Below are 72,089 nucleotides of genomic sequence, written 5' to 3'. Positions count from 1 at the left end.
GCTTCCTGACTCCTATCCCTAACCTACGGAGTGCACCGAGGCTGACAGGCTTAGAAAATTCATTTTTATTGGTATGATCATGACGGGCCGCACAAACATGCGGAAAGGGCCTGCGGGCCGCGTGTTGAGTAGCGCGGGTATAGAGGGTATCCCACCCCCCCTCAAGGAGCACATGGTGGTCCCCAGAACACTGGTTGAGTGTCTGTGTCTTGCTCTCTCTCTCTGACTCCATGCAGCTCCTCTGTCCATGCTTCTAAGCAACCGCTTTGGCTTCCGTCCGGTGGTGATGACGGGGGGCTTCCTGATCAGCCTGGGCACCGTGGCCTCCGCCTTCGTCAGCTCCATCGACCAGATGTACATCACCCTCGGCCTCGTCTCAGGTGCCCCATCTCTCTGTCTCTCTCAAACCGTGGAAAGCATATCTGTGTCGTTTTACATTTGTAATGTGTAACATTTGTAGCTAGCCAATTTCGGGCTTTGGATCCGGTCGGGAGCGGATGGCGTCCTACGACGTTTTGTAGTCAAAACGGACTACACTTTGGCCGGAAATACAAAACCGGTTTATCAGTTCTAACCCAAAACAATTCCCCGCGCTTATGTGACATTATTTTAGTACCTACACAATAAAACCCTCGATGCGGCGTAGTTTTGCTTACTTTTTGAAAAGTTCGTTTGGTATATCCATCTTTTAGTCCAACTTGCAGCGACTGGCAAGACGACACTCCTCTAACATTTAAATAGAGATTGGGGAAACAGACGGGGAACGAAAACAAAGCAAACATCCGGTCTAGGATGCCATCCGGTCTAGACCGGATCAAACAACCTTTCCCCTGAGAAAGCCTGGTGATGCGAGGTTAAAAAATAGCATATAGTACAAGGCTTGTGCATTTGCAATTTTTGAACATTTGAAAAAAGAAATCTTGTAAAAGTACTGATTCAGAAGGCTTTTTGTAGAATCAGCCTCTCTGGTCTTAATGGGTTCATTTATCGCTCTATTCAACTACAAGAACAAACTGAAACGGTTGTTTCCATTGCACCACGGCTGGGTTTCTCAGAACCTAATCTGGGCCTTGCTCAGGATGTGCTACTAACCCTGAGTTCTGGGAGAACTCTTGAGTCAGAACGTATTCTTTCTAAATCGGTCAAAAAAGTGTTGTAGATCGACTATTTTCTTAAAACTTTAGGACGTAACGTCCCTTCAGCGTTGGTTCTCGTTAGAATGGAAACGCTTTTTTAGCGTGAATAATTTGCCCAAAATTGAATGTTTTGCACACGTTCACTGTGTCAGGTTCTGTGCCACACAAAAGATGAATCCTATGCGGCGATCCAATGCAGCGATTTTCCAAGGATAAAAGACAGCGATCTGTTTGAAAGGGATTTTTTGGATTGTTTATTCATAGCACACACACTCAATGCTGTGTATCATTCGTCATCAGCTGTTAAGTTTATCTTTCTTTCAAGGACGAGATGTCCTAATAAAGATATTGTCTCGATTATTGGATTCCTCCCACATCCTCTCCTATTTTAAGATTCAAGAGTTGTATTCAAAAGCTAGAACAATTGTTTGTTTGTTTTTCCCGGCCCCTCGACATTTGAACAACTCTAACTCAGTCTACTCAGTAAAATCCTCAGTTAAGTTATCTATTAGTTAAATGACTACTGAGGCATGGCATTTCTGAAATACACAGTGCACCATCAGGCAGGATAATCATTTTTTCAAATCCTTCCCTGCTGAAAAGGCTATAATTGGTAATGAGTTGAGTCAAGGCTGTTAAGTGGAACAAGTGCATCTCCTACTGGACAGTCAAAGTATTGCACAGCAGCATGGCGCTTCATGCTTCTGAGGTTCTGACATTGACCTGACAACGAAAGACAGATCCCTATACGGTAGGGCATTCACGAATAGTGATTTTTAGTATTCAAATTATTCGACCTCAAAGTATTCGAATAGTCGAATATTCGACAGGACTGGCCAAACTGTCAAATATTAAGTAAGCAAGAGGCGAACATTGTGAAAATAGCAGATCTGTATGCTCACAACGCCTCGCAGCTATTTTCACAATATTTATCTGCGGAACCGAGTTTAAATACCTACAATTCCAAGTGCTTGTCAGGGTGGGGGTCTACAGTTCAAATATGTTTATTTTGGGGGTCACAGCCTAAAAATGTTTGAGAACCCCTGGTATAAAGCATTAACAAATTCATCAACCAGGGGCATTGACAACTCATTCTTATGACTTCCTATCTAGCCAAGCATTATAAACTATATAGATTTTTTAAAGAGAAAACAATACAAAAAAAATAAAATAAGCGAATATTCAACTTCGGTGAACAACGTCGAATTGTGACTTTGATATTCGAATATTCGAATATTTAGAATATACTATTATGCAGTATATCATTCTCTGCTGTCGGGCCAAAACCTCCTAACTCTTAAATGTAAATGTTCGGGAAAATGAGCTCAAGTGGAGTTATAGGAGGTTTTGACCGAAGGGCTTTTTACTAGTTTTCATTGGTTCAATATTATTTTAACCAACACACAGACGTAACGCGTGTTCAATAGCACATACCTGTATTTATGAAAAAAAATAGAGTGGGCCAATCGGGTGAAGTTTACTGGTTTGGCAGAAAGTGTGGAGTTAGGAGGTTTTGCAAGCACTTTATACTAGTTTCCATTGGTTCAATATTATTTTAACCAACACTCAGATGTAAAGGGTGTTCAATAGCCCTGATTTATGCCAAAAAAAATCAAAAACCTCAAAAATTGAGTTAAGAGGTTTTGACCAGACAGTATATATAGGCCTATACTGTACACTTAAAATATTCATGCTTGTGTAACAATATAAATGAGGCTTTCACGCAACCCCTAAAAATCGTAAGTTTGGGAAACAGTGGTCTAAAAAGGTGATAGAATGAAAACGGGTGAAGTGGGATCGTTTTTGTTTTTGTTTTTTTGGAACACAACGCACACACAGTCAAATCCTGAGTGTCAGTGTTTAAATATATTGTTTTAACTCTGAGAGTCAAATTAACACAGCAGTTTTTTTTTCTTTTTTCACTGTACGTTCTCTCTTTCAGCGCTCACCATAGCGGCCCCTGTCGCGCGCGCCGACTGGCCCCGCCCCCTTTGAGCGAGCTGACATCTTGACACCGCTGTCAACATGTGAGGTTCAGACAGGGAGGGGCCGGGGGGTTGGTCGGTGGCTGTCATGTCCCCTCCCTCCTCCCCCTTTTTATTTTTGTCCCCAGGACTGGGATACTGCCTGGCCTTCCTGCCCACGGTCACCATCCTGGCTCAGTACTTCCACCGCCGCCGGGCCACCGTCACCTCGGTGGCGTCCTCGGGAGAGTCCTTCGCCATGTGCGCCTTCGGTCCAGGTGAGAGAGTAACTATAAGTACTAGGGCATTAACGAAGGTCAACACGTCGACTCAGTCGACTCCCACCAGAGAAAGTCGAAAGTCGAAGTAAAAAAATTAATAAAATAAAAATAAAATAATGTTCTAATAATGTTCAGATCTACATGCTCTTGTGAGCATGTAGATTGGCTATTTTCACCATTTCTGCCTCTATATATTTGACAATTTGGACAATGTTTGATTTGTCATTTTAGATGTATTAAAAAGTCCTTAAATTGGCACTTTAGAAATGTGCAGATGCCCTCTATGCACTTAAACTTTATGTTGGTTTGTTTACAGTTGAGTGAGAAAACAATGTTTCACATTAAGTTAATCATCTGGGGACCCCCCAAAATAATTGGGGGGGTCTTGTGTGATGTGATGATGTCATCAAACGATAACGTCGACTTCAACTCAACTTTTTACTGAGTCGAGTCGACTTGCAAAAATCACAAGTCGTTAATGCCCTAATAAGTACATTTACTCAAGTACTCTGCCCTTCAAAGCCAAAGTGCAGTAACTACGTTTTTGGACACGCCGACTTATTTGTGTATCCCAAAGGTCAAATTAGCATTCATGATATTGGGGGATAAACAATGACCTCAAGAACAGACATACAATCAGTGTAATATCACTTTTATGCCCATATCTCATTTGGCTCACCAGCTGGAACACTTTTAAACCCATTTATCAGTATTTTTGAGCGGTGCTAACCGCTCCTATAGACCGCTTTTTTACCAAAACTATGATGTCACAAATGATGATGACATGAGTTCGCTAGACCAATGAAACACTTCGATTCTGTTGATCTGTCCATGATGTCATAGTCACAGAGGCACCCGATTGGTTCACCCTGATTTAGAACGCGTTTAGGCAGCGTAAAATACGTCATAAAAAAGTATTGAGCGGTGCTAACCTTGAATTTCAAAATTGTATTAGATGAATATCACTTATAAGCGATAAAATAACCACACTTTTAGACAGACTGTGGAAAATCTTACAGGTTATAAATGATAGGCAGCTAATACAAGTTTAAAATACAAATGAACAGACTTTGAAAAACTAAAATATTCATCTTCTGGCCTCTTCTCGTCTCTCTGGAGGCCTCTCTGGAGGTAAAAAATCACACCCGTGTGAACTGAGCGGTGGTTCCCCCCCTTCCCCCCTGTGTGTGTGTGTGTGTGTGTGTGTGTGTGCGTGTGTGTGTGTGTGTGTGCCTGGTCTGGCCTGGCCTGAACAACAGCGCCCCTCCCTTAACATGTGTGGTCAGAAAAGGTTACTGCAGGCTACAGACAGACAGACAGACAGACACGCCGACAGACAGACCCACACACACGGCCACGTATAGGAGCGTTGTGACCACCGCTCAATAAGGTCACTTATCATTACACTATGACACTCTTACAAGTTACAATCTGTAGCTTGGTCAACTAACTGATGAGAAATGACGATAAAGACTTATATAGTCTGAGCAGACCTCTAGACCGACATCATACACAACAAAAAGAATATTGCCATGCATGCCTATCAACACTGATTCGCGCAGGAATTAGTTTGCACCGCTCACTTCGCACGGGTGCGATTTTTTCTGTTAGTAGTTACTGCATTCTGCCTTTACTTCCAGTACCATTTTGATTTTGAGCAGTGCAAACCGCTCCTATACGTGGCTGTGCGTGTGTCTGTAGCCTTTTTCCTCAGCGTTTTGCCATAGTAAAATGTTTGTACATACGTATGTTTGTACTGTACATCCTAGACTTAAATCCTAGTCTGAAGATGTTATGCAAGCATGACCACCGCTCACTTCTGATTTTTTTTTTTTTACTTTACTGGTGTGTTTTCCAATTATCAGTACTTTTATCCCCGCCCCTCTTCTTCCTATCCTGCCCGCCACACATAGACATCAAAGGGGGCTTGAGCCCCTGCCCTTTTATCCCTCTGTAAAAAGTGTCCTCTCCAGACCATGCAGTTTTTACTATGCTGAAAGAAATGCCCTCTTTCCATGCCATACCTGAAGGCAGAGCATTCAAGACAATTGCCTTGTCCAAACTCTCCTGAACTTGAATGCAGCATCTTATGTTGAAAGAATTGCCCTCTCTGTGTAGAAATCCATGCCGTACTCCAGTATTCACTTGATTATGCTTAGTTTAATGTATCAAGTACCGAAAATAGCCGACCTCCAAGCTCGGAGGTCTGCTATTTTCTGTATTTTCATCAGGGTGAAATTTTAGAAATTTCAGCCCCTGCCCCTCTAACATTCTCTGCACGTCCCTGCTGCCCACAGCCTTAACCGCCCTGAAGGCACAGATTGGCTGGCGCTACTGTCTGGTGCTCATCGGCCTCCTCCAAGCGTCCGTGATTGGCTGTGGCGCCCTCCTCCGTCCAATCATCATCGAGCCGGAGTGTGACGAACCGCCCTGCGTCCCCGAGACGCAGACGCCACCGCAGCAGCCGCCCCCGTCGTTCAAACAGCTGCAGACCGCGTACGACCTGGACAACGAGCAGACCCGAACCTCCATCAGCTCCGGGGGCTCCCGGCGGTCGGAGGATTCGGGCGTCACCTCGCTGACGGCGTCCAGCACGGACGAGCGGGCGGCGCCCGCGGAGACCAAGGCCCTGATGGAGTGGGAGGAGCAGGGGTCCGCTTCCCCACCCGCCACCCCACTGAAGAGGCTGGACGGAGGGGTGGAGGTATGGATTCATCCCAAACACTGGGTGTATTTTGCTTTTAATTGTTATATATTGTTATTATTTCAAATTTCAAATTATTCTGGCCAACGTCAAATTTTTATTTTGGGCCTTGAACTAAAAAGTTTGGGAACCACTGTTTTGGAACATGGATTGTTGTGGCCCAAAATAATTGTGATAATTATCACGATTATCAAAATATGCTTGAAAATTGCACTTTTGTTAACCGATTAAAGGGTCAAAAAAGATAAAGATAAAAAATATCTTTCTCAATTGAAGTGGATGGTCGCGTCCAGTGTGGACACTACCATCCACTTCAATTGAGTCTTTATCTTGCCCGGTGGGAATGGCCCTTTAGACCTGTGGCCGATGTGAAAAACACTTTCTAAATCCTAACCGAAGTTTTCAAAAAATACGCAATATACATTATTTATTATTATTATTATTTTTTTCGCTAAACGATAACAACAATTATCGTCTCCCCCCCCCCCCTCCCTACAGGTGGCGCTAGAGGACCCGCGGCCCCCATGCAGGGCCAATAAGCTGCTGGACTTCTCGGTGCTGGAGGACCCCGCCTTCATCTGCTACTCTCTGTTCGGGCTGTTCGCCACGCTGGGCTTCTTCGCGCCGCCGCTCTACGTGGTGGAGCTGAGCAAGCGGCGCGGCGTGGAGGAGGGCATGGCGGCCTACATGCTGTCCGTCATGGCGGTGGCGGACGTGTGCGGGCGCCTGTCCATCGGGACGGCCATGAACAGGCTGCCCTGCAGGAAGACCCTGGTGATGCTGGGGTGAGTAGGGCCAGGGACCTGCTGGGCTTGCCTGGCTCCAGCCAATAGACCCGCCCACTCTCTGAGTGGACTGCTTCTCTTGGTCTGGAATTGGCATATGACGCGCGTCTTTCTGTCGGTGTCTTGGCGCACCGACCAATAAAATCAATGCAAGACGGAGGAGGGGGTGGGTCTAACTTTTGAAAATCAACAGAAACAGTGGAGGGAGGGGTGGCTCACCAGAGTTCTTAATTGCCTCCTTTGAACTTCAAAAGAGCTACAACTACGTTAGTGATTCTCTCTAATCAATGAAACATCAAAGACAATGACCTGTTTGGTGCCTGTCATAGAGGGGAGGGGGAGGGGGGAATGTTTTGTGTACACAAGTCAAACACAACCCCTCCCACCAGATCTCTTGTGATTGGGAATTTCACATTTTAAATCCCCTCCCCTTTGAAATCTCTTGTCAATGGGACAATGTCAGACTCAAGCTCCAGCGCAGAGTCTGAAATCAGACTAATGCTGGGCCCCTGATTCAGCCCGGGAAAAAAGAGTTGGAGAGGCCCTCGCTCATTGCGCGCTGCTGCTACTCAAAGATTTGTGACAAAGTGACAAGCCAGTGGGCCAATTACATGAGTTATATTTCGTCGTTGTCGGGTGGAAACCTTGTCTGTCCAAAACCGTTTGTTTTGTATTTATCATTTTAAAAATTGTTTAAACTAGTGAAAACTGCCGATCTACAAGCACACAACGCCTCGCACCGCAAGGCGTTGTGTGCTTGCTTTCACTACTTTTGTGCGACGGCCTAGTATGATGAAGCTGGGCTTTGCTTTGCGAAAAAAATTCCCAAAAAATGCCCAGCCCCCAAAATGGAACAAAGGCCGACATTTTCCTAATGGCCGGCCTGGACCGGCCGGGAATGAACCGGCCATTCGGGAGTTGTCCCGCTTTTCCCAATGGCCAGCACGTCCCTGAGGGCAGTGGGAATACAGGTCTGTTCGCTCTCCCGGCCATTCGTAGAAATTCATGCCTGTTGCTAAGGAATGGCGACATGACTGGTGTCTTCGCGCGCGTGCAACACACCAGTCATGTTGCCATACCTTAGCCTTTGCTGAACTGACACCACTGCCGGTAACAAGTCCGTCCCCCCCCCCCCCCCCCCCCCCCCCCCCGGCCGTTCGTTAAAAAGAGTCAGGAGAGCCAGCCACTGCAGAATAGGACATAAACTTGAAATAAAATTGTTAATATGACATGACGAGTGGTGTAAAGTAACTAAGTACCGGTAGGTTACATTTACTCAAGTACTATACTGTTAAGAAGTACATTTTATTTTTCTCCCCTGTAGCCAAGGTATGGCAGCTGTCATACCTTGCCGTACCCAATTGACACCTCTGTGAGTGGGTTAGACAGTTATGACATTTTACTTGACGATTAATTGTCGCTCAGATAATAATACATTTAAATGTTTTTTTTTTTTTGTCATGACAATTACATTTATGTTGGGCTTGAAGTTGCACATGGCAGATATTACACATAACCTAAATATACAAAGAAATGACAGACATATTTGACAGCTTTATACTTTATACAAAGAACATTGATATTATTACTATTTTTGAAAGTGGTTGAAATATATGAACGAATGTTCATATTCGTTCATATTTCTTTTTACACAAAATGATTATGGCAAAATAATTATGATTTTGTCAATTAATTGCGATTAGACAATTCTGTAATAATTGTGACAGGCCTATATGTGTGAAAATAGCTACAAGCTTGTGACTTGTGAGCTTGTAAGTGCGGCACTCTGTGTACTCTGTATGATGAAGTTAGCAATTCAACCCATTCAGGCCGGGAACCCATTTTAGTGTAAGTACATGTACAGTATGTAGCAACATATTTGTTTTTGTAGGCTAATCTTTGAATCATATTGTTTTTCAGAAAACTGGGTTAAAAACAATAAACAAGCTCCTTCAAAGTAGTTGGAAGTTGATTTAAACGTGTTTCGGACTAAGAGATACATGTTGAATGAGACATTAGATCTTACTTAGCTTTTCACCTCCCCCTGACCTTTCTATTGTAAATACCATTTATTTTGCATTGTGTCTTCAATCAATGAATCAATGAATCAATGAATGAATTAATCAATCAATCAATCAATCAATCAATCAATCATGGTGAAAGCCAAACTAAGGGGCGAAACAGTTGCCAAAGAATAGCAGATCTACAAGCTATATCAATTACGTTATTTCCAGGTCCAATTTACCCATTATAGAGCCTTTAAGTGGTACCAGATATAAGGCATCGCAACGGAAGTGGTTTACTGGTCCCACTAAAAAAATATCCTGTTCATTTCCTCATAGACTTTCACGAAAATATTTATAACAATTATGTTAAGCCTAGAACCAAGCCATCCAGGATGGCAGTGAATCATCAACCTTTGTTTCTATGAAAAGAACATTTTGAAAATCGCTAAACAAAGGGTAGTTATTAAATGTAATATATCAAATAATTTAATATTAAAATATGTTTTCACATAGGATCAAAGGTTTTATGGTCATGATTCACTGCAATCCTGGATGGCCTGGTTCTAGGCTTAACATAATTGTTATAAATATTTTTGTAAAAGTCTATGGGGAAAATGAATGGGAGATTTTTATGTGGGACCAGTAAACCACTTCCATATAGCCCGGCAAATAAAAGGTGAATTGATCCCCGTGCATGACGGAGGATAATTTCACGATACATTGATTTACGTCTCCACGATACAATTATTGTGAGTGTTTTTTATCACGATAAACGATAATTGTGGGCTCGCCTGAAAGGCGAGAACACTATGTTATCCTCATTATTTATATATAATATATTTCCGCCGCATATTTGTGCCGCAGACAGTACAAAGGCAGGGCCCTTAGCCAATGAGGCGCAATTGGTGGAAAAAAACCTGGGAGTGGTGTTAGCTGGAGTATTGGTTGAGCTTCACATGACAGTTAGCACGCTGCAGAATATAGTCATGTTGGCAAACATAAGAAATGAAGAACAATTTATTTGATTAAGAGTTTTTATTTTAGTTATTGTTGTGGGCTCGCCTGAAAGGCGAGAACACTATGTTATCCTCATTATTGCCAGACCCATGAAATGGGTAGGCCTACATAAGCAAATGTCGGTCTGTCCGTTTTTTCTCCATAGATGGTCATGATGATGACATGATGATGACATGAGGGAGGGATAGACCGACAGACAAAGCCTTCATGTCATCACAATGACATGAGGGAGGGACAGACCGACAGACAAAGCAAAAGGCTTTGTCTGTCGGTCTGTCCCTCCCTCTTTTCTCCATATTTGGTCACAATGATGTCACAAATGATGATGACATGAGGGAGGGACAGACAGCCTATAAAGGGACAGACAGCCTATAAATGTACCATTAAATTTATAGGCCCAGAGGGTTGGCAGAACCGGGGTCTGGCACAACCAGGTTGACCTGGTCTAGTTTACATATAGTGAGTTCCGTCGCAGACAGTACAAAGGCAGTTATTTATATAATGAGTTCCGTCGCAGTACAAAGGCAGTTATTTATATAATGAGTTCCGTCGCAGTACAAAGGCAGGGCCCTTAGCCAATGAGGTGCAATTGAGGTGTGAGTGGTGTTAGCTGGAGTATGGGAGTGGTGTTAGCTGGAGTATGGGAGTGGTGTTAGCTGGAGTATGGGAGTGGTGTTAGCTGGAGTATGGGAGTGGTGTTAGCTGGAGTATGGGAGTGGTGTTAGCTGGAGTATGGGAGTGGTGTTAGCTGGAGTATGGGAGTGGTGTTAGCTGGAGTATGGGAGTGGTGTTAGCTGGAGTATGGGAGTGGTGTTAGCTGGAGTATTGGTTGAGCTTCACATGACAGTTAGCACGCTGCAGAATATAGTCACAAGCGAGCCCACACTGTTTGGTAGGAACAGTATTTATATATTATAGTTATAATTATGGTCCCCTCCCCGTTAGGTGTGTGGTTGTGCTGGGCCTGGTGCTGCTGGCCTTCACGGTGGTGTGGGAGTTCTGGGGCCTGGCGGTGTGCTCGGCGCTCTACGGCTTCTTCATGGGCACGGTGGGCTCCACACACATCCCCCTGCTGGCAGAGGAGGACGTGGTGGGCCTGCAGAGGATGGCCTCCTCCGTCGGGGTCTACGTGTGCATCCAGAGCTTCGCCGGACTGGCGGGACCCCCACTGGGAGGTATAGAATATCATTCCTATTCTCTGAGACTTACATACAGGCAGCCATGTTTGATGTAAACAACACAGCGTTCACCAATGGATTGCATTACGCATTAGGGTAAGTGATTTCACTTAAGTTTCAGTTTTCATGTAGGTGCCTTGCTCCAATCATGATCAAGTGGGGGGCCTCGGTGCGCGTAAGGCGCGCCCCCATTCGACCATGATTGGAGGAAGGCCCCGCTCTATCCTGATTGAAGGATAACTTGGCACCCAACAGTTTTTAAACTGCTTTTTTTGTCCTCATAGGAGATAAGGCTAAAGGCATATTGACCAAACAATCTATATTAACTAGTTGCGACCATCAGGTCGCAGTTACTATCAAAACCTCCGCCGGCTGTCCCTCCGTCAGTCCCTCCATCTGTCCGTCACATCACGTCACACTTTTGCAAAACACATTTTTGGACACTGCTCCTACAGATTGTGCCCTAAAATCACGCAAAGCGGTACAGTCATGTCATCAACATGGATCTGTCCCATTTCCCATATTCCCTCCTGATTGGCTATGATTGCCTTCTAAAGTTTGTGTATGCAACATGACGGTCGTTACTGGTACTATTATTTGAATTAAATGAAATCACTTACTTACTCAAACAGAACTTACCTTTTGAACGCGATCAAGTGTGCAGACTCTATTTCTCTTGGACATTCACATCATAATTAGTTACAGTAGCCTTACAATGATCATTCTTGGCATGTATGCCGACGGCTCTTAACAACACCCGCTTCTCATTTGTAACCCTCAGGCGTGCTAATCGACGCCACAGAGAACTACGGCTCGGCCTTCTACTCGTGCGCCGTGGGCATGGGGCTGGGCGCCGCCTGCCTGGCGCTGGTGGCGCCCGCCCGGGCCGCCACCCGCAGGAGGGCCGCGGGGAGGCAGGAGGGCCCCTCCTGCTCCCCGGACGGGACCTCTTCTTCTTCTCAGGACAACGAGCAGCCAGACTTCCTGGAGGTGGACCTGGAGGTGGCGCCAGAGAGCTGCAGTCCCGCCAAGCAGCCCGCTGACTGTTAGGACACAGCTGGGGCCTTGGGAGTGCCCACGTTTTAAAGCATAAAATAATGGGCAAAGGACCACTACATATAAATGGTAACTGGTGCATTTAGCGCTATTCCATGATATGGTGCATTACATTCACCCATTCACAGTCACACACGCACGCATTCATACACCGGTGGCGGAGGAAACCAATGCGAGTCACCAACCTGCACATCGGGGGCAATTAGAGATTCATTGTCTTGCTCAAGGACACTTCGACTTCGAATGGAGCTGGGAACCATCTGGTTCCGCAATTCGGACGCTCTACCTTCTATGAGCCACACAATTTTTGCCTATTCACTCCGTGTCTCAGAGGAGGGCTGTGGACAGTTCAGAAAGCCTGCGGTTTCTATTAGCTTCAATTCCCCATTCGTGGCGTCAGTGGTACGCGGGTTTCGGAACTGTCCACAGCTCTCCTCTGAGACACAGACCGAGTAGAAAGAAAAATGTGTTCTATATTATTTAGAGCAATAGTGAGGACCAGCTATAGGTTGAAAATGGGTGAAGTTGTCCTTTAACTCTGCAAGTGTCTGTCGTGGGTGTGTGTGTCCCTTTACCAAAGCACCTCTCAGAAGGCTGGAGCTACTGTATACCTCACCAGCAAGTGACTGACTGGCAGCCCACACTGGACTACAGAGAGAGAGAGACACATACTCTGATTATTTGACTGTTCTGTGCAGTTCAACACAGTAGAAGTGCTGTTGGTGGTGAAGACGGATCCCAATAGACAATCACAAAGTACAAACACAGACACACTCCACAAACCAGTGACAACGGTCAACTCTCAACTTCAGTATAATGCTCACAAGTCACTTAATAGTATAGTGAATGCCTCTCCACTACTTCACTGCATTTACAGAATATAACGCCTTTATCCATGGTGCTTTACAGAGATTGTGCGTTACATTCACCCACTCACACACACATTCATACACCGATGGCGGAGGAAACCATGCAAGGCCGGGAGCAACTAGGGGGTTCAGAGTCTTGCTCAAGGACTCTTCGACACTAATGGGGAGCACATACTGGATGCGGCGCGGTGCCAGACAGCACATCCATCCTCCGGTGGGGAGAACCATGGGAGAACATGTTCACCGCGCGGCAACGCTGGAAAAATAGAACAGCAGCGTATCGGTGCGGCAGACCCGCTGCTGCGTGCGTCTGACGCCGCCGGTGTGGGTTAGTTCTTTGAAAATAATGGGGCTGTATGTTTTGACGCGCCGCCTCCGCGTCTTGTGTGTGTTCCCCTTAACTCTGGGGGAGCCCGGGATCGAACTGGGACCTCCCCTCGGGTTCTAAAGACGGCAACTCTACCCCTGAGCCACTGCCGCCCCCTGGGTATGAAAGAGTGGGTGACATTATTTACTCCAAGCTTCCCACGAAATGCAGTAACATTTTAACCGATTCCAAAAATGCCTTCTAAATCATTTGTCCTTTTGTAATTCAACATTATTTAAGATTTTTCCAACACTTTCATGATTGTTTTTTAATGTTCAAAAATAACAGATGTAAAAAGCTCGCACTGAGCTTGTAGATCTGCTATTTTTGGCTACACTAAAATGAAACGTGTCTAAAATGACACCGACGCTTTCCTGGTCTCAATATAAGAGTACAAATAACAAATATACTATATCGTGTGTTCCTCAGTCTCTTGTGCAAATACAATACATATCAAATAGCAGCAATGAGCATAATATGCATAAAACCTAAGCAAAAGGGAATGTATCTACAGTATGCATGCACAGGCAGGCACACATGTGCGCACACATGTGTCTACATGCAAACGCACGCACGCACACAAACACGCACAACGCACGCCCACTCTGTGATGCTTGAAGTGCAAGTCCCTCCCACACAGTGAAGTGTCATTTCAGTGCTGTGAGACCAAAGACCCTGAGCAGCTGTGGTGATACACTTATAGTACTGTAGGTTGTCCTGTAACATGATCCAAGACACATTAAAGGAGAGTTCCACTCATTTTCAACTTTAAACTATGTCATTAATATACCTTAGATTGTGGGGTCATTTGATCAGTTACATTATGAAGATGCAGAGTCGGTTTTTGGCACAAGCAATGTAAGCAGTCGCTTAGGGCCACAACCAATAAGGGGGCCACATTACAGGAAGAAGATTTTTTTAAAACATATTGTTACTTTGGGTGTGTTCGGAAATCCAGTGCGCGGCGCACCGGTGTGCTGAGTGCACGCTCTCACCAACCCTACTCAGAAGATGGGGTTTGAAGGTGTGGTGCGTCAGTGCGGTGTTTTGATTGGTTGGTTTTCATAGCCATGTCTCGAGCGCTTCTCAGCTGTTTACAATGGAGGAATTGACCGCAAAATGCAGCATTTGCAGCTTAATTGGTCGTTTGGGCTTGATAGTTTCATACGCATCAACGTGTAAACTAACAGCGGGTATGCCAATGTTATGAATTACATCTCCTTTCAATATCAGTGTTACATTTGCAACTGCTGCTTTTCAGAAAGTTTACCTTCAGAGTGAAAAAGCACACTGCTGCCTCTTAACTGGTAGTTCGTAAATAAGCCACACTGAACGCACTCTACAACGTCACGCCCACTGCACTCACTACACCGAGCACACACCCTATCCAAAAACTAGCGTTATTATTTTAATATGCCCTCCCCCTTCCTCCTTCCCTATAATCCCCAACTTCACTCTAAGCCTGCATGGCTTCCTGTACTTGATTCATGAGCAAGTCAATATGCCTCCAAAACGATTTTTTTGATCTGGTGCTCCAGATTATTTTAAGCGCACATCCGTCAGTGGTGGGGGGCCACCTAAAATAATCTTGCATAGGGCCACATGAGTCCTAGAACCGGCACTGTGAAGATGTACTCTGGAAGCCAAAGAGTACACACATGATGACCCCACAATCTATCCTCCAGTTCTAGGCAACACAGAAGGCCATTTTCTTATTTCCACACAACAACTCTGAGGTATGACATAGTTGAATGTTGAAAATGAGTGCTATTCCCCTTAAAGGGATGTTTTTGCCTCGTTCACCCGTTTAGCCGATGCCAAAATTATTTATTTCTCTTCGCTTTTATTTCTTTATTTATTATATATTTGTGTTTGTTTAGTCTCTCAAGACAGACCTGTTGGCTCACCCAGTGTTCAAATGCATCACAACGCATTGTGAGCTTGCAGATCGGCTATTTTCAAATTCCCGAAATGTTTTCAAATAATTGCATTGGAGTAAAAGTACAATATTTAGATCTGAGATGTAGTGGAGTAGAAGTAAAAGTATTGGAAATTGGAAATACTCAAGTAGAGTGCAAATACCTAAAATTTTTACTTACTGTAAGTACAGTACAAAAGAAAAAAAAAACACACACACACACTCTTAGTCTTAACCACTTTCACATAAACACATCATTGTGTTGTGAGCTTGTAGAGCGGCACTGTAGTATGACGAAACAGGGTATTGAATTATTAGACTTTATGTAGCATTCGAAGACTGTGGAAGAGTTTGGATGTCTGACTTGAGAGACTGGTTCAGTTAGATGAAAGGGTTTGTTTTGTTACGAAGGTGTTACTTGGTAAAAAAAGAACAGATCTACAAGCCAACAACACATCGCTGGGCGACAGGTTGTTAGCTTGTAGATCGATTACTTTTGTCATGTGACATCTTCGTGTGACGCCATATAAACTACGCTGTTCTCAGATACTGTCTTGAATGTAGTTTCCGTTCTGTCAGTGGTAAAATACCTCCATCGTACTACTGGCCCTCAGCCTTGGATAATGTTGTGACAGACAAACACAACACTGGATGAACTTGAAGCTCTGCCTGCAATATGCATCACCTCAAAGCAGACGCCATGCTAGCATGATAGGTTCTATACTTATATATCGCTGATGTCAGGTAGAAACCTTGGATGTCCAAAATGGACACTTTAAAAAGTAAAACCCATTGAAAACAACCTATTATGTTCCAATGTAGTTATCATAGTCACAATGTAGTTATCATAGTCACTGTTTGTGTGCGTGCACGCACGCACACAAACAGTACAGCTGTAATGGCTGCTAGCGTATGGTACAGTATGCGCTGTAACTGTTCTAGTACCACACAAAAAGCTTTGTTTTCATAGCCTTGTCTTAGTGCCCGTTCACTCAGAGCACTGTAATTATAACCACAACAACATAGTTTTAATAATCATTCAAAGTCGCTTTATGCTGCAGGCCAGTAGTGGTCCTCAAAGTGGATTTCCTGGGACTCTCATAGGTTCCTTTAGGGGGGTCTAAATTGACCATTTCAAGTCTGTAACTCTGACAGTGTACAGATGGCACCAAATGGACCGTTCCATCTGGACCGTAACGGGTCCATTTGGTTCCTTTTGTACACTGTCAGAGTTAAGGGAAGTTGAAATGTAAATGTTTGAACTACTGCTGTATGAGAACCACTGCTGTAGGCTACTTGTTCTTGTAATTACACCTGAATGATACCATTGGCTCAATATAATATCCCAGCAGTGTTATTCACTGGTAGAATGACCATAGAATGACCACTGGAGACTTGGTCACTGTGCTTTGAACACAACTGTTCCACGTTGTGAGTTTTGGCTGTCGCATGAGACTCATCAACAACAATAATAACTCAAATAGACAATGCAAGCCTCTGGAACAGTCTGTCTACGGAAACGAGAAGTAATACATGTGTGTTCTCTTTTAAATCCATGATATGTGTTTAGTTTTTCAATTTAAAGTGTGTTTTTGTAATTTTATTATGATTTTCTATGGATTTACCCTCTCCCAGTGGTGTTATGTTTTTGCTGTTATTCTCTTTTAAATGATCTTGTTTTAATGTCATTGAAATGTACAAATAAAGTTATTCATATTACTACAACACACCTTGGTGGTACATATTTACTTTTTACATATAAAGCCCAGGGTTGAGTAGGCTATATGGTACAAAGCTGACATATGTCTTTATTTTTATTGAATAAATAATTAAAACTAGAAAAGTGTCCTCCTCGGAGCATGGGTCTCCGCCAGGCCAGGTTGCCAACCCAGGGCCTGATGTTTCATTGTAATGATGAATTGTTTGAACTTTTGACCAAATAAATATTATAGCTCAGTGACTTGTTGAAACATTTCTTTTATGATTGGACTTTAGATGCTGCTGCTGTCTGAGATAGGTGTAATATATATTATCTACTGTACCTGTAATGTAATAAAATAACTTTGACAGTTCGGGTAAATGCCCCAATACCTCACAAAATTATCTGGTCATATTTCAGAACATAGATCTGCTATTTTCTACAATGATATTCAGTGTAGAAGGAAAGCAGCAGGGGCCTAGTATAGGGCCATGGGGAACTCCTGTAAACTGCTCAAGTAAAGTACAAATACCTCTAAATTGTAGTTTACTTAAGTAAATGTACTTACTTTACACCACTGGTGGACGCTACAGAACTCATATTACTAAGTAAATTGACCAGATCCTTATACCCTGCATCCTGGTGTTGATCCTGTTAATGCAGTACAATTATGATTGATGCATTTCTAGATTTTAATTGATTTCCAATAAAAGATGAACATACTTTAGCAAAAAGCTAGCATATTTTTCCACTCCCATGTTAATAGGGGTGTACAAGACTTTAAAAAAATACAGGATAGGAGTTTCAAATATCAACTCCAGTCTATTGAGGATTACATGTGCACTTAGACTACTGTGTGAGAGAAGAGGTGATGAGACTGAGTGTTGTGTGTATTTAACGGACCCTAGGGTCCCTTCACTTTTCGGGGTTTGATCCGATCGGGATGTTGTAGTCCTAGACGGACTACACCTTGGTCAGAACAATCAAACCGGATTCAGTTTTAACTCAAAATATTCCCCTGCACTCAAGGACATACTTTTAGGGCCTACCTAATAAACCCCTTGATGAGGCGTAATTTTGCTTTAGGAAAATTCGTTTGGTATATGTATCTTTTAGTCCAACTCGTAGCCACTGGCAAGCAAGACTACACTAGGCTACTCGAACATTTTAATATGGATTGGGGAAACAAACAGGGGGAGACAAAACAAAGCGACGCCGCTTATTCTGCTTGTGGTTTCCGCCTAGAGCGGATCAACGGCCCATTGTAAAGGAACACCAGGCTTTCCCCCAGGAAGCCTGGTGAGGCGAGGTTAGACGCAGACGGACCCTGAATCAAAGAGAAATGGGGAGGGGGTGGGCGGCATTCCAAGTTAGGACAGTCTGAGAGCAGCTGCGAGCAGGCAGAGAGCATCAACCTCTATCAGTTCATCACATGCCAATGAATGCACAGATAGTTCATGTGCTGCCATGGCACCAGTTGGAATCGTTTCTCCTCCTTCTCTACCTGACTTGCATTGTGACTAGCACAGTCATAGCTACTCCCAACTTAGTCCAATTAGAATTCATACTTTTATGATTTTCTTTTTGTGACTGAAACTGAAACTCATCCAGTTGTGTTCAATGCTGTCACACATAAAGTCAAGTCACATACCGGTATGCACCCGTACAATAAACTGCTTAAACCTTATATACTTCCGGGTTTTGGGGGGTTTGAGTCCCACATTTTCCAGCTGCTTCTGCAGAAATGGCAGATCTCCGGGTTAGTTAGTTTGAGCTTGTAGCAAGATGTGAGCTTGCTGCAAAATTGCTGCTATCTTCAGCAAATGCTCTTGTTCTTGGGTTACAAGTTACGACAGGCTGAGAGCAGCTGCGATGTTGGAGTTAGTTGAATCGACTCATACTGTATGCGCACAAGAATACATACAGAACACGTTATTTACCGGTATACAAAAGGTGCACTGATAGTTTCTGTTCTGCCATGGTACCAGTTGCATTGCCTCTCCTCCTTCTCTATTTGACTTGCAATGTGACTGCCAGAAAATAAAATTATACTCCTAACCCTATATGTAGTCCAATCAGAGTTAAAGTGAGACCCTTAGGATTTTACAGTAGTTATTAGCACAAGTGACAGTAATTCTGGCAGTTGTGTTCACTGCTAACAAATACCAGTCAGATGGCCACAAACATTTCAAGGATTTTAACCCGCAATTTCAGCCATCTCCAACGTTAAAGACAAGTGAAATGATAAATGAGTTTTTTTTCCACATTTTTAGAGCATATCTGTAGTCATCATGGGTATATTTAACACTTAAGGCGTTATCATACGTGAAGGGTGATCACCTCAACTTTTAGGTGATAAGTTATCACCTAAAAATGAGATAACAAGTGTACTAATGTTGTAGTTTTCTGACTTTTAAAGACTACACCGCGGCGATGGCTTATCCGACTGTACTGTGATAGGGCCATTAGATGCCAATAAATGTGGAAAAAAAGTCTGGTGTTTGTGCATTTTAATATCAAAAAGTACAGGCATAATTGCTCCTATCAAACAAAAACATAATGTGTGATGACATACGTCAACTCTACTTAATAATACATGAGAACAGAATGATTGACAGGTGCCTGTGTCAACTACTTCAACTTCAACAACTCCCAGCGAACCACTGTTCACTGCACTGGTTCCCCCCTTTCCCCGCCTCCCCGTTCGTCCTCTCCGCACAGCGGAGCGCTGGCCTCAGCCAATCACAAGCCATGGCTGACGTCTCGTCTCGTCCTATGAACTAAAATTGTTTCCATAGCGGCTGCCTTGTTACAGTCTATGGGAGCGCTGCTATGGAAAAGCTGTGACACTCAGCGCCGCCCATCTTTACATATTAATGCCTACTTTTTAATTTTGACCATCAAATCACATTCCCCCCAGCGCTAAGTCCTGCCTCAGTAGAACTGACCTTTGCACTTGGTTGTCACAGGGATTCTGTGACAGCAGCAGACTGGCAGGCTTGGTGTCAGGGTGGCTCTGATAGACAAACTGCTCCTGGATTTGCCAAAGGCAAAGTGGGAGATCATGTTTTTGTCACCGTTGGTCTGTCTCTAAGGGGCGAATCAAGCAGCCCACTGAACCAATCAGCACCAACTATCTTGTGGCCAAGAAAGTAGGCTACCTCCAGACATTTTCTTTCATATATGTGTAGTGGGTTGTTATTTCACTGGTTGCCCCTAGCAACGCGACGCCCCGCAAGCACCAGGCTGATTAAAAGGGAGCCGTACGGGGGTGCCGATTCACTGGCGTTTTTCTGTCTGCCTGGTCGGGGGTTGCGTGTGGAGACCGTCTCGCTTTAAGGTAACGTATAATGCGACTATGCCTATTGATCTCTGCTTATTGTCTCCGCCAGGCCAAAGGCATGGGAAGACTATGTTTTGCACCCTGTCTGTCAGTGTGTCCATGTGTGGCATAGTGGTATATTTAAGTTATTGCCAGACAACGCCACCGGGGGAGTTGCACCCCCGGAAATAGTTATTGTAGAACTAACTAATTCAAATACCTTGATTTACAAAAGCACACAAGTTCGTTATTACCTAAATGAACCAAGGCAGAAACACGTTTTAACAAAAGTACAAAACAGGCTTTATTATACAGGTCATTTCATCGCAGCCATATCAAAAGGTTAACAATAAAACTGGAATGCATTTCATTGGAGCAGTGTCATCAGTGGTGAGTCACAATAAAACTGCTGAACATCTACTGGAGGGGGGGCCAGTGCTGGGGAGGGATAGATGGGCGGAGCGACCCACCCACGGCAGTGGCACTTCAACAACCAAATCCAAACAAACTCAACAAAATAATAGCACATCAAAAAGGAATTACCACTACCATGGGTGGCCATCAACTGTCCCAACCGAGGAGCCCCAGCACCTGGCCTGCAATAGAAAGGACAGCATTAACAGACTCGCAGAGAACTATATTTATAAATGAAATGAACCTGATTAAGTCCTGATAAAATGACAATGCCATCTGTGGAGGGCTCAGGGCTGGGGGGCTCAATAGCCTAAATACTGAATCAGAACTATAGGATTGCCTTCCTCGCCAGTAGTTCATGAATAGGAAGCTTGGAGGTTGTGAGTTGACTGAAGGGTAAAACCAGGATCGCAAAACAGCAGTTGCCACCGGCCCTGAAATGGCAAGGCAACAAGTGGCCATGTTATACCTATTATACCAAAATATAAAGTTCCGAAACAGTAACAGAGAGATGCACAATGAACCTACCCAGTTAGCTTGAGTAGCACACACAGTGGTGTACTATCCACAGCAGCCGACACCGGGTAGAGTTAGTAATACTGAAATGCACATAAAGCCCAAGTTTATATTCATGTTGGTGAAGACACCAAATGAACACACGATTACAGAGAAGGAGGACCGTCAACCTACCTGGTATGCGTAGCCATTTAGCGCCGCACCCCAGAGCAGGAACTCCAGAAGGAGTCGTATAAAGCCATGAGCTAAAACGACACACAAACGGTCATGATCAAGCTTACACTACAGGGCATACCAGTCATTAAGCAGCAAAAGGGAAACGTACCTTCACACAAGAGTAGCTGAAGCCCAAAGGCCAGCATGAGCGGGGGACACTTGTAGGGCTATGCATGCTGCCCATGCCGTGGGAGACACAGCACCCTCCAACTCAGAGACAACAGCTAACTAGCAGCTGGAAGCCATGCTGCCTAAATACTGCCATCAATTAGCTCACCAACAAGTGGGAGGAGGATGGGCTGTGGGAACGCCCATACTGCTACACATGCATCCGTCCTGTTAGAACAGTTAGACTGCATGCCGTGCCTCCAGTAATAGAGTAACAAAGTTTGACGTAATTTACCCATCCTACCTGGTTCACGGTTATTTTCCCCCATTCTGAATTCCCTTAGACCTTCTTCATATAAGAACTGTGTTCCAAACCTAAACCCATGATCTCCACGGTTTGACTCATATGGATATGAAGAATCAGCTGATGGTGAGAAAACGCTAATGTTACTGTCGCCGAATTAGTTACATTTTCGCTAGAAACAGACTGCATCAAATATGAGTGACTGACTATCATAAACCATACAGAGCCACCTCACTGACAATATCGTGCAGACCGTTTGATTATTTTTGGACCACAATGCTGAGACTCAACAATACAAACATAACGGTAACAGCCCTTAACTAATCACAGCTAACGAGATGGCTCACCTAAACAACATCAGCTGGGGAGAAATTGGAAGTAAAGTGTCACTGCGAGAACATCTGCAGGAACACAAAAGGTAAAAATACATCAAGCCAGGACCAAGTGTGGAGAAGTGGGGTCACAGGTGCAGCGCACAACTTGGTTGGTGAGTTGGTGAGACGAAGGAGAACTCCAGGCAGGAATAACCCCACAGTACTGGAGAACTCTACGCACCTGTGTCACCTCAAGACCTCAGGAGGGACCCACCCAATACCTCCCCAGAGAAGCCTCTTGTTGGGAAAAAAAAAAAAAAAATAGAGCAGGAGAGGGGAGTTTAGCCTTGGTCAGGAGGAGGAGATGGGCAGTGATTTGGCCACCACTGCCGACCCGGCAATCAGGAGGGTGTTGTGGTTTGCGGGTCGAAACACCTTATGATCGATGGTTACCACCTGAAGACATCAAATTTTCCTGGCCAAGGCTACATTCACCAAACGTGAATGGAGGAGAAGCATCGTTAGATGTAATTTTAATCATATGAGATGATTTAAAGATGACCCAATGTTATTCTCCATAGAGAAATTACTTCTGTGAACCGGGGGATGAGCGAGTGACGTCATGATTTTGTTACTCTATAGGCACTGAAGTTTAACTGTTCCACCCGAAGGTGGCCGTATATATCAGCCCATTGTTGTTGTATACCGGTATGTTTACCATTTCAGCATTCAGATTCAAACGCAATAATGTAATTTTATACATGCATAGATGCTCTTCATACAAACCATCACTTTGTTTCCAGCTGTGTTCTTCCTCCATTTTTCTCCTCCATCAACTGACAGTGATGGATCTGATTTTACATGATGCTGACTGCTGATGACTGAGGTCAACTTACTGTTTATGCAACTATAATTCACTCTGTCCAGTAACTATACATTTTAATTCTGTCTAATAACTATACATTTTAACTCTGTCTAATAACTATACATTTTAACTCTGTCAAGTAACTATACATTTGAACTCTGTCTAATAACTATACATTTTAAACTCTGTCTAATAACTATACATTTTAAATATGTCTAATAACTATACATTTTAACTCTGTCCTGTAACTATACATTTGAACTCTGTCTAATAACTATACATTTTAAATATGTCTAATAACTATACATTTTAACTCTGTCCAGTAACTATACATTTTAACTCTGTCTAATAACTATACATTTTAACTCTGTCTAATAACTATACATTTTAACTCTGTCTAATAACTATACATTTTAACTCTGTCTAATAACTATACATTTTAAATATGTCTAGTAACTATACATTTTAACTCTGTCTAATAACTATACATTTTAAATATGTCTAGTAACTATAATGATGATTCACTCTGTCCCGCTGAGAATGTCTTCAAAAAGGAATGTCCTTTAACAGCAGTGTGTAGGCCTAGCCTACAAAGCATGACCAATGTGTAATTTTACAGGATGATTTGTGTCAATATAAATTCAGAATAATAGCCTTTAAAATGACCAAAATATATTTACTCACTTCGTTTTTCTAAAATATATAATACCCATAGAGGTTATTTTATGTTTTGTTTTTCTACTTAAAATAGTTTTGAGAACTTCTGTAAACTAGGATTGTTACTGAAAACACTGGATTGTCAACAATGTAAAAACAAAAATCCTTTGAGAAAAATGTAATTATGTAAAAATGTATCATACTGTAGCCTACAGTACATGTACAGTATATTGAATAGATTCTCAAAATACTACATAAAAAATGTATCATGAATGTAAGATTGCCAAAAATCTTAGCATTGCCCAGACATGTGCTAAAATGGGTAAAGTTATAGCACTGTTCAAACTTGTAAAATAACCTCTGATTATAATAGCCATCCAAAGTTTATTATTTATATTATCGTTATTTCATATTACTGTGAGGTCTGGGGCTAAGCCCTGGACACCCACCTATAACCACCACACCAATGGACGGGTTTCTGGTCCACGTTACACTGATAAGAACTAGATGCGTGCGCAGGTCGGTACCAAAATTAGCCAATGAAACCAGCGCTCCCCAAAACAACAGGTTTGGGGATTGGTGGTAATTGATTACATGATAAAGTCACCTGTGCATTTAGTCTCAATGTTTGTAAACAAGAAACAGGTCTATAGTTTGTTTGGAATTGTTGCTATTCAACTGTGTTTACAAGACTAGCGTGGAGCAACAGGTTAACGTTCACAAAATATTGCATTGCATTGCAGAGTAACGAAGTCCTGACATCGTTCATCCCCTGGTTTCCGGAAGTGATTTCTCTATAGACGGGTTTCTTGTTTACAAACATTGAGACTAAATGCACAGGTGACTGTATCATGTAATCAGTCTGTCCAATCCCCAAACCTGTTGTTTTGGGGAGCGCTGGTTAAGCCTGGTTTCATTGGCTAATTTTGGTACCGAATCAAACGTGACGTGGACCAGAAACCCGTCTATTGAGAATAACATTGGGTCATCTTATAATCGTGGTCCAAAAATAAACACAAATTTCTATGCAATATAGGGGAGGTGGCTCTGTATCATTTACAAAAGCCAGTCATATTTGATACAGTCTGTTTCTGGCGAAGATTTTACTAATTCTGCTGCAGTAACATTTTCTCGCCTTCCGTTGATTCTTCATATCCATATGAGTCTAACCGCAGAGATCATTTGTTTATTTTTGGAACACAGTTCTTATTTGACTATTGGAATTCAGAAAGGGGAAAAATAAAACGGGACCCAGTTAGGATGTTTAAATGACTTCAGACTACGGTGCTCTATTAGTTGTTATAGCTGGTATTTCTTAATAACTGACCAAGCCGAACAAACTCATCATCAAAATTAATCATTCTCTTTATTTATTTATATATTTATTTATTTTTTAAGAATTTATTTTTCAGCAAAATAGATAGCAAAATCCTGGTGGGGTGGGGTGCATAAAAAAAGAAAGAAAAAAGAATGTCATGGGCACCCAAAAATATTTTGCTACATCATGCACCTTTTTCATTCCCATGTTATAAAAGACAGGTTGGTTGGAGTGCATGTTTTGAAGCCCAAGTTGAATTTTAACACAATCAGCGGGGCAGTGGTACTACGACAGCTAGGATTAAAAAAAGAATAATATTAACAAAGTAGTCCCCCACATGACAACTCAATTATGGCAATTTCCATGATCACACCAATGGTTAGAGTTTAGAATACATTGCAATACATTTACTTTACTTAGGTTCTTGACTGACATGCAGGCCAACTCAAACCTAACCTACTATGTTTCAGGTTCAGGATACAGCCTACAAAGTAGCCCATTGCCTATTTTAACCACAAGGTGAAAACAAATGCCACTATATTACATCCCTCTTTACTGTACACATCCACAGCAACATTTCTCCAAACTAAAGTTTCAATGTTCGTGAATAAATAAATACATACAATAACAATTTAGCCTCACTATTAGCCCCACTGATCTCACTGAACTGAGTTTCAGCACAAAAGTGGGGTCAAATGTTCTACTGCTATGTCGCCATAACATGTGGGTATGCCCTACCAACAGGCAGAAAAGGGTGACTCCTTACCCTCCTTCAAAACCTACAGGTGGCTGCAATTTGTCTAACGTCTGGAAATTTCCCCCCAACCGCCAAATGTTTACTTTACATAAGAGCCATTTGAGCCATGTTCTTATTTTATTGATTGATGATTACGTCACTTAAAGGGATATATCACTTAAAGGGATATATCACTTAAAAATATATAATAATAATAATAATTATTTGGGAATATGGAAACAATGAAATACAAAACAAGAATTATTAAAAATAAATGGAAAAAAAAAGTTACCGGAAAAACACAGCCTGCTCATGTATTAGGAGGGTAGTATGAGTCACCAGAAAAATAAAGGGTGTTTTTAATTAATCTATCATGGTTAAAATGGATGTTGAAGTTACAATGGGTGTGTGTGTGGGGAGAGGCCCCCCTCAGGCCCTGGGCCTGGAGGGCCTGGTAACATTTACATCAAATATCTAAATATTGAATCAAGCAAATTAAAAACTGTTCAGGGTGTTCATAAAAGCCTGAATAGAAGATAAAATTACCAAAAGATTTTTTGAATGTGAAATATCCCTTTAATATTGATGTCATCAGGGATCTCCATATATGGGCATGAAAGGGATATGGTTCCCCTGGCATCGCAGGGATCTCCATATCTCCATATGGGATTTGGTTCCCTTTGCATCACAGGGATCTCCATACCTCCATATATGGGCATAAAGGGGATTTGGTTCCCCTGGCATCGCAGGGATCTCCAGAAAGGGATTTCACGTCTTTTGTTCTTGTATTATTGTTCCGCTTGATTCGTTTGTATAATTGTGCCCTCATTGACTTGTTATTTTAGTTTAACTATTGCTTAGTTAAGTGTGCCTGCCATGCAAAGCAATGGCAAAACACTTATTGTAATCCGCCATACTTATATAATAATAATAATAACTAGAAAAGAAAATTTCTAAGAAATTTTAAGTGTGCCTGCAGCTCGCTAAGTCTGTGCAACCTTGTGTAGCGGTTGGTGTTAGCATTAGCGTTATATTTTTTAACATTAGCATTTTTTGCATAAGCTTTAACATTACTGTTCTTCATATGACACCACCCACATGTCTGTACGACAAACGGTTCACGAGAAAAAGGGTCACTTCCTGTTTGGTGTGAGGGGCACTTCCTGTTTGGCGAAATAGGCCAGGATTAATGAATTAAAGCTGCAAGCAGCGATGACCGGGCCCTCGCAGCTCTACCCACGTCACAAGGCCAGCAGCCAATCAGAAACCAAACAGGAAGTCAGCCATTTCGACTAATTAGTGGCGTTTTGGCTCATTTTTGGCCGTTATCACGGGTCGCACTTTAACAACAGTTTTTTGAGAAAAAATTGTTTTGTGAGAAAAAAATATTTTTTTGAGAAAAAAGATTTTTTGAGAAAAAAAAAATTTTGAGGAAAAAAAATTTTTGAGAAAAAAGAAATTGAGAAAAAAAAATTGAGAAAAAAAAAATTTGAGAAAAAAAAATTGAGAAAAAAAAATTGAGAAAAAAAAATTTGAGAAAAAAAAATTTGAGAAAAAAAAATTTTATGAAAAAAAAAATTGAGAAAAAAAAAATTTTGAGAAAAAAAAGTTTTGAGAAAAAAGAATTTGAGAAAAAAAAATTGAGAAAAAATTTTTTTTTGAGAAAAAAAAGAATTTGAGAAAAAAAAATTTTTGAGAAAAAAAAAATTTGAGAAAAAAAAATTGAGAAAAAAAAATTTGAGAAAAAAAAAATTTGAGAAAAAAAAAATTTTGAGAAAAAAAAATTTGAGAAAAAAAAATTTTATGAAAAAAAAAATTTTATGAAAAAAAAAATTGAGAAAAAAAAAATTGAGAAAAAAAAATTGAGAAAAAAAAAATTTTGAGAAAAAAAAGTTTTGAGAAAAAAGAATTTGAGAAAAAAAAATTTTGAGAAAAAAAAAATTGAGAAAAAAAATTTTTTTGAGAAAAGAAAAATTTGAGAAAAAAAAATTTTTGAGAAAAAAAAAATTTGAAAAAAAAAATTGAGAAAAAAAAATTTGAGAAAAAAAAAATTTGAGAAAAAAAAATTTTGAGAAAAAAAAATTTGAGAAAAAAAAATTTTTGAGAAAAAAAAATTTTGAGAAAAAAAAATTTTTGAGAAAAAAAAATTTTTGAGAAAAAAAAAATGTATGACACCAGCCGCGAGTCTGTACGACAAACGGTTCATGAGTTATAGAGGCACTTCCTGTTTGGCGAAGGACACTTCCTGTTACAGAGGGGGCAGGGCTTAATCAATTACAGCTCATCCCTATTGGCCGGAAAAAGACCAAAGTTGTGTGTGCATTTTAAAGTTTAAATCACGTTGCTAGGCAAAAGTATGGCAGAGTTATGTGGCGCCAAAGTTTCTGGGTTTTTTTCGGAGTCCCCCATTCTAAGTCAATGGGGTTTTTGGGCGTAGTTTTTTGCGAATTACGTCGCAATCGTATCGCGGATCGGAAAGAAAAGTAATAGCACACCATTCCCGGCCGAGCCGCACATTTTGATGTATATATTGCGGGGGTGGTGTAAATTGTGCGGCAGTTATTACGTGCCGAAGTTTCCCCCATTCTAAGTCAATGGGGTTTTTTGGCGTCGTTTTTTGCGAATTACGTCGCAATGGTAACGCGGATCGGAAAGAAAAGTAATAGCACACCATTCCCGGCCGAGCCGCACGTTTTGATGTATATATTGCGGCGGTGGCGTAAATTGTGCGGCAGTTATTACGAGCAGAAATTTGCAAGAACATTACTTACTGACTGACTGACTTAAGTATGGCGGATTACAATAAGTGTTCTGCTATTGCATAGCAGGCACACTTAATAATAACTAGAAGAGAAAATTTCTAAGAAATTTTAAGTGTGCCTGCAGCTCGCTAAGTCTGTGCAACCTTGTGTAGCGGTTGGTGTTAGCATTAGCGTTATTTCATTTGACGCAACCCGCGTGTCTGTATGACAAACGGTTCACGAGATCAAGGGTCACTTCCTGTTTGGTGAGGGGCACTTCCTGTTTGGCGAAATAGGCCCCAATTAAGGTCATGGACGATTAATGAATTAAAGCTGCAAGCAGCGATGACCGGGCCCTCGCAGCTCTACCCACGTCACAAGGCCAGCAGCCAATCAGAAACCAAACAGGAAGTCAGCCATTTCGACTAATTAGTGGCGTTTTGGAGCATTTTTGGCCGTTATGACGGGTCGCACTTTAACGACAGTTTTTTGAGAAAAAATTGTTTTGTGAGAAAAAAAAAATTTGAGAAAAAAAAAATTGAGAAAAAAACTTTTTTGAGAAAAAGAAATTTTGAAAAAAAAAATGTGAGAAAAAAAATTTTTGAGAAAAAAAAATGTGAGAAAAAAAAATTTGAGAAAAAAAAATTTTGAGAAAAAAAATTTGAGAAAAAAAAAATTGAGAAAAAAAAAATTTTGAGAAAAAAAAATGTGAGGAAAAAATTTTTTTGAGAAAAAAAATTTTTGAGAAAAAAAAAATTTGGAGAAAAAAAAAATTGAGAAAAAAAAATTTGAGAAAAAAAATTTTTTGAGAAAAAAAATTTTGAGAAAAAAAAATTTGAGAAAAAAAAATTTGAGAAAAAAAAAATTTGAGAAAAAAAAAAATTGTGAGAAAAAAAAATTGAGAAAAAAAGAAAAGGTATGACACCAGCCGCGAGTCTGTACGACAAACGGTTCATGAGTTATAGAGGCACTTCCTGTTTGGTGAAGGGCACTTCCTGTTAAAGAGGGGGCGGGGCTTAATCAATTACAGCTTATCCCTATTGGTCGGAAAAAGACCAAAGTTGTGTGAGCATTTTACATTTTAAATGACGTTGCTAGGCAAAAGTATGGCAGAGTTATGTGGCGCCAAAGTTTCTGGGAAAAAAAAAATTTGAGAAAAAAAAAATTGAGAAAAAAAAAATTTGAGAAAAAAAAATTTGAGAAAAAAAATGTTGAGAAAAAAAAAATGTTGAGAAAAAAAATTTGAGAAAAAAAATGTTTTGAGAAAAAAAAATGTGAGAAAAAAAATTTTTTGAGAAAAAATTTTTTTGAGAAAAAAAAATTTTGAGAAAAAAAAATTGAGAAAAAAAAATTGAGAAAAAAAAATTTTTGAGAAAAAAAATTTTGAGAAAAAAAAATTTGAGAAAAAAAAAATTTGAGAAAAAAAAAATTTGAGAAAAAAAAATTGAGAAAAAAAGAAAAGGTATGACACCAGCCGCGAGTCTGTACGACAAACGGTTCATGAGTTATAGAGGCACTTCCTGTTTGGTGAAGGGCACTTCCTGTTAAAGAGGGGGCGGGGCTTAATCAATTACAGCTCATCCCTATTGGTCGGAAAAAGACCAAAGTTGTGTGAGCATTTTACATTTTAAATGACGTTGCTAGGCAAAAGTATGGCAGAGTTATGTGGCGCCAAAGTTTCTGGGTTTTTTTCGGAGTCCCCCATTCAAAGTCAATGGAGTTTTTGGGCGTTGTTTTTTGCGGATTACATCGCAATCGTAAAGCGGATCGGAAAGAAAAGTAATAGCACACCATTCCCGGCCGAGCCGCACATTTTGATGTATATATTGCGGGGGTGGCGTAAATCGTGCGGCAGTTATTACGTGCCGAAGTTTCCCCCATTCTAAGTCAATGGGGTTTTTTGGCGTCGTTTTTTGCGAATTACGTCGCAATGGTAACGCGGATCGGAAAGAAAAGTAATAGCAACCTATTCCCGGCCGAGCCGCACGTTTTGATGTATATATTGCGGCGGTGGCGTAAATTGTGCGGCAGTTATTACGTGCAGAAATTCGTGGCGAAAGACTTAATTAATTAACTAGAAGAGAAAATTTCTAAGAAATTTTAAGTGTGCCTGCAGCTCGCTAAGTCTGTGCAACCTTGTGTAGCGGTTGGTGTTAGCATTAGCGTTATTTCATTTGACGCAACCCGCGTGTCTGTATGACAAACGGTTCACGAGATCAAGGGTCACTTCCTGTTTGGTGAGGGGCACTTCCTGTTTGGCGAAATAGGCCCCAATTAAGGTCATGGACGATTAATGAATTAAAGCTGCAAGCAGCGATGACCGGGCCCTCGCAGCTCTACCCACGTCACAAGGCCAGCAGCCAATCAGAAACCAAACAGGAAGTCAGCCATTTCGACTAATTAGTGGCGTTTTGGAGCATTTTTGGCCGTTATCACGGGTCGCACTTTAACGACAGTTTTTTGAGAAAAAAATTGTTTTGTGAGAAAAACAAATTTTGAGAAAAAAACTTTTTTGAGAAAAATACATTTTGAAAAAAAAATGAGAAAAAAAATTTTTTTGAGAAAAAAAAATGTGAGAAAAAAAATTTGAGAAAAAAAAAATTGAGAAAAAAACATTTTGAGAAAAAAAAATTTGAGAAAAAAAAAATTGAGAAAAAAAATTGAGAAAAAAAATTTTGAGAAAAAAAAAAAAATTTTTGAGAAAAAAATTTTGAGAAAAAAAAAATTTGAGAAAAAAAAAATTTGAGAAAAAAAATTTTGAGAAAAAAAAATTTTGAGAAAAAAAAAATGAGAAAAAAAAATTTTGAGAAAAAAAAAATTTGAGAAAAAAAAATTTGAGAAAAAAAAATTTTGAGAAAAAAATTTTTTGAGAAAAAAAAATTGAGAAAAAAAAAAATTTGAGAAAAAAAGAAAAGGTATGACACCAGCCGCGAGTCTGTACGACAAACGGTTCATGAGTTATAGAGGCACTTCCTGTTTGGTGAAGGGCACTTCCTGTTATAGAGGGGGCGGGGCTTAATCAATTACAGCTCATCCCTATTGGTCGGAAAAAAGACCAAAGTTGTGTGAGCATTTTACATTTTAAATGACGTTGCTAGGCAAAAGTATGGCAGAGTTATGTGGCGCCAAAGTTTCTGGTTTTTTTTCGGAGTCCCCCATTCAAAGTCAATGGGGTTTTTTGAGCGTAGTTTTTTACGAATTTTGTCGCAATGGTAACGCGGATCGGAAAGAAAAGTAATAGCACACCATTCCCGGCCGAGCCGCACATTTTGATGTATATATTGCGGGGGTGGCGTAAATCGTGCGGCAGTTATTAAGTGCCGAAATTTCCCCCATTCTAAGTCAATGGGGTTTTTGGGCGTCGTTTTTTGCGAATTACGTCGCAATGGTAACGCGGATCGGAAAGAAAAGTAATAGCAACCTATTCCCGGCCGAGCCGCACGTTTTGATGTATATATTGCGTGGGTGGCGTAAATTGTGCGGCAGTTATTACGTGCAGAAATTTGTGGCGAAACTATGGACTTAATTAAGTATGGCGGATTACAATAAGTGTTTTGCTATTGCATAGCAGGCACACTTAATTAATGACTTAAGTATGGCGGATTACAATAAGTGTTTTGCCATTGCGTTGCATGGCAGGCACACTTAATAATCACTTCACAAAATTTCGGCACGTAATAAGTGCCGCACGATTTACGCCACCGCCGCAATATATACATCAAAACGTGCGGCTCGGCCGGGAATGGGGTGCTATTACTTTTCTTTCCGATCCGCGTTACCATTGCGACGTAATTCGCAAAAAACGACGCCAAAAAACCCCATTGACTTAGAATGGGGGAAACTTCGGCACGTAATAACTGCCGCACGATTTACGCCACCCCCGCAATATATACATCAAAATGTGCGGCTCGGCCGGGAATGGTGTGCTATTACTTTTCTTTCCGATCCGCGTAACCATGGCAACGTAATTCGCAAAAAACTACGCTCAAAAACCCCCATTGACTTTGAATGGGGGACTCCGAAAAAAAAAACCAGAAACTTTGGCGCCACATAACTCTGCCATACTTTTGCCTAGCAACGTGATTTAAACTTTAAAATGCACACACAACTTTGGTCTTTTTCCAGCCAATAGGGATGAGCTGTAATTGATTAAGCCCCGCCCCCTCTATAACAGGAAGTGCCCTTTGCCAAACAGGAAGTGCCTCTATAACTCATGAACCGTTTGTCGTACAGACTCGCGGCTGGTGTCATACATTTTTTTTTCTCAAAAAATTTTTTTTCTCAAAAAATTTTTTTTTCTCAATTTTTTTTTCTCAAACTTTTTTTTTTCTCAATTTTTTTTTTCTCAATTTTTTTTTTCTCAAATTTTTTTTTCTCAAACATTTTTTTTTCTCAAAAAATTTTTTTTCTCAATTTTTTTTTCTTAAATTTGTTTTTTCTTAAATTTGTTTTTTCTCAAAAAAAAATTTTTCTCAATTTTTTTTTCTCAATTTTTTTTCTTAATTTTTTTTTTCTCAAAAAAAATGTTTTCTCAAAAAGTATTTTTTTCTCAAAATGTTTTTTTTCTCAATTTTTTTTTCTCAAAAAAAATTCGCCATGGTAACGCGGATTGGAAAGAAAGTTAATAGCACACCATTCCAAGTGACCCTTTATCTCGTGATCCGTTTGTCGTACAGACATGTGGGTGGTGTCATATGAAGAACCATAATGTTAAAGCTTATGCAAAAAATGCTAATGTTAAAAAATGTAACGCTAATGCTAACACCAACCGCTAAACAAGGTTGCACAGACTTAGCGAGCTGCAGGCACACTTAAAATTTCTTAGAAATTTTCTTTTCTAGTTATGTTTCTTTTTGCCAATTTAGTTTTTACTGGGATCCTAGTATTATCTTTATTTTAACGTGAAGCATTTTATTTATGGAAGGTGCTATACAGTACAAATGAAGTTGTTATTGTCTCGACCAGGCCAAAAGTCATGGTCGAGACTATTTTTTGCACCATCTGTCCGTACGTACAAACGTATGTCCGTGCGTACATCCTAATCTCTGGCACTGTTGGCACGATGGCAGCTAAATTCCCTGGGTGCCACCTCTGCCCCAAATGTTTCACACTGGCCTGTTATAGCGTCACCAGGAGGCTGATTAATGCGAAACTCATTTTTAGACAGTACTTCTACAGATGTTTTCCAAAAATCAAGCAAATCGGTACACAGTATGTTTAAAGTCATTAAGCAAATTTGTTTGCTTAATGACTCGTCATATTCGGGTCTTTCAAATTCGTCATATTCCATCTTGATTGGACAAGATTTTTAGCTTCCAAAGTTTGCAGGAGTTCTCCGATTTCAACAAAATGGCTCAACTCATGCGTGCGATTTCCATGAAATTTTGCATGCACATTCCCACTAGGCCGAGGAAGAATGGCACTTGAAATTTTCAAATGAGCCTCATGGTGGCGCTATACCAAGCTGATTTAACCCTAACCCTAACCTCAGTAAAACTATGCCTAAACCTAATCGTAATCCTAACCTCCTAAAACTAACGCTGGTGAATGCTAACCTGGCGAATTTTAACCTGTTTGGACCAACGGCAGTTCGGACCATGGGGGAGTCCCCTCCTCAATGGTATCGGTACAAATGGCTTTACAAAATGGACACTGAACCCAGCAACAGTTGCACAACTGGTCAATGAGAATTTGATCTGGTGTCACTCGCAGTGTTGGGTGTAACGTCGTTATAACTAACGACGTTACGTAACGACGTTAGTTTGGCGGTAGCGGAGGAACTTAACAAGTTACATTTTACAATATAACGGTTAGTTACTTAGTTATATTTTCGAAAAAGTAATCTCGTTATTTTTTTTAAAAAGTGTCCCATTTTCACTGTTCATTTTGTTGCCACCGATTAAAAAAGAAGCCCCGAGTCGCATTTCCTCCTCCTGTCTTATTCTGTCAACAAATACACGTGTGTAGCTGTCTGTCTGTCTGCCTGTCTGTCTGCCTGTCTGACTCCCTCGTATGTCAGCCAATCACATTCCTTTCATCTCTCCAGCTCTGCAACGCGCGTCATGTTGAAACCAGGAAATCAACTCACTCACTGTTGTTGACTGTTGACTTGGTAATCTCCATCCATGTCCCACAAAACAACGACAGAAGCTGCTGCGTCCGTCTGTAATATAGCCTACGTGTTGATCGTTCCTCACAACGGGGAGATATTAGTAGCGTCCGTGCCTTTAGTTGACCGTGTGTAAAAGTCCGCGTCGGTAGGGTATTAAAATGGATTTACTGTACATCATCGGATCGTATCTGGACGGCGGACAACGGTGGATTCAGACCCGGCCATTTAACTCCGGTATAGAGCCTCCATATCAACGCCACGGCACCGAGGTACTGTACAGTTTAATGCTGAGGAGCGTTGGTCTTTTGAAGAGGACGCATGAGCTAAAAAGAGGCTGCACTCTTGTCTTTTTATGTTTACCAAACTTCCACGCTGGTGGGTTTTAATGGTCGGTAACGATAGCGGTAGCTCGTTAAGTTACAATTGTCATTGGGTAGCGGAGTAACTTAACAGATTAGTTTTTCAAGTCAGTAACTAAAGTAACATAACGAGTTACTTCAAAATGTAACGATACCCAACACTGGTCACTCGGACATCCACCACATTGATCGAGAGCTCGTTCAAATCCTCCTTCATGGACTTCAGGTGGAAACATGTATTTTTTTTAGCAAAAATAGCTGATCTACAACCTCAAAACACATTGAAGTGAGGCATTGTGTACTTGCATAATTATTGGCTATTTTCAACAAAGTGAATTGGTTTAGAGGGAAAATTAAAGACCGTTGGGAGGTCACCACAGTCACCGGAGCTAGGCCTACTATAGGGTTTCAATAATTTAAATGGAGCTAATCTAATTACATTTGGATCTAAGTTCAGTTCCTGTTAACAGAGTCAACAACAGCGGTAAACTAAACACAAATAGCACCGAAAAAACAACTTACGGGGGAAATAATAAAATAACAAAACAAGGAGACATGAGACGTGAATTCTCTTTACACAGCCTTCACTCGACTGCCCTCACTGGTGTGAGGCATTTTATTGAACACACCCAAATCAATTAGCAATGCACGCCCCCTCGCAGGTGGCACAAATCATGGTCATCACTTCCTCAATAAACACAATCAACAGTCAACATTAAGTTTGCCCAGTGTCCATTATTTAAACAATAAAAACAAACTAGAAAAGAAAATTTCCAAGAAATTTTAAGTGTGCCTGCAGCTTGCTAAGTGTGTGCAACCTTGTAAAGCAGTTTTACATCAGCATTTTTATCATTAGCTTTAACATTAATATTTTTTTAGCATTAGCATTATCATAGATTTGTTTTCCTTTAAACATTAGGCATTTGTTAGCATTAGCATTTGTTAGCATTAGCATTAGCATTTTTAGCATTAGCATGCGTTAGCATCTGCATATGTTAGCATAGCATTATCATGTGTTAGCATTAGCATATGTGTTAGCATTAGCATTTGTTAGCATTAGCATTAGCATTTGTTAGCATTAGCATGTATTAGCATTAGCATTTGTTAGCATTAGCATATGTTAGCATTAGCATGTGTTAGCATTAGCATTTGTTAGAATTAACATTAGCATTAGCATTTGCTAACATTAGCATTCGTTAGCATTAGCATATGTTAGCATTAGCATTTTTTAGCATTAGCATTTGTTAGCATTAGCATGTGTTAGCATTAGCATTAGCATTTTTAGCATTAGCATTTGTTAGCATTAGCATGTGTTAGCATTAGCATGTGTTAGCATTAGCATTTGTTAGCATTAGCATTAGCATTAGCGGTTAGCCGTTGGGACTGTGGGACCACCCACCGAGTTTGTGACCAGTAACGTGTTGGGAAGTGGAGACATGGCTGTTTAAAGCCCAGCCAATAGGAAGGCAGAGGGGGCGGGGCTTAAGCATTTACAGATAGTTCCTATTTGCCATGTAAGTACACACATCGAGTTTCGAGACGGTACCATGCTGCAAACTGGAGATAAAGCTGTTTAAAGCTAAGCCAATAGGAAGATAGGGGCGGGGCTTAAGAGGGGGCTGGGCTTAAGTAATAAGTCCCTATTGGCCGTTTAAGTCCAGACACCAAGTTTCAAGACGGTACCATGCTGTGAACTGGAGTAGTGGCTGTTTAAAACCCAGCCAATAGGAATACAGAGGGGGCGGGGCTTAATCAATTACAGCTCATCCCTATTGGCCGGAAAAGACCAAAGTTGTGTGTGCATTTTAAAGTTTAAATCACGTTGCTAGGCAAAATTATGGCAGAGTTATGTGGCGCCAAAGTTTCTGGGTTTTCTGGGTCCCCCATTCAAAGTCAATGAGGGTTTTTGCGCGTAGTTTTTTACGAATTACGTTGCCATGGTAACGCGGATCGGAAAGAAAAGTAATAGCACACCATTCCCGGCCGAGCCGCACGTTTTGATGTATATATTGCGGAGGTGGCGTAAATCTTGCGGCAGTTATTACGTGCCGAAATTTCCCCCATTCTAAGTCAATGGGGTTTTTGGGCGTCGTTTTTTGCGAATTACGTCGCAATGGTAACGCGGATCGGAAAGAAAAGTAATAGCACACCATTCCCGGCCGAGCCGCACGTTTTGATGTATATATTGCGGCGGTGGCGTAAATTGTGCGGCAGTTATTACGTGCAGAAATTCGTGGCGAAAGACTTAATGACTTAATGACTTAAGTATGGCGGATTACAATAAGTGTTTTGCTATTGCATAGCAGGCACACTTAATAAATATATCACAATGTGAGAGCATCACTCAACAGTTCCACTGTGACATCATTACATAATCAGTTACATCAGAGTAGGAGGAGACTTTAGACATGATGTCGTCACGGCACGATAAGATTTATTTTGTAATGTAATCTTATACATTTTCAGTGCTTGAAAGAAAACAAATCTTCATGAATTTAACAATCCAGCAATAGCCGATAGCTGCAGCCACAATTATGTTGTTGTTTTGCTGTTAATCAAACAAAAGCTAACTAGTTTTGATTTTTTAAAAGTGTGTTTTTGTTTGTTCAAAATTCACAGACCACATGTTCTCCAAGCTCTGTATAGCTTCCTGTTTTGTGTGCTTTTTCCATTCTTCAGGAATTTCCCCTCTGCCTACAAATTTCTTGCCATGATGCTCCTCCAGTTCCTTTTGAAATCGACAGACAAACCATTTCCAGTAGGTCAGTTTTGATTCATCAGGGGTAATGCTCCAGTCGGCATACTTTGGACCACCATTTTGATACTCTTTGTATGGGATGATCTCCTCTGAATCTGGTTTAGGGCGGAAGGTTCGATCACTTGCAACTGAGGTTGTGCAAAAATGAATGACAAGTTCCACTGTACCTCTAGTGTGCCATCCATCAATTCCAGACGGGCGATGAAAAGGGACACTGTGCTTGTCTGGACTGTGATCCTCAAGGGTGTTGGTACAAATGGCTTTACAGAATGGACACTGTACCCAGCAACAGTTGCACAGTTGTTCAATGAGAATTTGATCTGGTGTCATTTGGACATCCACCACATTGATCGAGAGCTTGCTCAAATCCTCCTTCATGGACTTCAGGTGTTTCTCAATCTCCTCTTTAAGAAAGTCAAAGTTGTTGATGTCATTGAAATGATCATAGCAGTTGGTGGCAACGTGTAGGACATCATTTAATGGACTAGAAAACTCCTTCAACCACATGTTGGTGTCTCCTCTCTTTGTTTTCACTTGTTCTGTTGCATCGTGCACTGCTTGACTCAGAAGCATGGCTATGTCATCCACATTCTTCTTCATGATATGTAGTACCTTGGCCTTATTGGTGGACATGTATTCTTCAACAGCTTTTTTAATAAATTGCCCAACGTGTTCCCTTGGATGTGTGATGTACTTCATGTAACTTTTAAAGTCCTCCTCTTTTGCCAATGATTGTAAAACATGTTTCTCCAAGTTAACCCTATTCCCACTGAAGGGAGGGTGACTACTTCTCATCTCTCCAGCCAAATGAATGGCAGTCTTGTCATGAACAGCCTGAATTGCAGACTTCTTCATTTCACTGCAAAGCAGTTCACTAAGCACAGCGGCAGAGGAGTTACCTTTACAAGAGCTTTTGAATACATTATAGTATTGTTCCTTTTTGTTTTCCAAATAAATATGTGCATCATTGTTCTTCTTGAATTCCTCATGAGACTTTGAAAGGTTTGCCCCTGCAATATCAAATAGTACGTGAAGTAAAAGGTCAACTCGGAACTCCTTTTTAATGGCAAATGATTTCTGCAATCCAAATTCTCTCAGGTTGTTCTTGACATTGTCTGCTACGTTATGCAAGTAACTGATACTGTAGCCTCTTGTGCCAACATGGTATCCGTTAATTAAGTCAATTGATTGTTTCTTAACACGATCAATGAAGGTTTGTATCAGTTTAACATCATCACAAGGAAGACCATGAGAATCATCTTTAGGCTTTTGCCCAAAAAGGCCCCAGAATGCATTCCACAGTATGTTACCCGGGTTTCCTTTTGTTTCCTCACTGTCTTGGTGCTTGCTTGTAGTTACATATTCCGAATAATTACCAATATTTGATATTGTTTTGTAATCACAGATTTCTTGGCGGCTTTTTATAAAATCCCATGGAATGTGTGATTCCTTTTCAAGGATAGAATTCACATCCGCTTGAATGTTGATATCCTTTATGGCATCAGTACTGTCAGTTAAGTTATTAACCCAACCTTTCCAAACATCATTGAACTCACTCTCAAGTTCCTTCTCATCCTTTGCCTTGTCTTTTAACTTGCGTGCAAGCTCTTTGCTCTTCTGCAGAAGATTATTCTCATATTCTGTCTTTTTATCATCCAGTTTTTTTCGAGCATTCTTTTGCTCAATAATTTCCTCTAGCTTTCGTTTGGATCCTCCCATCAGTTCATCGTGAAACTCTTTAATTTTGGTTTCAAATCGTACCCTCCACTGAACCAGCATATCTTTAACTCTGTCATTATCAAAGTACTTTTTCATGTTTTGTTCCACTTCTTCACGGGTCTTGTTCATTTCTTTGACAAGATCATTGTGCACAATTCTTTCAAGTTCTCCATTTTCAATTCTGTTGTGAAGGTGGTATTCTGTTGTCAACATTTTCTCCCTCAAAGACCAGGTCCATTTTGCATACTCTTCTTCAAGCTTTCTGTACAGTAACATTTCCAGTGTGTTTTTGAAACTGAAAACAAAGTTTTCATTCAGCAGGGCATTCCAAAGGTCTTTAATGGTGCTTTTGAATTGTGAAAGTGTCATTCCATCAGACTGTGATGCTTTTGAGATAATGCATGCTTTCAGTTCTTGGATGTTCTCACTATAACCTGGGTTTGGAGGGGCCATGGGTGGACTGCCTTCCCACAGTTGGGTAAAGTATTTCACATCATTTTCTACATCAAATGCAATGACATCACTGAAGAACTCTGCATCAACCACTTCTTCTTTGGCAGCTAACTTGGTAATCTCATCAAGTTCTTTTTGTAGGCGTCTCTTTCCCACCTTGTTCTTTTCACCAGCTTCAATATCTGCAACATTTTGATGGACAAACACACAACTTGGAGAAAGTTTCACCTTCTTCATCCTCATGAAGGCCTGAACAGCAATATGAAGAACATCTTGCATCTCCGATGGATTCTCTCCCATTATGTTGATCAAAGTCATGTTTGCCAGGCCAATGACAAATGTTGCCAATTCATTGTCATGGTGATGAGTGTCCTGTCCTGCCAGCTCAGGTGCACGCAGTCCTTCAGTGTCAACAACCAGGACATAGTCAAACTTGTTGTCTTTCTGGATCTCTTCTGAAACTTTCACTAGCTGCATGAAGGCCCCTCTAGTGCACCTGCCAGCACTCACTGCAAACTGCAATCCAAACATTGCATTCAGCATTGTAGATTTTCCACTGCTCTGGATGCCTAAAACGGACAAAACAAAAACTCTCTTGTCTCCGAGTGTCTTGATGACCTCATCTAGAACACTAGTGATCCATGTTAAAGGCACATGAGCTGCATCTCCATCCATCAGCTCCATTGGGTGGCCTGCTATCATAAGCTCTGCAGCCAGCTTAGGGTATTGAGACCAGTTTCCTCTACCACTAGCACTAATGAATGAATGGGCTTCATAGATTTGTCCTATTTCTCTCAAGATGTGCTCAACTCCAACAGTTGCTGATTGGAGTTTCTTTGAAATTGCCTCTAACTCATTTTGCATCTCCAGCTGATCTGGTTTGTTTTGCTCTTTCTTTTCCTTGTCGTGTGTCCTCCTCTGTTTCAAAGCAGTGATCTCAGACCACTTTGCATCATATGCCTGGTTGATTTCAGAAAGTTTATCTGTGAAGGCGGTATCCAGAAAGGATACAATCCATTTTAAGAAGTAGAGTTTTTCCTTTTCTTTCAGATTTTTCAGGTTTCCAATAAACTCCTCTACCAGCTCACTGGCGGATTTCTTACATTGTTTCTGTCGTATTTGCTTCCCCTTCTTTTGTTTTTCACATCTGTCCTTCTCAATGTTTCCTCTGAGGCGGTACAGATCTTTATTTACTTTACACCACTCATGCCACAAGGTTTTGCCTTGGCATGGCAGAAATATGTCTTTAATCTCTGAAAACTCTTTTCCTTTGAGCAAATCCATAATTTTCAGAGCAGCAGTTTTACCTTCTTGGCATTCAGGGTCTTCTTCATCTGTTTTAAATCCAGAAACATTTCCCATGCTTTCAAGTTGGAAGGATTTTTCTGACGTTGACAAAATGTTTCTAATTATTCCTTTCAATTCTTTGGCCACATCTGACTGATTTCTATCTTTCAGACCAATTATATACTTTCCTGTTTTTTTCTGTTTTGCAACAGAATCCTTATTAGCAAGGAGACAAATGAGAGGTTTTTGATCCTCAAGAAGGTCTGACAATAATTTCATGTATTTGGTGTCTCTTTCTAGAGTAGGTAAAAGGACAACATTGACTGAAGCTTTATCAGTCAATATCTTACGCTGTGTTTCATGTGTTAGAGCATCTCCATGAAGATTACAAAAGGCAACACAGTCAGCAAAGTCATCACTGTCTTTTCCAGCAGGACAGTACCAGGCAATCTCTGCCATGCCATCTATCAGGCAGTGAGATTTGACGGCACCTGGACAGTTCCTATGAAAGAATGTGCTGTGACGGTCATTGATTAAGGTATTCATCAGCTGAGATTTAGATGATGACACTGAACCAAGGCGGAAAAACGACACCATAGGTGTCTTAGCTTGACAAATAGGCATATTCTTACTTGTTATGGCACGTGAACTATCAGTTACCTTCCAGGATTTTCTTATTTGCCTAAATGTCCACAAAGGACACTCAATATCCATAGTGACTGGATCAGGCACAAGTAAAGGTAAGGCATACTGACACTGTGATAGTTTGGTAATCATGTTCTGCCTGAGAAAGCTATCTGAGCAGTGAAACACAGCCATCTGAACATCCATTGGATGGACATGGTGCTTCTTCATGCTATGATCAGTGTCTACATCGGCTTCACACAAAAAGTCTAACATGCTTTCTTCTGTGTCAACCTTGTTGAAATCCAGAGTATCTTTTTCTGCGCTGTTTACTGTTACTGGGATGTATCTGGCTCTATGGTCTAGCATCAGCAGCTTCTTAAGGAATGTATAAGCCATGTCACTTTCAGTTATCATATTGTTGCTCCCTATTGAAGGGCCAATTTTCAGAATGTCAGCAGTTGTCAACTTTTTGTCTTTGAGGTTAAGTCTGCAGAGCAGTTCATCCACTTCTTTTTTACGTCGCTCCTCTGGGCTGATCTGAACATGAAAACAGGTATAAAAAGTTGGTTAATACTGTATAATCAGATATGAAAAACATACAAAGTGCAAAGGGAAAAGTAAATTGATTTTTAACATCACTTTATTGAAATTTTGAAATGAAAAGAAAATCTGTCAAAACATATTGAAGACAGCTGATCTACAAGCTCACAACACAACACCTAGTATCACAGTGTGTGCTTGTAGCCTACTATTGTAATTATTATTTAAATGGAGCTTATATAAGTGATTCATTCATCATAAATAATCCATTTGTGTACATTGTGGTCCCGGGGGTCCTTACCTCCCTAGAATTGAAGTGGAGTCAAAAGTACAGTATTTTGTCTTTGAAGTGTAAAGTCATAACTATTTTATTGACCTCATTCAAACAAAAGGGGGTATTAGGGGGTAAATGAGTGTTTGTTTGTGTCTGTGGTTGGGTATGTGCCGTCTGAAAAGGTTGTGCTGGTCAATGAGCGTAATTTTATTTGAAGGTTCACTCTGAAGGTTGCCTCTGCCTGTATGTTTCTTAACCAATCAGAAGTTAGATTTAGGGGTCGTCCCTTCAGGCGATGGGAAATATCCCTTCAGGTGATGGCATTGGCAAATGCATGGTGAATCCCATTCACATGGTGTACAGTATTATTGTTTGGGGGCTAACAGGCGACAGGTGTTAGCTGGCAAAGAAGGAGAGACTGCCACATAGTGAGGAATCTTTATTTGCAACTTGTTCCAAGTTGTTAAACTCCGCTGAACTTATTAACGTGAAAACCATGCACTGTTCTGTTCGGTCTACCGAAAACTGATCTGTTGTCAGTGGTGAGTTGGTGGCGTAGCGTTCGGAAATGTGAACCGTGAGCGCACTCACGTCTGTCTGTCTGTGTGTGTGTGTGTGTGTGTGTGTGTGTGTGTGTGTACACACGTAATACAGTTACGCGTGTACACACACGTAACTGTATTCTTCGTCCCTGTCTCATAGTTTAAATGGGGGTCCGTGGGAAAATGGGGGTCCTTGATATGAAAAGGTTTGAGAACCACTGGTGTAGATTTATGGTTAATGTTGACAATTTTAATGTTTATAATAAGAGTTAAGATCTGTTTATTTGACAGGGACCGTGCTCATTAATGGACATGTCAGTTTTCACTTCAATGTAAATGAGCCAGAGTTAGCCCGCCGTGGGCTAATTTTCATCTGTAGTCCCTGGACCCCCATTGGTGGTGATCAACCCCCCCAATCCAACCCTTGATGCTGAGTGCCAAGCAGGGAGGCATCGGGTCCCATTTTTATAGTCTTTGGTATGACCCGGCCGGGGAATTGAACCCCCAACCTCCCAGTCTCAGGGCGGACACTCTAACCACAAGGCCACTGAGCTGGTCAGTCAGACAGACAGACAGACAGACAGACAGACAGACAGACAGACAGACAGACAGACAGGATCCCCATTGGTGGTGATCAATGTTAATTATAATAATAATGTTACTGTTAATGTTGTTTAACAGCCCCCTTACTGTAGGTAGACTACAAGTATTTTCAGCAATTGGAGCATACTTTTTGCTGTATGGTAGAATGTTGAGCCGGGCATTTTAAAATAATTTAGTATAACACTCTGCAAAGTGTGTTTGGTACCAATGCAATCCGTGTTAAACTGAGTTAGAATCGCACAAAAATACCCGACCCAACCCGGAAAACCCCCCAAATATTGCGCACGCACTCTGCGTGGATTAAACTTTGTGGTATGTCCACCATCTTGGAATTGCCAGGTTAATAAACAGGAATAACCTGCTCTCTTTAGCCTAATATCATATGGGTTACTTTTTTATTCACTTTTGAGCCAAAAAATTTGGATTAACATTAATCCAGATTTACAGTGAAAATTAAAACCAAGATTAAAAAGGAGATTTTAAAACTAAACCTGATTAATGAATACTAGGTTTAAAGTTTGGTGCAACTGGATTAAAAGATGAACTGATCAAATACAGTAGTGAGTAGTCTACAGCAGTGGGTCTCAACCAGTGGTCCAGGGACCACCAGTGCTGTGCTGGGGTTTACAGGTGGCCTCCTGTTAAATGATGGAGAGTTGTAACCAAACAGACCCCTATAGATCCTGAACGTAAAATGAAACCAAATGGACGCGCACGGGCGGTCGTTTTCATGCGGTGGGTCCGCAATCGGGCGCAGAGGGTCCGTGGCGGGGCATGGCGTGGCCTAGCCCGCCGGGGAAGAGGGTCATAGAAACCGCGGCCTGGCGGCGACTGTGCTGTCTGTGCGGTCTTCTGCAAGCGTGACTGCAGTGCATGATTGTCTATTTTCATCATTACGTGAAACAGCTCTAAATGCAACTGATAGCACTGATAGAAACTATATACTGTAAATACAAATCGGTGGAATTGCATGCCTACATTATGCAGTGTATTAATATACAGTAACTATTAGTAATACTATACACAGGAATATTCTCCATTGACCCTCCAATAAAATGCAACAAATATGGAATTATGTAAACCACTTCCTTCTCACACATCTGTTTATTTAAATAGGACCTTTAAAAACTAAATGGCAAAACATGTAGTTAAGTTATCAGATATGGTCCAGCAGCATTAACATTCTTCTGACACCAAAAACAAAAGTTGATCTTACCTTATCCTTGTTATTGCTGCCACCCCCATCGATGGAACCTACAGTATTTGTATAATTAAATATACAGAACAGAGAACATACTTTGCTTTCCTGAGAGTTAGTGAAATATAGTTTAATAATTTAAATCCTTTATAATTAGTAAATTGACTGGGGTTGTGTCTGTACTTTGTCCGTACTTTATTCCCCATCTCTTCTGCTAAACTAGCCTTTAAACTAGCTCAAAACTCATTGTGGTGTGAAGTGTTGTTTGCTCATAGATCTGCAATTTTAGTTCAATGATCTCCCCAGAATATGGATACTAGCGTTCAAGTGGTTAAATTGTACAGTAATTACATATTGTTCTAATAATAACTATGCATGTTCAGTTGTGTTCTTTGTATCATCCAGCAGATTGAATGCAGGTGTTTACCTGTCTCATTTGGAGCAGGAACAGTGCTGCTGGGATCTGAAGACTTGTGTTCAGGTGTTGTGTTGTCATCTTCTCCAACACTACCTGTCATCTCTGAGCTTCCAGCATCAATAGGTTTGAGGTCACTCTAAGAAAACAGGCCATTGTCTTTAAACATTTATATTGTACTCCGCTGAACTTATTAACGTGAAAACCATGCACTGTTCTGTTCGGTCTACCGAAAACTGATCTGTTGTCAGTGGTGAGTTGGTTGCGTAGCGTTCGGAAATGTGAACCGTGAGCGCACTCACGTCTGTCTGTCTGTGTGTGTGTGTGTGTGTGTGTGTGTGTGTGTGTGTGTGTGTGTGTGTGTGTACACACGTAATACAGTTACGCGTGTACACACACGTAACTGTATTCTTCGTCCCTGTCTCATAGTTTAAATGGGGGTCCGTGGGAAAATGGGGGTCCTTGATATGAAAAAGTTTGAGAACCACTGGTGTAGATTTATGGTTAATGTTGACAATTTTAATGTTTATAATAATGTTACTGTTAATGTTGTTTAACAGCCCCCTTACTGTAGGTAGACTACAAGTATTTTCAGCAATTGGAGCATACTTTTTGCTGTATGGTAGAATGTTGAGCCGGGCATTTTAAAATAATTTAGTATAACACTCTGCAAAGTGTGTTTGGTACCAATGCAATCCGTGTTAAACTGAGTTAGAATCGCACAAAAATACCCGACCCAACCCGGAAAACCCCCCAAATATTGCGCACGCACTCTGCGTGGATTAAACTTTGTGGTATGTCCACCATCTTGGAATTGCCAGGTTAATAAACAGGAATAACCTGCTCTCTTTAGCCTAATATCATATGGGTTACTTTTTTATTCACTTTTGAGCCAAAAAATTTGGATTAACATTAATCCAGATTTACAGTGAAAATTAAAACCAAGATTAAAAAGGAGATTTTAAAACTAAACCTGATTAATGAATACTAGGTTTAAAGTTTGGTGCAACTGGATTAAAAGATGAACTGATCAAATACAGTAGTGAGTAGTCTACAGCAGTGGGTCTCAACCAGTAATACAGTATCTGGCTTAAAGTCCTGTTCGCAATTTGGTGTTAGGGGAGTTTCTCACCTGAACTGAGTCAGTGGGTCCCTAGACATGAAAAATCACCGAGGTGCTCGTCCGCCATAGTGCCAGGAATGGCGCAATGGCCATATCAAATATGGCTGCCATCGGCTATCATGAAAATCCAACTTTTCTGTTTCTGGGTGTATATGCACATGTAATACCTCTATTTGGACTAATTGTGGTGTGGGGAATTCATATCTGATATTGTTTTGACCATTTTGGGTGATTTGGACCTCAAAAGGTCATGGTCAAGGTCATTTTGCTATTCCGAAGACCGTGGGCCATAACTTGGCCATTGTTAGGAGTAAAAACAGGTGCAGTAGGTCTAAATCAACTAATGCTGACATGTATAATTCATTTCTGACATAGTTTTGACCATTAAGGATCATCTTGTCTTTGAAATATCAATGTCAATGCCATTTTACAAAAACGATTTTGTTCATTACTTGCACTTTTATAGTATTTTTTGTAAGTTTGTTACTATTTTATAGTAAGTTTGTTTTGTTTATAACAAAAGACATACTAGTGAGAAATACAACAAGTGAACATCCACATTTAACTTTAAAGGGGGGTTTAAAATGGGTGTTTAAATGAGCAAATAAGACTATTTACGAATAAAAGTGACAAATAAAAATCACACACAAAAGCACACACAAAATTAAATAACAATTTCCCTCAAAGTGCACCATATTGTGATTGTGTGCATCCAAGTTAGTACTGTATGATGTGTTTTTACAGGATGTATTTGCCATTGTTCCATGGCAAAATATGCACCGATATTGGGGCGGCATAGCTCAGGGGTAGAGAAACCGTTATTAGAGCACGAAGGGTTCCCGAAGGGTTCCCAGTTCGAATCCGGGCTCCCCCTGAGTTAATGTCGAAGGGTCCTTGGGCAAGACTCTGAACCCCACATTGCTCCCGGTGAGCTGGTTGGTGCCTTGCATGGTTTCCTCCGCCACCGGTGTATGAATGTGTGGGTGAATGTAATGCACAATTTCTGTAAAGCGCTTTGGATAAAAGCGCTATATATATGCACCATTTACCATTTATCCATCAGCAAGGCAGCCATATCCTCGAGAGTCGAAGTGTTCCTTGCATCCATCCATGTTCCATTGGTTCTAGTCTTTCCTCGGGTTCCTTGGCTGTTGCAAGCAGGTAGCAAGACATGCACTAGAAAGGTGCCTTGTTGGTCTCAGCAGTTGTACTTCTCTGCTACCAATGCTGTGTCTTGTTCTGTCAAGGTCTTTGCCTCTCCAAAGTTTGTTAGATATTGTATTCGGTCAGAAGCCATAGCTGCATGCTTAGTCCCCACCTGGCCCATGCAGTCATCTCCAGTTTCCAAGGCATATGTCCCCTGATCACTGTCTTGGCTAGTGGTGCTCCAAGATGAGAGACTGCTTGATGCTGTAGAAGCATGTGCCGCTGCACACCTAGTGCCATACTGCTACCAGATCTACTTAATCCCCAGTGCTTGGAAGTATCACTACGACAACTCTCTGGGGTCCACTCATAATCCTGGCGACCCATTATGCCCTCCATTAGGTTAGGGTTATGGGTAGGTTTAGTTATAATAGGGCCAGTTGACTCCACATGTACCAGCAGCTTGGTGACAGCCTCCTCAATCTAGTTCAATCTTTGGGATCTCTTCACCTCCAGCCCCTTTTGCAGGGAGCCACTCATCATCAGAGATAACAGAGTCGACAGACCCATCCCTCATCAACTTTACAAATTCTGGGTGTCTGAGGAGAACAAACATCTCTCCAGCTGTGTGTTCGGAATATGGTGTCCATTCAAGCTTGTGGCGATGTAGGTAGAACGGCTGCCTCCTGCTTATTTGTCGAACCCCTAACTGCTCCCGATGAGCACCTTGCATGGTTTCATGGTGTGAATGTATGTTTGAATGTGTGTGTTAATGGGCGAATGTGAAATACATTGTACAGCGCTTTGGAGAAGAGTGCTATATACTGTAAATGCAGTCCATTTACCATTATCAGCTCTGTTGTCTCTGTTGATGATGTCGCTAGTGGAGAAGAGATCCCAGACATCTTGAATAGGATTGAGGAGGCTGACACCTTGATCATGTACAGCCTCCATTATAACTAAGCCTATCCCTAACCTTCACTAACCTAATGGTCAGAATAATGGGATGTCGGAACTATGAGCGGACCCCAGTCTCCTTCACATTACTGCTATACTACACCCCATATTTCCAAGCACTGGGGATGAAGGAGATCTGGCAGCAGTATGGCACTGGTGAGACTCACTTCCACTGCATCAAGCAGTCTCATCTTGGAGCACCACTAGCCAAGACAGTGATCAAGGTACATACTGTATGCCTTGGAGACAGGAGATGACTGCATGGGCCAGGTGAGGATTAAACATGTAGTTATGGCTTCTGACCAAGTACAATATATAACAAACTTTGGAGAGGCAAAGACCTTGACAGAACAAGACACAGTATTGGTAGCAGAGAAGTACAACTGCTGAGACCAACAAGGCACCTTTCTAGCGCATTTCTTGCCACCTGCTTGCAACAGCCAAGGAACCTGAGGAAAGACTAGAACCAATGGAACATGGAACAGGACATGACATAAAGGCTTGTCCTGTTGTCCGGGACAAGTGCCCATACTATGGAGTGGAGGGAGCAAGGGGGTCATTAGCCGTCCTTTTGTTATTATTTCAATGTATGACATTTTTATCCGGACAAGTGACTTTTGTCCCCAGACAAGTGAATGGGAAATATACTTGTCCAAAGGACAACTGCCTCAAAAAGTCAATGTCAAGCTCTGATGGATGGAAGGAGCACTTTGACTTTAGTACACTCCTGCCATGTCTGAAGCAAGACACTCGACACTGATGGAGTTCTGTGCATCATATTTTGCCATGGAACAATGACAAATCCATCCTGTAAAAACACCTCATACTATACTTGCATGCACACAATCACAATATGGTGCACTTTGAGGGAAATTGTTATTTAATTTTGTGAGTGATTTTGTTGTGTAATTGTATTTGTTACTTTTATTCGTAAATAGTCTTATTTGCTCATTTAAACACCCATTTAAAACCCCCCTTTAAAGTTAAATGTTGATGTTTACTTGTTGTATTTCTCACTAGTATGTCTTTTGTTATAAACAAAACAAACTTACTATAAAATAGTAACAAACTTACAAAAAATACTATAAAAGTGCAAGTAATGAACAAAATCGTTTTTGTAAAATGGCATTGACATTGATATTTCAAAGACAAGATGATCCTTAATGGTCAAAACAATGTCAGAAATGAATTATACATGTCAGCATTAGTTGATTTAGACCTACTGCACCTGTTTTTACTCCTAACAATGGCCAAGTTATGGCCCACGGTCTTCGAATAGCAAAATGACCTTGACCATGACCTTTTGAGGTCCAAATCACCCAAAATGGTCAAAACAATATCAGAAATGAATTCCCCACACCACAATTAGTCCAAATAGAGGTATTACATGTGCATATACACCCAGAAACAGAAAAGTTGGATTTTCATGATAGCCGATGGCAGCCATATTTGATATGGCCATTGCGCCATTCCTGGCACTATGGCGGACGAGCACCTCGGTGATTTTTCATGTCTAGGGACCCACTGACTCAGTTCAGGTGAGAAACTCCCCTAACACCAAATTGCGAACAGGACTTTAAGCCAGATACTGGATTACAGTGGTCCAGGGACCACCAGTGCTGTGCTGGGGTTTACAGGTGGCCTCCTGTTAAATGATGGAGAGTTGTAACCAAACAGACCCCTATAGATCCTGAACGTAAAATGAAACCAAATGGACGCGCACGGGCGGTCGTTTTCATGCGGTGGGTCCGCAATCGGGCGCAGAGGGTCCGTGGCGGGGCATGGCGTGGCCTAGCCCGCCCGGGGAAGAGGGTCATAGAAACCGCGGCCTGGCGGCGACTGTGCTGTCTGTGCGGTCTTCTGCAAGTGTGACTGCAGTGCATGATTGTCTATTTTCATCATTACGTGAAACAGCTCTAAATGCAACTGATAGCACTGATAGAAACTATATACTGTAAATACAAATCGGTGGAATTGCATGCCTACATTATGCAGTGTATTAATATACAGTAACTATTAGTAATACTATACACAGGAATATTCTCCATTGACCCTCCAATAAAATGCAACAAATATGGAATTATGTAAACCACTTCCTTCTCACACATCTGTTTATTTAAATAGGACCTTTAAAAACTAAATGGCAAAACATGTAGTTAAGTTATCAGATATGGTCCAGCAGCATTAACATTCTTCTGACACCAAAAACAAAAGTTGATCTTACCTTATCCTTGTTATTGCTGCCACCCCCATCGATGGAACCTACAGTATTTGTATAATTAAATATACAGAACAGAGAACATACTTTGCTTTCCTGAGAGTTAGTGAAATATAGTTTAATAATTTAAATCCTTTATAATTAGTAAATTGACTGGGGTTGTGTCTGTACTTTGTCCGTACTTTATTCCCCATCTCTTCTGCTAAACTAGCCTTTAAACTAGCTCAAAACTCATTGTGGTGTGAAGTGTTGTTTGCTCATAGATCTGCAATTTTAGTTCAATGATCTCCCCAGAATATGGATACTAGCGTTCAAGTGGTTAAATTGTACAGTAATTACATATTGTTCTAATAATAACTATGCATGTTCAGTTGTGTTCTTTGTATCATCCAGCAGATTGAATGCAGGTGTTTACCTGTCTCATTTGGAGCAGGAACAGTGCTGCTGGGATCTGAAGACTTGTGTTCAGGTGTTGTGTTGTCATCTTCTCCAACACTACCTGTCATCTCTGAGCTTCCAGCATCAATAGGTTTGAGGTCACTCTAAGAAAACAGGCCATTGTCTTTAAACATTTATATTGTACTGTGCTTTATATAGCTGGCTGATAATCCTTTTTTGTTATAGATACACCAAAACAATAGCCTACAAAACAATATGCTAATTTATTCAACCATACTCAAAACTACAAACACAAATACACATCAAAACCCATGAACTCATGCTATGCAACTAAACAGTCGACAACTAAACAGTCTGTGACTCTATAACAGTTTTGAACCCTTGCATTATGTTAGAAAACCGGTGACACTTTTGGTGTTAGCGGGTCAAATTTAACCTGTAATTTAATTCAGGCCAAAAAAATAAATAAAAAATAAAATCTTTCAATATAGCTCATTTTCAATTATAAAAATGTTACAATTCACTCATTACATGTCCTATATTGAAGACAATGGCCAATTATGTCATCTGGCTATAAAAGACTAATATTAGAGCACACTTCCAAAAATAAATGACTTGTTTTAGTTTTTTTAACTTAATTATTGATCATATTATTAACACATATTAACAACAAACTGATACGTGTGGTGTTACGGATCAGAATTGACCCCTTATACATAATGTATTTCACAAACCAAAAGTTTATTTTACTCCTGATAGCAAATGCAACTTGAGGACAAGTGTCTCTCTCTCTCAAACATGTAAACATTTAATGTTGACAATTTGGGGGGATAATTTTTTACCCGTAACACCACAAGTGTCACTTTTTTTATAGAGACCATCAGAATTAACTAAAATGTCAATAATTGATGTTATTGTGTTAAAATAGCAGTTTCCGAGGGGGCTGAGGCAGCCAGATCGCCAAACGTCGCCTTGCTGATGATTTTCTGATTTTTTGGGTATTTTTTTTTTACATTTTTAGAGCAAAAACTGACCATCCTAGGTTCATTTCAGTCTAAAGAATGATTTTGCGCTGGAAATGACATCATCGATGACGTAACCCGGAAATCGTTTGCCCATAACATAGCATAGGCCTTTTTTTAGCATGGAAAGCTAACGTTTCTTTATCAAACTTTACCATATTTAAACAGATTTTAATTCGGAAAAAAGTGGCTGGGGTGACAGAGTGGTCACCCAGGAGCAAAAACGATTGTGCACGGCGTGCGCACGACGTGCACGGCGTTCAGGATCGCTCCCGTTCGCCCGGACCGGCCCCTAATGGCGGCGCCCATAGGCGGCCATTATGGTCCAGGCTGGTCCAGCCTGGAACTAGGCCTGGAAGACCTAATCGTTGGGCACTCTCTAGTGGTATAGTACGTGTACTACAGTCTGCAATCATAGTTATGCCTGCTGGGTTTCTGTACTCATAACTTGGAAATTAATAATATTCCTGGCAGTATAGGCGCACAAGCATATTGTAAATGGCTGTGTATGTGTTAATGTTCTCCAAAAATATGGACTCTAGCGTTCAAGCGTTTAGTAATTACAGATTGTTCTAATAATAACTAAGCATGTTCAGTTGTGAGAATATGTTTTGTCTTTGTATCATCCAAGCAGTGAATTATTGAATGCAGGTGTTTACCTGTCTCACTTGGAGCAGGAACAGTGCTGCTGGGATCTGAAGACTTGTGTTCAGGTGTTGTGTTGACGTCTTCTCCAACATTATCTGCCATCCCTGATTGCCCAGCTTTGAGGTCACGCTAAGAAAGCAGGCCATTGTCTTTAAACCTTTGTACTTAAGCTAAATTACAAAACAGTTAGTAAAAAATACAATTAGTCAAGGTGCAAACAGCCTTAAAGCTATGAAGAGACCGCAGATACGCTGTGATTGGCCGGTAGTGTATCATGTGTGTATGATCCGCGATGTGATTGGCCAACGTATACACAACATATACGGATGATGCAGATGATGTAATTTTGCGGGGAAATCCCACCCCTGTCACGGCTAAGTAGAAAACATATAAAGAAAAGGCTTTTGGGGCTGAAATTAATGGAGTGTGGGTTCTAAAACTTTAGCGATTTAATAGTTAGGACAATTTTAGGATATGTTTTATAGAAAAAGTTACATAGTATAACTGTTGTAACCAAAAACAACAATAATATCTTACCTTATCCTTGTTCTTGCAGCTAACTCCATCAAATGGACCTACAGCACAAGTAAATGTATACAGATTCATTTATCATTCACTGTAAGCATCTCAATACTGCTTCGTTTTACTATTTATTATTTTGTTTTTATCATATTATTCATTTTATTTTGTTTGTTATAGCTAATGTTTTCCTGAAAGTCAGTGAAAAGTCAGTGAAATATAGTTTTACAGATTACAGCCTTTATAATTACTATAAACTGGGATTGTGTCTCTACGTAGTTTGCACTTTATCGCCCTCTACCATGAATCTCTTCTGCTAAAATAGCCTTCATACTATCTCACAATGCATCACTGTGTGATTTTTTTTTATCTTGTAGATCTACTATTTTAGGCCAATATTCTCTTAGGTATATGGATATAGTGTTCAAGTGGTTATTTTGTACAATAATTACAGATTGTTATAATAACTAAGTATGTTTTTAGGCGGGTGCAGATATGGTTTCACCCTAAAAAAAAAAAAAGTTTCTCAATGGTTTATTGTAGTATCAGGTGTACTTAATAACATATCAAAAGTTTTCCAAACTTTGACCACTAGAAATGTAAGAAATTCAAGATGGCCACCAACAGTTCCCTAAAGGTCCATACTCCTTTATTATTCATCATAGACACATAATGTTGGTGTCTAAACCCATGTTTTGGTGATCTAGGAATCCAATTAGCATGTATAAATTATAGTCAAGTGATTACCAATACAATTATAGGTTAAAACAATAGGTTATATTAAGGTTATAAGCATATATTTATGTTAAAATTGAAGATTTTCAAATGTAATTGTACATTTCTATTTTTTCCATGTGATATAATATCCATTATTGGTGATTTCAGTTACAATTCACATTTTCTTAAAGATTTCAGGAGATTTCTTTTGATACCAATAAGGAATAAATGCACAATTAGGCCTACTGTGAGGCACTGTGAAATTAGTAAAAGCAGGGCTGCCACGTGATAGTCAGGAAATATTATAAAGAATTGGGAACAAATTCCTTGCCAAGAAATGACCACCATTAGTGAATGCTAAACTGTTAGTTTAATATGCATATGTGTGCTTGCGTGCGTGCATTTATCATAATATCCCTCTATGGGAACCTATAGCTGCTGAAATTGCGGTGTCTACAGCCTTAATACAATCTAAAGAATGTAAAACCTCAGTAACTTGTGATGGGTCAACCTAGGGTTTCTTCATGATTCTAAATTCATTACAAGCATTTGTTTTGCACTGAAACCTCTCCTTGGTGGAAAACACCCACTTTTCCCATTGGTCACAAACCAATATACATTGCTGGGTGTACAGTATGTACAAAACATGTATTAGTTTATTTCTATCACTCAAATAGTATGAGAATGAGATACTGTTCCACTTTGTAAAATGCCTCAGGAGTCAAGCTCATCAGCCTCAGGTGTCAGCTCATTAGAGCAGTGGTGGCTGAGTGGTTAGTGTCCACACCTAGGACTCCGGAGGCCCCAGAGGTCGCAGGTACGATTCCCCGCTCCAGCTACCACTGCTCCCCTTCCCCCTTCCGCTCCTTGTGGGCATCACTGGGTTGAGTTCAGCTGGGTTAAAGCTAGCCTGGGCTGGCTTCCAATTTCGGGCTTTTGATCCGGTCGGGAGCGGAAGAGCTCCTACGTTTTTCTGTAGTCCAAAACGGACTACACTTTGGTCGGAAACAACGGCCGGAAACAGTTTAACCCGTACTTGCGCATGCGCTAACTACTTGCGCATGCGCTAAACTGGGTTGAAACTGTTTCCGGTCGTTGTTTCCGGCCAAAGTGTAGTCCGTTTTGGACTACAGAAAAACGTAGGAGCTCTTCCGCTCCCGACCGGATCAAACGGCCCGTTTAGTAAACGAAGACCAGGCTTTCTCTCAGGGGAAAGCCTGGTGAGGCGAGGTTAGGTTAAAGCTGATAAAAAAAAGCAGCTGGGTTGGCCTGTGATATCTGAATAGGTAGGTAACTATTTCTATTTATCTGGAGGGCCTGGTACCTCTGGAGGGTCTCCCCGGGGGAAGTGGACGTGTGTAGCAGGGATAGAATGCACATTGGGTGGGAGGGAGCATGAGGGGTGAATGGTGTGACGATCTGTGAAGGGGCCAGTGTCGGAGTCTAGAGGGGATGTGTGGCTCTCAGGTGGGTACAGGGATGTTGGGTGTATTATGAGGGGACTAGAAGACCGGGAAGTCCTGTGCTGTCCCCTTATCCCTTCTACGTAAAGCTCCATACTTGAGGACCCAGTGTTTACTGGGTCTTGGCAGGAGGAGTGTGGTATGGATAGGGTTCAGATTGACTTGTCACAAATGTCTTTTCTGCATTTTAGCAGTAAGAGGGCAGATGGGACAGCTCAAGGCGAGCTGTGCCCCAAGTCTCCACCTAGGATCCCAATCTAACCAACCTCAAGACCCACGCAGTCCAGGACCCAGCCCCATGAACGTGGCTGGGTCACATTGATAAGTCACTGGGGGCTCCTGGTAATACTACTGGTCTAATACTGGAAACAAAACAACCAGCCATTGATTCTCCTGTGAGCTAGTCCAATCCAGCTGTCTGACATCATAACTAATTGCAGTCTCCGCAAAACTCTAAGCAGGGATTGTTTCTTAATTAAAGCAAATCCAATTGTGTGGATGGAAGTTTGAGTATTAAAATTTGGCTATTGGTTCTTAGACCACAAGGAGGTCTAAGAACCACCACTACTAGGAACCGACAAACCCCATTCTCTCTTCCTGCCTAAGGGCACTCGGGCACTCCTGGGCTTCCAACTACCAGTTGTTACGTTTGTTTTTTTTCACCTCAGACATGGGAGAAGCTCAGGGCTTCCTTTGCTCATATAACATTGCACTTCTGTACTCCAAGTGCCCAGGGAGCTATGAGTGACCCTCACCCCCATACACCCCAATACCCACCTGAAGGGCACCCTATGCCCACTAAACTATTAAACCAGACTCCCTCTTACCTTTTCATCCACCCCCACCCCATACTTTTCACCCTAGGCCTGCTACACTTATTCCCCATCTCTGCCTATAAGCACAGTAGGCGCAGACAGCTATGCAATAACCTCTATATACCCAACCCCACCCCTCTTTACACACTCACACTGTTCTTAATTGTTCTAAGAACAGTGTGTTCTATTTAATGTTGTTCATGTTGCGCCCATACAAGATTGCACTATGCTTGTCTGCGAGAAAGGTTATAGCCTAAACCAGGGGTCCTCAATAGGCGGACCGCGGTCCACGTCCGGACCACGAGGCACCGCCGCCCGGACCCAGGACGAATTATGAAAAAAAAGAAAAAAAAAACATGGAAAAATATCTCCACGTTTTGTTCCCACTTCTCGCTGTATTCATTCACTTCATTACATGCGCTCTGAAGTCTGTGTGCGAGAGAGAGAGAGAACGGCACGCTGATTGGCTGATGTTGGGCCATAAAGTATTATGGGTTGTCATCTCTATGACAACGACGCGCTGATAGGCCACGTCTGTTCATTTCACAGACTGTGGAGTGCGGAAGCTGTCGAAGCAGGCAGCACGGCAGCACACGCAGCAGCAGCGATTAGCTGCAGGCTGTAAACTAGTTATAAATCAGTGGGTTTCATTCGCGCACAAGCACAACATCAACGTGAATACGATTGCAGGATGAGGATTATAATCTTCTCTCCAGAGAGTTTGTCGCGAGGTGCCACAGCCATGGCTGCCTCTCTCTTTCTCCATGGATATGCAGCCAGCGAGCCACACGCATATAGGAGTGAACCACGAGCCGCATCGTCTCCGACGTGCAACACCTTGTTTTCGGATCGATATTCACGTTGCGACACAAGCATCAATCATTCGAAGATTATCCCAGTTTGCTAAAAGAAACAAACACTATCGCAAACAAATAATTTTCGTAAAATAAATATCTCTGCTCCACCTTGATTTATCACATTCTGTTCTCCCTTCAACGGGTTGTTACTCTTCAGTCAAGTGAGTCAACTTGTGGGTCAAAGAGGTCCCCAAATGATTTTGGAGGAGTCCCCAGGCCAGATGAAAGTGAAGTCATAATTAAGGACTTAAGACCCTTTTAATAAAGAAAGAAACGGAAAAAGACCATTACTGCATCAACAAATGACTAAAAAAAACTTTAGCCAATGTAAACTAATGTATGAAAGGGATCCCTAATTAATTATGTAAGATGTATGATTATGAGGGCAAGTGGCCTTGACCTGAGGGCAAATAGAACATGAACTGTACTTGCCAGATGGGCGCGCATATATATTTATATATATATATATATATATATATATATATATATATATATGTATATGTATATGTATATGTATATATATATATATATATATATATATATATAATATTTCCCCCCGGACCCGGACCTGTTTCAAACAAATATTTGTGGACCTTCAAGATTTGTATTTGAGGACCCCTGGCCTATGGTCCGGGTACTAACGTATAATTTGTTTTTCTCTTCAAAATAAAACTCGAAAAAGGCCAAATTCCCATTTTTAACTTTAAAATGTAAAATGAAAAACAGAAAACAGGACCATAGACCGTTTTTCTAAATGTCTGTAAACATTGGAAATCAGGTGGAACAAAGTTGAAAAACGCTCTGTTTTCCTTTAAAGCCATTTGTGTTTTCTTAATTTCCCTTCAAAAACAGAAAACAGAACACTGACCCCCGTGTTCCGTTGTTATATTATCCATCTGCACTCAAAGTGAAGTGCAAAAGACGCTTGTTCCATAGTTCGCTTTGATTCACCGTCATTGTCAATGAAACCAACCAAAAGGACGTGGCGGAGGACCTTCAAAATAAAAGTCACGCCAGCTGATCTACCAGTTCAAGCGCCAACGACTTGCTGCGTGTCTCTCTCCCATTTTCTGTCAGTCTACTCTCCTATCAATAAAGCTATAAAAGCCCCCAAATAAAATAAAAATAAAAGTCACATGTTTGAGGATTTTACTGTCAGGAAACTTTGCCAATTAATTGGTTGCCTGTAGCTTCAGATGAAACAAACGTGTTTATGTGATATATTGCTATATATATAGTTATATTATTTTAAGAGCCATATTAATTAATAATTAGGTGGGGAATTGTAGGCTTAACCTATTGCATTATGCCAGTGGTTCTCAACCTGTGGGTCGAGACCCCCTGGGGGGGGGGGGGGGGGGGGGTCCCCAGATGATTAACCTAATTGTTTTTCTCTCTCAACAAACCAACATAAAGTTTAAGTGTGAAGCGGGTTTATAAAATGACAATTTAAGGACTTTCTAATACCTCTAAAATGACAAATTAAACATTGGCCAAACTGTCAACTATTAGAAAATTAGAAATTGTGAATATAGCCGATTTACATGCTCACTGAGCATGTAGATCTGCTATTTTCACAATATAGTCAGGTTCATTATATATTTTTGTCGGATTTTTTTGGAGATTTGTAAAACTATACATTTTTGGAATCTTCAGAGCATGGGGAATCCAAAAATCAATGTTCCCATTTGCACAGACACCGGCAAAGCCGCCATTTTGGACGTTCAAAATGGCCGACATGAAATACATAAGTTGTGCTATCTTTGCTTCTAGACAACCTAGAAACGTAATTAAACATGCCAATCCTATGTTTTCTAGGTCAAGGAATTGAATGAGTAAATGATGGGTTTGTTCCGGACCCCCACCCCCTTTCTGGGGGTTATCTATTTTGGGACCTCCCAGAACAGTACGCCAGCCAGTTAATGTCCTTTTTTCATACTATTAGAGTTCTTTTGTAGGTTTTTATTACACTTTTAAAGCAGCCAGAATAACCCTTCTGACTTTTGGTTGGGGTCTTTCCTCACCTGGGACCCCCCAAACAGACCCCTGAGCCTATCTCAGTAATCACTCTGCTCCTGTTCCAGATAAATGTTAATAAATTAGATCATAATTGAAGCATAACAGTTGTTGTAGCTGGCTCTGAAAACAAAAAGTAGTAGCAAATACCAGGGGTCTTCCACGGGGGGTCCGGGACCCCTGGGGGTCCTCAGAGTTACTACAGGGGGCCAAATCTTGATGGGATATATATATATTTTTTTACTTTGAATGATTTTTTGTATCCTGGGTTTTTGTATTGTACTTTGATGGTTTATTAGTATTCTCAGTATTTTTTATAATACCAATTGTTGTGTTAGTTATGGTTGACAGCTGTTACTGCAGGGATTGCAATAATGAAGGTATTGCAACTTCTCACTTTGGGTGTGCAGAACAACGTGTCCATTTATTGGACTGCACTCACACTGACAACACAACACACACACACACACACACACACACACACACACACACCTCTTTGTTATTGTCACCACAAAACCCTCACCTTATCCTCTTTAAGAGCCCATGGTCAATTATGCCCAAAGAGATTCACTATACAATAATTTCAGACATGCAGGATCTATTCGTCTTTATCATCGTCATCTTCAATGTCCAACCTAATAGTGTTGACACAGTCTCCACCATAGAGCATAGAGTGAAAGGCAGGTTATCTGAGCAGCTGCACCATCCCTTGCAAGCTGCTTTGCAGCCACATTTGATGAGCTCAAGTACTGCCTTTGGTGCAGGGAGGGCAAGACACTTGACTGGAACATACCCTCCACTCTCTGAATTCCATCTATTTTCTTCGATTGGTGGAAGCTCAGGGCATTTTGTCAGGTATGATTTATCCCGCATTGTGACATAGTTTGCACGGAGGATATGTAGCAATGCAGCACGAGTTGGAGTTAACATCTCACCCTCCAAGTTCTTTGACAGAAATAGTTCCTATCTGAGTAATCGCAGGGTTGTTGGACTGTTTGAACTGTAAACACGGCATGCAATATGCGCCAATGACTGCAATGTTGATGGAAGCTCACCATTAATAAGCTCAGGAGAAATAAAACCCTTGCTAAGGTCCTTGAAGCAGTTAATGGCTTTGTCATCATTAACAAGTAGGCGCTGACACATGTCTTTTTGGAGATTCTAATAAATGTTCTTCCCCAGTCAGCGCCAGAAAAATTGTGTAGGCCAAGGAACCCTTGACTTTTTTTTTGTACCTTGGCTTTGACTACAAACACATGTCTAGCAAAGCACCATAAGCAGCAGTGGCAAGGCCTTGATGAGGAATCAGCCTCTTCATGTGTGTGAGGTTCACTTCCTCAAAATCATGTCCCTTGATGAAGGTATCGTATTATGATGCCTACTTTGTCATACCTGACAAATTCCCCTGAGCTTCCATCAATTGACGAAAATAGATGGAATTCAGAGAGTGGAGGGTATGATCCAGACAGGTGTCTTTCCCTCCTTCCTACAAAGGCTCTTCTTTATTGATTTGATTGAAGTATTTATTAGAAGTTTTGCATAGGAAAATGTACAGTTTCATGACAACACAGTTCACTGATACACGGTCAACTAAAAGTAAACTCAGGTAAGGCGTAAGACGTTGAGGTCCTTCGCTTTAACTCATATAAATATAGGCAATACTTGAGCTCATCAAATGTGTCTGTAAAGCAGATTGCAAGCGACGGTGCAGCTGCTTAAACAATACAAACAAAGACTGTCAACACTATTAGGGAGGACATGTGTTTTAGTGAATCTCTTTGGGCATAATTGACCATGAGCTCTTTAAGAGGATAGGGTGAGGGTTATGGGGTGACCATGACAAAGTTGTGTGTGTGTGTGTGTGTGTGTGTGTGTGTGTGTGTGTGTGTGTGTGTGTGTGTGTGTGTGTGTGTGTGTGTGTGTGTGTGTTGTGTGTTGTCAGTTTGAGTGCAGTGCAATAAATGGACACGTTACAAAGTAAGAAGTTGCAATACCTTAATTATTGCAAACCCTGCAGTAACACCATAACTGTCCAACACAAACATTTTATACATAATACTGAGAATACTAATAAACCATCAAAGTACAATACATAAACACAGGATACATAAAAACATTCAAAGTTTCAAATCCCATCAAGATTTGGCGGGCCACCTGTAGTAACTCTGAGGACCCCCCTGGGGTCCCGGACCCCCGTGGAAGACCCCTGGTATTTGCTACTACTCCTTTTTGTCTTCAGAAGCCCAGCTACAACAACTTTTATGCTTCAATCATGATCTAATTTAACATTGTTCAGGAGCAGGAGCAGAGTGATTACTGAGATAGGCCCAGGGGTCTGTCTAGGGGGTCTCAGGTGAGGAAAGACCCCAACCAAAAGTCAGAAAGGTTATTCTGGCTGCTTTAAAAGTGTAATAAATGAACTCAGGATGTTTAAAAACCCTACAAAAGAACTCTAATATTATGAAAAAAGGACATTAACTGACTGGCGTACTGTTCTGGGAGGTCCCAAAATAGATAACCCCCAGAAAGGGGGTGGGGGTCCGGAACATTTTACACCCATCATTTACTCATTCAATTCCTTGACCCAGAAAACATTGGATTGACATGTTTAATTAAGTTTCTAGGTTGTCTAGAAGCCAAGATAGCACAAATTATGTATTTCATGTTGGCCATTTTGAACGTCCAAAATGGCAGCTTTGCCGGTGGCTGTGCAAATGGGAACATTGATTTTTGAATTCCCCATGCTCTGAAGATTCCAAAAATGTATAGTTTTACAAATCTCCCAAAAAATCCGACAAACATACATTTCTTAATATAATGAAACTGACTAATAGAACTGTGTTATACAAAGTGTAATGCTTCAACTCTTAGTGCTCGTCAGGGTGGGGGGGTCCCCAGTGAAAATATGATTATTTTGGGGGTTGTGGCCTGAAAAGGTTGAGACTGTTCAATTGACTGTTCAATTGTGTTGCATATATTTGTACAAAGGACAATTTTAAGTAATTTAACTGAGTTTAAATATGTGTATGTGGGTTAATTGTCACTGAAGTTAAATGATGTGTTGATCACCTGTGTCTCCTCTGCAGTGCTGGCAATCCTGTTGATTGGAATGGGCCAAGCACTGTAGAGGAGGAGGGGTGTCTGTTTTGGTTATTTTGTATTTGTTTATTGTTTGTGTTTGGTGCCTGAATTATTTATTTACATTTATTGAAAATGAGTTAAAGAAGCACAGGTAATTGTATATCAACTCATGGGCCGTGGTTTGCCTTGTTTGAGATAATTGATTCAATTATTACTTTTGTGCTTGGTTTGCCCCACCTGTTTAAGAGCAGGCATGCTGCAGGTGAGGGGAGTTCAGTATGTCTTGAGGCTTGTAAGAGACAGCATCAGGGGAGAGCTGCTAGGGGCCTCATGGAGGCATAGCCTTGTAGCAGTGTCTTAAGTTCCTGTTTGTTGTTTTTCTTAGTTTCAAGTGTTAATTCCTAATTTTGGAACGTTTCCTTTTGGCCAGTGTTTATTTTTGTTTGTATTGTCGCCGGCTTTCACTGTCTGTCTTGGGAGGTAAATAAAATACCAACAAAATGTATTCATGGACCTGTCTGCTTGGTGGAGCCTCGTACCGTCGACCAGCCTTTCCACATGTGGTGTCAGAAGAAAAAGTAAAGGGACAGTCCGCAGTGCATCCAAAGGCATCAGCAGTGGCCAGCAGAGGCCTCAGAGGAAGGGGGGCCACACAGGGACGAGAACAGTGTCCAGCAGTGATCACCGCCTCTTCCGAGGAGGCAACAGCGTCCAACCGGGCCAGGAAGTTCCAGATGAAGGAAGGAGAGAGGGAGCAGCAGGAGTGGCAGCTCGGCTTCCTCAACCACCACAGCACCCTGCGGCAACCAGCGCAAGGCCAAGTGTACCTGCTCAGCGCGGCGAGGAGTGTCGGTGGCAGCGACAGATCGACGCGGGCAGCAGGATCAGCGGCAGCACCGGTGCCAGGGGAGATCCAAACATGGTGGGCGACATGGACACAAATGCCAGAATGAGGTGGTTCCATGTCATGTGATTGTTCAACTTTGTGGCCCCCCACAGAAAGGGGTTTGAACTGCAGCAGACTTCTTTCGAGGACGCCACATGGGGCGTCATTTGAAGGGGGGGGAAATGTCACGGGGCAGCCGTGCCCTATACATGCATACACACACAATCAAGGACCGTGCACACACACCTTATAGCTGAGTCAACCTGATCAATTGACAACCAGCTGGATTGGAAGTGACTGTTCAATTGTGTTGCATATATTTGTACAAAGGACAATTTTAAGTAATTTAACTGAGTTTAAATATGTGTATGTGGGTTAATTGTCACTGAAGTTAAATGATGTGTTGATCACCTGTGTCTCCTCTGCAGTGCTGGCAATCCTGTTGATTGGAATGGGCCAAGCACTGTTGTGGTGTATTAATATGTGTGTCACTTCAGTGCTGTTTGTCCATACAGACTTGCCGTAGTTGGGTTGTGTAACTTGGGTCTTGTGTAACTTATGTTTCACTGCGCATGCTCACCAAGTGCTGATAGAAGTGTGATCCCCTCGCTACACTGTGTGTTTGTTGCTGCTACTCCCAGCTATATAAAAGTTATCAAACGTGTGCTCCGCCTCGTTATTTGAAGACATAACATAATTGGCGACGAGTAAATCGTTTTTTTGTTTTACAAGTGTAGTTAGCAGTAGAGTGTCTGTGCGTTTTGGACGTGAAGATGGCATACTTTTCTCAACGACCGGAGGAGTTTAAGCCTGAGGTTGAAACGTGGTCAGCCTACGTGGAGCGCATGGAGATGCTGTTCGAGGCTCATGATGTCGACGATGGCAAGAAGGTCCCGGTGTTGTTGAGTTCAATGGGTGCAGTGACATATGGACTACTGCGCAATTTGGTTCAACCTGATATGCCCAAAGACAAAACGTTTGACCAGATTGTGGACACTCTGAAAAACTATTATGAGCCGAAGCCATTGGTTATAGCCGAACGCTTCAGGTACCGCAAGTGTGTTCAGAAAAGCAACCAGACGGTTACGGAATATGCCGCTGAGCTGCGACAACTAGCTGCAAAATGTGATTTTGGAGACAGACTGGATGAGTCTCTGCGTGATGGCTTCGTCGGCGGGGTCAACTCGGAGGCGTGTCAACGCAAGCTGCTCTCGGAGGACCGTCTGACTTTTGCAAGAGCTGTGGAGCTAGCTGTTAACATGGAAACAGCCCACCGTGATGCACAGCAGTTGAGGAAGGGTGAGGATGTCACCACATCTGTTCACAAGGTAAAGGAGAGGTAAAGGAGAGGCAAAGACGGCGCTCGCCCTCAAAACAAGAGGCTTGCTACCGATGCAAAGGCACAAATCATAATGCAAGTGACTGCTACTACAAGAATGCTAAGTGTCATAAATGTGAAAAAATGGGGCACATTCAGAAGGCATGTAGATCTGGGGGCCCATCACGTGGAAATAAGCACGATAAAAAGGGGAAGAAAAGCAGTGACCGAAGAGAGGGGAGAATGACAGGATATGTGCAAACTGACTCTGACAAAAATGAAGAAGATGTTGCTGATGTAATGACTTTGTTTAGCACAAGTGGTGCAGGCCGACAGCCATACAAGGCCATTTTTGATGTAAATGGAAAGAAAGTTCTAATGGAAATAGACACAGGGTCAGGATTGAGCATAATCTCAGAAGATGTTTATGAACAGTCATTCTCACATCTGCCGCTAGAGGGCAGCCGTGTCAAGCTAAAGGGCTACTCAGGGGAGCCTATTCCTGTTAAAGGCCAGTTTATGGCAAAAGTGGCTTATGAAAATCAGACCGCTAGCCTGCCACTGATAGTTGTGGGAATTGAGGGTCCTTCACTATGTGGGAGAGAATGGCTAGATGAGATCAGGCTGAACTGGAAAAAGATTAAAGCAGCCGCAATCAACACAGTCACTGAAAATTCAACATCTGCACCAGAAAAGCCCAAGTCAATCCAAGAAGTGTTGGATAAATATGGAGATGTTTTCAAGGATGAGCTAGGAACATTAAAGGACATTAAAGCAACAATTTCTGTAAAGCCCGATGCTGTCCCAAAGTTCCACAAAGCCCGCGTCCTGCCGTTCGCCATGAAAGAAAAAGTTGGAAATGAGCTTGAGCGCCTAGAAAAGGATGGCGTCATTAGTCCAGTTAGACACAGCGACTGGGCTGCTCCAGTGGTTCCTGTACTCAAGCGGGATGGTGGACTCCGCTTGTGTGGCGATTACAAAGTAACCGTGAACTTGGCTACAAACACAGAAATTTACCCCCTACCTAGAATTGAGGAGGTGCTTGCAGCACTATGTGGAGGTAAAATATTTTCCTAAATAGACCTAGCAGCCGCCTATCAACAAGTCCTCCTGGATGACGAGTCGAAGAAGTATACAGCCGTGAACACTCACAAAGGACTTTTTGTTTACAATAGACTTTGTTTTGGTGTTACTTCTGCTGTTAGTATTTTTCAACGCATCATGGAGAACCTGTTGAAAGATCTAAACGTGGTGATTTACCTCGATGACTTATTGATTATGGGCAGAGATGAAGCCGAACATCTCATGAACCTGGACAAGGTTCTACAGCGGCTACAAGAGAACGGTCTGAGAGTGAAAAAGTCAAAGTGTGACTTCGGCAAGACACAGATTGAATATCTGGGACATGTGCTGGACGGGAATGGCGTCTACCCATCCAAGAATAAGGTCAGAGCCATACATGATGCTCCAGCACCCACTAACATTAAAGAGCTCAGGGGTTTCCTAGGGCTGGTTAACTACTATGGGCGTTTTGTGCCACAGCAAAGTACAGTGTTAGCCCCACTGTACAGACTACTGAAAGACCAAATCAAATGGAGATGGGGGAAGGCAGAGCAGAGCGCTTTTGACAAATGCAAAGAACTGTTGACCAGTGACAAGGTGCTGGCTCACTATGATCAGCGCCTGCCGCTTGCGCTCGCATGTGATGCTTCTGCTTACGGAATCGGAGCAGTAATCCAGCACACAACAAGAGATGGACATGAACGTCCAATAGCCTATGCTTCTCGAACGCTCTCCCCAGCAGAGAAAAATTATTCGCAGATAGAAAAAGAAGCATTGAGCCTGGTGTTTGGAGTGAAGAAGTTCCATCAATATCTGTGGGGGCGCAAGTTTGACTTAATAACCGACCACAAGCCTCTGCTCGCGCTGTTTGGAGAACATAAGGGACTTCCAACTATGGCAGCAGCGCGCATACAGAGGTGGGCCATCATACTGTCTGCATACGACTACCACATAATCTACCGTCAGTCAGAAGAGCACGGCAATGCAGATGGGCTGTCTCGTGTCCCATTGCCTGAAACCGCAGACACAGGTACAGAGACAATGACAGCTTACATAAATGCATTGATATATGAGCACATGGAGGAGGCACCTTTGTGTGCAAAACAAATTTCCAAGGCTACACGCAACGACACCGAGCTCTCAAGGCTGCACAGGTACATCATGGAAGGGGTGTGTTCTATGGGGAACAAGAGTAATAGTACCTGCAAAAATGAGAGGAGCAGTGCTAAAAGAGATCCACGACGGACATCCTGGCATTGTAAAAATGAAGACAATTGCGCGACAATATGTCTGGTGGCCAAATATTGACATGGATGCTGAGAGAGTCTGCAAGCAGTGTGAGACGTGCCAGCTGGAACAGCGCACGCCACGCCCAGTTCCGCTGCATCCCTGGGAATTTCCTGGAGAGGTGTGGAAAAGACTGCACATTGACTTTGCAGGCCCGTTCATGGGTCACATGTTCATGATCGTGGTGGATGCATACTCAAAGTGGCTGGAGGTTTACAAAATGACACAAATCACATCCACGGCGACCATTACACGCCTTAAGAGACTGTTTGCGTCTTTCGGAGTGCCTGAACAAATTGTCACAGATAATGCTTCGACCTTCATGTCGGACGAGTTTCAGCAGTTCGTGAGGAGGAATGGAATCCTTCACACGACTGGTGCACCGAAGCATCCAGCTACAAATGGGCTGGCTGAAAGGTATGTTGCCATATTCAAAGCAGGCATGAAAAAGCTTGCCGGAGAAAGTCTAAGCGTTGAGGACAAGATCTCACACATCCTACTACGCTATCGCACTACTCCCCACAGTATCACTGGAGAGTCGCCAGCGGACTTGTTCCTAAAGAGGCATGTGCGAACGCGATTGGACTTTCTGAAACCGAACATCACCGAGAGAGTCAGGAGGAGGCAGTATCAGCAGAAGGAGGAACATGACAGTCATGCTGCCGAGAGACAGTTTGATGTGAATGACTCTGTTTATCTGCGCAACACTGCAGGAGAGAAACCCAAGTGGATTCCAGGGGTAGTGACACAACAGACTGGTCCAGTGTCATACCGAGTACAGGGCGAGACAACAGACCAAGTGTACAGGCGTCACGGAGATCAGCTTAGATTGTATTTGTATTTGTTTATTGTTTGTGTTTGGTGCCTGAATTATTTATGTACATTTATTGAAAATGAGTTAAAGAAGCACAGGTAACTGTATATCAACTCATGGGCCGTGGTTTGCCTTGTTTGAGATAATTGATTCAATTATTACTTTTGTGCTTGGTTTGCCCCACCTGTTTAAGAGCAGGCATGCTGCAGGTGAGGGGAGTTCAGTATGTCTTGAGGCTTGTAAGAGACAGCATCAGGGGAGAGCTGCTAGGGGCCTCATGGAGGCATAGCCTTGTAGCAGTGTCTTAAGTTCCTGTTTGTTGTTTTTCTTAGTTTCAAGTGTTAATTCTGTTTCCTAATTTTGGAACGTTTCCTTTTGGCCAGTGTTTATTTTTGTTTGTATTGTCGCCGGCTTTCACTGTCTGTCTTGGGAGGTAAATAAAATACCAACAAAATGTACTCATGGACTGCTTTGTGGAGCCTCGTACCGTCGACCAGCCTTTCCACAACACCCTAAGGGCGAATAGCGCCCTCGCCCCTAAAGGGTGAGGTCACACAAAACGGAATTCATTTGCAAGTGTGATTCGAGTTGCGGTTGGTTGTTTAAGTTGGACAAAATGTGGACAAAATATTTTCCAAAATATGGATATGATGTCCATATATCAGGGATCTCCATATATGGGCAGGTCAGCTATAGACATTGAGGCATTTGTAAATGAATTCTGTCTTGGCCATATATGGAGCTTCCATAATGGGCATTGCCAAATATGGGTCAACAATGTGATGTCACAACAGGTCAGCTATAGACATTGAGGCGTTAAGCTGCCTTATGCACACAAACACACACACACACACACACACACACACACACACACACACACACACACACACACACACACACACACACACACACACACACACACACACACACACACCACCACCACCACTCACTTCACACTTTTTATTTTATTTATTTAATAGAGATAAAGATGGATGGATGGATGGATGGATGGGGGACGGACAGACAGACAGACAGACAGACAGACAGACAGACAGACAGACAGACAGACAGACAGACAGACAGACAGACAGACAGACAGACAGACAGACACTTGGAGAGGTGGGAACCTGGACATCTAGGAACTAGGGACATGTGGGCACTAGGGACATGTGGGCACTTGGAGATGTGGGCACCTGGACAACCTGGTACTAGGGACATGTGGGCAATTGGAGAGGTGGACACCTGGACAACTGGGTACTAGGGACACGTGGGCACTAGGGACATGTGGGAAGTTGGAGAGGTGGGCACCTGGACAACTGGGTACTAGGGACATTCAAACGTTTCAAATGTTCTGTAGAAGTTAATCATGTTCATTGTGTCACATGATAAATGTTTTGCACTTATACATAGGACTTTTCCAAACATCATGAAAGCAGAAACACATTGTGAAGCATTGATCAATGACAAAACTTCGCATTTAACGGTAGAGGTATAGATTTTAAATGTAATTTAAAGGTAGGCCTATAAAGGGCCATTCACACTGAGCAGTAGCAATATAAGTATATAACAATAAAAAATATAGTTTTTAAATCGTTCTAAGCCAAGTGGATATATGGCAGTGTTATCACCAACTATATATAAATATATATATATATATATATATATATATATATATATATATATATATATATATATATATATATACAATGGTGAAAATATAGTTATAGTTATCTTTATAGTTATGTGCCCAGTGGGAAAGGCGCTTAAAGGAGTAGTTCACCCCCAAAATGACTTTTTTTCTATTGATTAGTCACGCCATGGAGACTAGAGTTCAATAATTTTGTTTGGTTTTTGTCACATTCCTAAGACAAAAATGTGATAACAATAAATTTACCCCCATTGATTCCGGATGGTGACCCGTTTCGAAACGGGTCACCATCCGGAATCAATGGGGGTAAATTTACTCGAATCAAATTTTTGTCTTAGGAATGTGACAAAAAACTAAAAATATTATTGAACTCTACTCTCCATGGCATGACTAATCAATAGAAAAAAAGTCATTTTGGGGGTGAACTCCTTTAAGCGCGATTATAATTGCGACCATACGGAGCATTTACTATCAAACCGAACCTTGACCGTCAGTGGTTAAGTAGGTAGGTAACACCTCAATGTCTATATCCGACCTGTTGTGACATCACATCGTTGACCCATATTTGGCAATGTCCATATATGGACACTCCATATATGGCCAAGACAGAATTAATTTACAAATGCCTCAATGTCTATAGCTGTCTGACCTGCCCATATGTCTGACCTGCCCATATGGAGATCCCTGATGTCATAAATATATAAGCCCATAGCTTGGCTCATATGGACGTCAGTCATATCCATATTCGGGAAAATATTTTGTCCACATTTTGTCCAACTTGAACAACGAATCGCAACTCAAATAACACTTGAAATGAATTGAATGAATTCTGTCCTGTGCAAATTCCGTCCCTTGCGAGCTCACCCTTTAGGGCCAGGGCACTTTTCGCCCTTAGGGCGTCTTACTGTATATAAACATGCCAAAGATGACCTTTAACCCTCTAAGGCCCACGGTTGTAATATTACAACGTTTGTATTTTATCCAAAAAAAGGTTTAAATCATTTTATTTTAGCTCCCCCTACCACCTAAACACCACCATTGGATTCTATTGTTTAGTATTACAATGCCATTGGCCACAATATTTGCATATAAATACCCCCCACAGGGGCTGACATTCACACCCGCCACACCCGCTGAAATTCCAGAGTTTTGACGAACATCTCACTTTTTCATGGAAGCTATACCTCAAAAAAACATAAGTAAAATGCCTGTACTATTCTTTTTGGTGATCATTAGAATGTCTAGAACATGTACATATGTTATTATTTTGAAAAATATCCCCCATATGTAAATTAGAGCATGATTTATGATTTTTGATTTATGGCTATAAAATCTTACAAAAACATTTTTTTGAAAAAAACATTACATTTTCCTCTTAACTCAGTCGGTGCCATATTTAAAGTGGGATGACCTCTTATATTGCCGGTTCACCAACAAAGGGTTAAAAAAATAGTGTGCACGCTGGTGCACACATTCGTGCACAGATCATGCACTATGCATGTGCATGCTTTTCACAGCTTTCAAACAAAAAAATCCGCTTGGAAATCCGTTCAGGCATTCAGGAGAAAGGAGCCCTTATGTTTTCTTCAAATGTAAACAAACATGGCTGCCATGTTTGAAAGATGGGGTTGGTATGGGGGTTAAACATGCAATTTCGCGATCGCGATCATGCCTAGTACACTGTTGGAGGTCCAACATTTTTTTTTTTCAAAATTTTTTTTTCCAAAAAAAATCTTTTTTTTTTTTATTATTTAAAAAAAAAAGACGTTCAGAAGACGTCTGGCAGGGAGGTCCATAGTGAAAAAGACGTTTTAAAGACGTTTTTATCATAGAAACTTTTTTGGCAGGGTATGAGTTAATAGGACTCCTACAACACCATCTGATTTTTTTCAATTTTTTATTTCAAGTATTTCTTAATGCGGGCCTTAGAGGGTTAAGGTGGGTTATGGGGGCCTTTGCTGCTGACTTTTACTAGATGTATTTGGGTAGGTAGGTCATAAGTAAATTGAAATTGCATAATGACCTACCTACCCAAAAAGGAGAGCAATTAAAAGGGGAGTGGTAAGCCTATATGTATATTGCATAATGCAATGGTTCTCAGTCAACCTTTTCAGGCCGCGACCCCCAAAATAATCATATTTTCACTGGGGACCCCCCCACCCTGACGAGCACTAAGAGTTGAAGCATTACATTTTGTATAACACAGTTCTATTGTGAAAATAGCAGATCTACATGATCAGTGAGCATGTAAATCGGCTATATTCACAATTTCTAATTTTCTAATATTTGACAGTTTGGCCAATGTTTAATTTGTCATTTTAGAGGTATTAGAAAGTCCTTAAATTGTCACTTTATAAACCCGCTTTACACTTAAACTTTATGTTGGTTTGTTGAGAGAGAAAAACAATTAGGTTAATCATCTGGGGACCCCCCAAAATAATTTGGGGACCCCCCTGGGGGTCTCGACCCACAGGTTGAGAACCACTGGCATAATGCAATAGGTTAAGCCTACAATTCCCCACCTAATTATTAATTAATATGGCTCTTAAAATAATATAACTATATATATAGCTATATATCACACAAACACGTTTGCTTCATCTGAATACCCTATGGAAGCTACAGGCAACCAATTAATTGGCAAAGTATCCTGACAGTAAAATCCTCAAACATGTGACTTTTATTTGTATTTTATTTGGGGGCTTTTATAGCTTT

The 72,089-nt window shown here is 41.4% G+C and overlaps 3 protein-coding genes across 3 annotated transcripts in view; 1 reads left to right on the top strand and 2 right to left on the bottom strand.

The window, feature by feature from the left end:
* LOC308284207 (monocarboxylate transporter 7-like) overlaps positions 1 to 12,121 on the top strand; it is a gene marked incomplete at its 3' end in the record, with an annotated part of 17,414 nt that extends 5,293 nt beyond the window's left edge. The window contains exons 2-7 of the mRNA XM_080724756.1: positions 237 to 380; positions 3,250 to 3,378; positions 5,679 to 6,085; positions 6,584 to 6,870; positions 10,839 to 11,068; positions 11,853 to 12,121. Of these exons, the coding sequence (XP_080580882.1) occupies positions 237 to 380; positions 3,250 to 3,378; positions 5,679 to 6,085; positions 6,584 to 6,870; positions 10,839 to 11,068; positions 11,853 to 12,121 (1,466 nt within the window). The remainder of the gene's footprint in view (positions 1 to 236; positions 381 to 3,249; positions 3,379 to 5,678; positions 6,086 to 6,583; positions 6,871 to 10,838; positions 11,069 to 11,852) is intronic.
* An 8,742-nt stretch (positions 12,122 to 20,863) lies between these two features.
* On the bottom strand, positions 20,864 to 38,375 carry LOC308284205 (interferon-induced very large GTPase 1-like; the record flags this gene model as incomplete). Its single annotated transcript, XM_080724753.1, has 3 exons — positions 37,584 to 38,375; positions 21,407 to 21,477; positions 20,864 to 20,898 (listed from the first exon to the last, which is right to left on the bottom strand). The coding sequence occupies exons 1-3, from the start codon at positions 38,351 to 38,353 to the stop codon at positions 20,864 to 20,866; spliced, it is 876 nt and encodes a 291-aa protein (XP_080580879.1). The 5' UTR covers positions 38,354 to 38,375.
* Positions 38,376 to 38,571: 196 nt separating this feature from the next.
* On the bottom strand, positions 38,572 to 52,983 carry LOC308284204 (interferon-induced very large GTPase 1-like; the record flags this gene model as incomplete). The annotated part of the gene is made up of 7 exons (XM_080724752.1): positions 38,572 to 38,594; positions 39,277 to 42,343; positions 44,982 to 45,019; positions 45,391 to 45,517; positions 50,829 to 50,866; positions 51,238 to 51,364; positions 52,912 to 52,983. 7 exons carry the CDS (start codon positions 52,981 to 52,983, stop codon positions 38,572 to 38,574), a joined length of 3,492 nt encoding a protein of 1,163 aa, XP_080580878.1.
* Positions 52,984 to 72,089: the final 19,106 nt, after the last annotated feature.

Source organism: Nannobrachium achirus, assembly GCF_963921795.1.
Source record: "Nannobrachium achirus genome assembly, chromosome: 4".
Classification (NCBI taxonomy): Eukaryota; Metazoa; Chordata; class Actinopteri; order Myctophiformes; family Myctophidae; genus Nannobrachium; species Nannobrachium achirus.
This window is presented reverse-complemented; position numbering and strand designations above follow the sequence as displayed.